The 70,567-nt window shown below is 46.2% G+C and overlaps 4 protein-coding genes across 6 annotated transcripts; 1 reads left to right on the top strand and 3 right to left on the bottom strand.

Moving 5' to 3' along the window:
- Positions 1-13,844: 13,844 nt before the first annotated feature.
- On the top strand, positions 13,845-16,748 carry S100A9 (S100 calcium binding protein A9). Its single transcript, XM_058700350.1, has 3 exons — positions 13,845-14,001; positions 14,391-14,556; positions 16,376-16,748. The coding sequence occupies exons 2-3, from the start codon at positions 14,407-14,409 to the stop codon at positions 16,631-16,633; spliced, it is 408 nt and encodes a 135-aa protein (XP_058556333.1). The 5' UTR covers positions 13,845-14,001; positions 14,391-14,406; the 3' UTR covers positions 16,634-16,748.
- Positions 16,749-29,507: 12,759 nt separating this feature from the next.
- Positions 29,508-31,000, bottom strand: LOC131495430 (protein S100-A12-like). Of its 2 annotated transcripts, XM_058700352.1 has the most exons (3): positions 30,846-31,000; positions 30,158-30,304; positions 29,508-29,763 (listed from the first exon to the last, which is right to left on the bottom strand). In XM_058700352.1, the coding sequence occupies exons 2-3, from the start codon at positions 30,293-30,295 to the stop codon at positions 29,623-29,625; spliced, it is 279 nt and encodes a 92-aa protein (XP_058556335.1). In that variant the 5' UTR covers positions 30,296-30,304; positions 30,846-31,000; the 3' UTR covers positions 29,508-29,622. The 2 variants fall into 2 exon arrangements, with proteins under 2 accessions (XP_058556335.1, XP_058556334.1); XM_058700351.1 differs by lacking the exon at positions 30,846-31,000 and having other exon boundaries at positions 30,158-30,323.
- A 16,736-nt stretch (positions 31,001-47,736) lies between these two features.
- S100A8 (S100 calcium binding protein A8) lies at positions 47,737-48,788 on the bottom strand. Its single transcript, XM_058700697.1, has 3 exons — positions 48,634-48,788; positions 48,081-48,243; positions 47,737-47,934 (listed from the first exon to the last, which is right to left on the bottom strand). The coding sequence occupies exons 1-3, from the start codon at positions 48,726-48,728 to the stop codon at positions 47,806-47,808; spliced, it is 387 nt and encodes a 128-aa protein (XP_058556680.1). The 5' UTR covers positions 48,729-48,788; the 3' UTR covers positions 47,737-47,805.
- Positions 48,789-55,455: 6,667 nt separating this feature from the next.
- On the bottom strand, positions 55,456-59,071 carry LOC131495698 (protein S100-A15A). 2 transcript variants are annotated; one of them, XM_058700761.1, is made up of 3 exons: positions 58,928-59,071; positions 57,667-57,888; positions 55,456-55,714 (listed from the first exon to the last, which is right to left on the bottom strand). In XM_058700761.1, the coding sequence occupies exons 2-3, from the start codon at positions 57,814-57,816 to the stop codon at positions 55,538-55,540; spliced, it is 327 nt and encodes a 108-aa protein (XP_058556744.1). In that variant the 5' UTR covers positions 57,817-57,888; positions 58,928-59,071; the 3' UTR covers positions 55,456-55,537. The 2 variants fall into 2 exon arrangements, with proteins under 2 accessions (XP_058556744.1, XP_058556743.1); XM_058700760.1 differs by having other exon boundaries at positions 57,667-57,870; positions 58,928-59,070.
- Between the last annotated feature and the right edge of the window lie 11,496 nt (positions 59,072-70,567).

Below are 70,567 nucleotides of genomic sequence, written 5' to 3'. Positions count from 1 at the left end.
ACCTTTGAGAGAGAGAGATACCGGCGTCCAGCTATGGAGTGAATGAGTCCTAGGGATACAAGGGACAGCCAATGGAATGGAGTCAATCCTGTAATAATATTGTTGCATGCTTTCACATGATAGCTACACTTATGGTTGAGTACAACACAATGTATAGACATATGGAATGACTACAATGTATGCCTAAAACTAACACAACAAATGTGTGAACAATATTTCAATTAAAAATAGACATCCTTTACACTATCTTTAATTTCTTCTTCTTTGCCAATAAACTATCATTCCTGGGGTGTTTGGGTGGCTTAGTCGGTTAAGCGTCTGACTTTGACTCAAGTCATGATTTTGCAGTCCATGAGTTTGAGCCCCGCATCACGCTCTGTTCTGAGAGCTCAGAGCCTCGAGCCTGCCTCAGATTCGGTGTCTCCCACTCTATCCCCCCGCCCCAGCTCGGGTTCTCTCAAAAAAAGAAACATTAAAAATGAAAAATTATTCCTCATTTAGAATCTGTGAAATTCCATTTATACCAGATTCTCTAACATCACCTTCTTGATGTTGAAAGCTTATCTGAAAAGTCACTAATAATATCTTTGATGACACATATGTGACAAGGTCAGAATGCAACTTAGAGGGAGCTACACATCTGTTGGGAATTTACAGTATGTATCCTTGGCTAATATTTCCAATGAAATGTGCTTTAGGGATACGGATGGATGAAATAATGTCCATCAGCCATATAGGTCAATTTCCTATAGGACCATTATGCCTTCAATTACTAATTGCCATCTCTTCAGAATTAAAAGAAAGCTGGGACAATAAAATGTCTTTGAATTTGATGTAAGAGAAGACTATGGTGTTTTCAAGGGTTCACCTACCTTCTAGAATCCTCAGATTAGTTGTGGACAGGAGGATAGCAACCCACGATTTGGATGCACACCGCTAGTCCCAGAGAGAGGATATGGACCTTATTGTCAAATATTTTTTCTTATCAATATTACTAGTCCACCTCTGCCAGGTCCAGACTGCAGGACCTGGAGGGAACACAATGCCTGATGCCTGGGTTCAGAACTTGAGGAAGGCCAGGTGGTGGGAGGAGGGGGGAAATCCAACAGGGCCTGGGGCAGAGAGGGAGATGGCCCCGGGACACCTCCCCACAGGGCAGGCTCTGGAGTTTACCTGCCAAGGAGCAGCACACTCTCCCTCAAAACATCCCTCTCCATGATAGAATGTGAGGCTGGGACTCACAATTCCAGAAGAAATGAGGGATACCCATCTTTTCGATTCCAATGGCCTCTGCAGAGCTTGGACCCAGGGATGTTGGAGTCTTGGGATCATGGAACTCTGATGCCCATGATACAAGCCCTTTCTGCCCCAGCACTCAGAGCCACTTCATACATCCCCTCTCCCCTGGCCCATCTAACCCTGTCCACATACCTGGACAAGGTCTCTACTTTCCTCCTTGTACTTCCTCTTTGTCTCTGTTTCTCTCTAACCACATCTCTCTCTACTTTTTCCTTTCACTCTCTAGGGAGTGGTGTAACATACGGTGCTAAGCTTTGTTCTTATACATGTGAATATCCAATTTTCCTAGCACCAGTTATTCAAAACACTACTCTTCTCCACTGTGTATTATTGACTCCCTTGTCAAATACTGGATGACTGTGCATGCATGGTTTAGTTTGGGCTCTCAGTTTCTGTTCTATTGTCTTGTGTGTGTGCTTATGCCAGTGACATAACTGATTTCTTTGTGTTAGAATGAAGCTTGAAATCAAGAAGTGTGATGCCTCCTGTTTTGTCCTTTCTTGCGTTGGCTACTTGGGGTCTTTTTGTGGTTCCAAATACATTTTAGGATATGATTTTCTAATTGCATAAAAATTGCATCGGAGTTTTGATAGAGATTGCACTGAATCTCTAGAGGGCTTTGGGTAGTATGGACATTGTATCTATATTAATTCCTCCGAAAATTGGACATGGGATGGCCTTTCACTGACTTGTGTGTTCTCCTGTTTCTTTCACCCAAATTGAATTTCTTCCATTCCTACACACAGGTTTTATAGTTTTCTGTAGAGAGATCTTTCACTTCCTTGGCTAAATTTATTCCTATAAATTTTATTGTTTTTGATGCTATTGTAAATGGGATTGTTTTCTTTACTTCTTCTTAGATAATTGGGTTAGTGTATAGGAAGGCTACAGAATTTGATATGGTGACTTTCTATTTTGGAACTTTACTGCATTTCTTGATTAGATATTAACAGGATCTTTTACATTAAACTTTTTACTTCATTTATTTACCTTATTTAAAAAAACATGTTATTTGGGAATAGCTGACACTCTATGTTACATTAGCTTCAGATGAACAACATAGTGATTGGTCAAGTGTATACATTCTGCTATGCTAACACAGGTGTAGCTATCATCTGTCACCATGCATCACTATTCCGGTACCATTCTCTATGTTCCCTATGCTATACCTTCTATCTGTGATTTATTCATTGCATAACCAGAAGCCTTCATGACCCAATCCCCTTCACATATCTAGGGCATCCTTGTCTTGTGCCTGATTTTAGTGGAAAATCTTTCACAATTTCACTATTGAGTATGATATTAGCTGTGGGCTTCACATACATGGCCTTGCTTATGTTGAGATATGTTCCTTCTACACTGAATTTTAAAGAGTTTTTTAGCACAAATGGATACCAAATTTTCTCAGAACTTTTTTTCTGTGTCTATTGACATCATCACATGAGTTTTCTTTTTATTTTTTAAAATGTATTTATTTAGTTTAGTTTAAATGTATTTATGTAATTCTTTAGTATTTATTTTTTCAAGTTTTTATTTAAATTCCAGTTGGTTAACATACAGTGTAATGTTAGTTTCAAGTATAGAATGTAGTCATCCATCACTTACCTACAACACCCAGTGACCCTCACTACTAGTGCCCTCCTTAGCCCATCACCCATTTAACCCACCCCCCTGCCTACCTCCCTTCTAGTAACCCTCCGTTTGCTGTTTATAGTCAAGAATCTTGTTTCTGGTTGTTTTTTCTTTCATTCAATTATGTGAGGGGTCACATTGATTGATTTGCATTTCTGAAACATCCTTCCTTTGCAGGGAAAAAACCCTTCATCACGGTCAATGATCCTTTTAATGTGATGCTGAATTTGGTTTGCCTGTACATTATTGGAAATTATTCATCTACATTCATCACGGGGATACTTGCCTATAGATTTCTGTTCAGGTAGTATCCTTTTCTGGATTCCTACCAGGGTAATTCCAGTATCATGAAATGAGTTTGGTGGTGTTCATTCCTTTTGAATCAGTGAGACGACTGCTGTTAGTTCTTCTACAAACGTTTGGTCAAATTCACCAGTGAATCCACCTGGTCCTGGGCTTTTCTTCCCTGGAAGAACTTCGATTACTGATTCAATTTACTTGCATTGGTTATCTTCTTGTATTGATACAGTCTTCCTTTAATGGGTCTGTGCAAACCTTCTATTTCTTCCTGGTACAGTCTTGGTAGGTTGTGTGTCCATTTCTACTAAGTAGGCGGTTTGCTGGCATCTAATGTGGCCATAGTCGCCTCTTTGTCTCCTTTATGTTTCTTTGGTATAAGGTGTAATGTCTTCTCTTTTATTTATAATTCTTTTGAACTGGGTACTCTCTCTGTCTTAGCGTAGTCTATGTATAGTCTTGACAATTTTGTTTCACTCTTCTGAAAACCCCTGTTGGTCTTCTTCATATTTTCTATTGACTTCATGGTCTCAGTTTCATTGGTTTGCACTCTCATATGGATTACTTTCTCCCTTTTGAGAACATTGGACATAGATTGTTGTTTTTTTCTATTCTTTGAAGTTAAAGATAAGTTGTTCATTTGAGTCCCAAATCTATCCTCCACGCATGCAAATCCAGTGGCTCATAAGAGAACCTTCAATAGGTCTTTTCTGTCCTATTTCTCATTCTCAGAACTCTGAGAAATTAGAAGCAGAAAATTTATTTGAAGATATAATAGATGAAAACTTCCCTAATGTGGGGAAGGAGACAGATCCAGAAGCAGGAGCACAAAGAACCCCCAATATATTCAACAGAAGCAGATCCACACCAAGTCATATAGTAATTAAAATGCAAAATGTCGTGATAAAGAAAAATTTTCACAGCAGGAAAACAAAAGATGACATTTACCTACAAGGGAAACCCCATAAGGTTATCACTGGATGTTTTTCAGAAGAAACTTTGAAACTATAAGTGACCAGTATGGTATGGTAAAGGTGCTGAATGGAAAACATCTGCAGCCAAAGAGAGTCTATCCAGCAAACTATCATTCAAATGGGAGGAGAGATCAAGAGGTTCCCAAATAAATACTCAGCGAGCTCACAACCAACAAACCACCCCAGCAAGAAATGTTAAAGGGGACTCTTTAAGTGGAAAAGAAACACCTAAAGTGACAATATTAAAGTGCAAAACGCAAAAGCAATAAAAATGAGTATATCTGTAAAACATCAGTCAAGGTACTCACGATATGAAAGGTTTTGAAATAGGAACACTACATAGCTATAACACAGGGAGGAGAGGAGTAAAGAACTGGTTCAAACTTAAGCAACTATCAACTTAATATAGACTTCTATATGCAGAAGTGGTTAGGTACAAACTTCATAATAACCACAAAACAAACACCACTAATACATATGCAGCATATAAAGACAAACAATTTCAACTGTGAAATTGTGATGAAACCCAGCAAACCAAGAAAAGAGAAAGAGAAGAAAGGATCAGAAACATTCAGAAACAACCAACATCAAGTAATAATAGGACAAGTACATGTCTATCAATTACTTTGAATGGTAACAGAATAAATGCTCACACCAAAGGCACTGGGTGACAGATAGGGGCAACTAGATGGTTCAATCGCTTGAAATTTCAACTCTTGATTTTGGCTTAGGCTCTGATCCCAGGATCATGGGATTGAGCCCCAATTGAGCTCTGCACTGAGCATGGAACTTGGTAAGGATTCATTCTCATTCTCATTCTCTCTCTCCCTCTTTCTCTCTTTGTCTCTCTCTTCCCCCATTCCCCCCACCCCACCCTCCCATGCCTGTGCTCTCTCTCTTCATAATAAAAGGCACTGGGTGATAGAATGAATACAATATAGGACCCATCTATTTCCTACCTACAAAAGACTAGTTATACAACTAAAGTATCAAAAGAAAACTGCAGTAGCCATACCTATATCAGACAAAATAGATTGAAAAATAAAACTGTAATGAGACAAAGAAGGACACTATACTAATAAAAGGTACCATCCAACAAAAAGATAGAACAATTGTAAACATATATGCGCTCCACCTGAGAGCATCCAAATACACAAAACTGTCCAAAACTAAAGTAAAGAATTGATAGTCATACAATCATAGTAGGGCACTTTAACACCCCAATATCAATGGATAGGTCATTCCATCAGAAAATCAACAAGGAGGGGCGCCTGGGTGGCGCAGTCGGTTAAGCGTCCGACTTCAGCCAGGTCACAATCTCGCGGTCCGTGAGTTCGAACCCCGCGTCAGGCTCTGGGCTGATGGCTCGGAGCCTGGAGCCTGTTTCCGATTCTGTGTCTCCCTCTCTCTGCCCCTCCCCCGTTCATGCTCTGTCTCTCTCTGTCCCAAAAATAAATAAAAAACGTTGAAAAAAAAATCAACAAGGAAATAGTGACTTTGAATGATAGAGTAGACCAGATGGACTTAACCGATATATTTTAGACGTTCCATCCTAAAACAGCACAATACACATTCTTTTCACGTGCACATAGAACATTCCCTACACTTGATAAAATATTAGGTCATAAAACAAGCCAAAACAAAATCACACCAATTGATGTCATACCATGTGTCTTTTCAGACCACAATGCTATGAAAGTAGAAGACTAGAACAAGAAAAAAAATCTGGAAAAGGCACAAAAACGTGGAAGTTAAATAACATGCTACTAAACAATCAATGGCTCAACCAAGATATCAAAGACAAAAACAAAAAAAAACATGGAAACAAATGAAAATGAAAACACAGCAATCCAAACTTCTGTAAAGCAGGAAAACTGGTTCTAACAGGGAAGTTTATAGCAATTCAGGTCTTCCTCAAGAAAAAAAAAACCTGAAGTAACATCCATAACCTTATAAACTATAAAAGCCAGACAAAGGACAACAAACAAAACCCCCAAGCGGCAGAATGAAGAAAATCATTAAAATTAGAGGAGTAATAAATGAAATAAAGATTAAAACTATGCACCCCATGGGCCAAAAATGGATGAGGCAGTACGTGAAATCCTACCACACCGAGAGAGAGCAGGGTGACAGTGTGAGACACTCCACAACCAAGCTGGAATGGGGCGAGGCAAGAACAACCTCAAGTGGAAGGAGACAGGGGCGATAAAATGAACGAAATCCCTCCCACATGGAGAGCGGTGTCCACGCATGAACGTCCTCCCGCTCCAAGTGGGAGTAAAAACATGACCTACTTTTTCCGTAGCCCTAACCCTAACACTAACCCAAATCCCAACACCTAAACCTAACAGTTAACCCTAAACATAGCCCTGATTCTAAACCCTGCCCTATCCCTACCTCTAAACCAAACTTTAACCCTACCGAACCGTAAAAGTAAACATAACCCGAACTAACCCTAACCATCTTTCCCAATCTTAAAACTCTAATCCTAAAACCCTAACCATAATGCTCTAACTCTACCTGCTAACCCTAAAATTATAAACCCTAAAACTAACACTAACCCTAACCATAAAACTCTAACACTAACCCTAACGCTAATCCCTAATCCAATCCCCTAACCCATAACCATAACCAAAGTCCTAGACCTAGACCTCACTTTATACTTAAACCTAACGCAAACCCTAACACTAACGCCAACACCTAACCCTAACCCTAGCCCTACCAACTAACCATAACCTGATCTCTCAAACCCAAACCATAACCCTAAAACTAAGCCTAACCCAAGCCCAAACCTAATGCCTAAACCTAACTCTAACTCCAAACCATAACCCCTAACCATAACCCTAAACACTAACCATAACCCTAAACCCAACCCTAATGCATAAACCTAACTCTAGCCCCTAACCCTAACCCCTAACACCAAACCCAATCCCAAACCCTAACCCAACACACACGACACACAGGAATGGTGTCACCTCGGCACTGGTGAAGTCCCTGGACAGAACATTAACCCTAGTTAAGGATCTCTCTGGATGGGGACCCAATTCCTGTATCTGAGAACACCACAAACAACGGGACCAAAGCGGTGCAGGATTACTTGGCATGGAACATGGAACATCATCATGACATTTCCAATGCCCGCCTGAAGCTGCACAAGGGGGTTGATGAGGCCCAACTGAAGATGGCACACACACAAGGCTGGCCCTGGCTCACAAAGACTAAGCCTGAACAGCCCACTCCAATGAGGCCTACACTCAATCTTCTGGGAAGACCACTACCCTGCAAGAGTTTCAGTGCTTGGAGCTTCCTGGGACCTAATCCTAACCTTAACTGTGACACTCACATACCGCTCAAACTAAACCTCACCCCAACTCAAACCTAACCCTACACATGACCCGCATGGACCCTCATTCAGCCCTCCAGGGTGATCACAGCAATGGTGTCGATTCGGCCCTGGCAACGTCCCTGGACCGAAACTTAACCTTGGCTAAAGCTTTCTCCTAATAGGGACCCAATTCCTAAGTCTGAGGACATGATGGACATGGGCCCCAGAAGCGGAGGAGGATTACTCGAGATGGAACCTGGAATATCACAATGTCATTTCCAAAGACCAGAAGGAGCTCCACAGGGGACTTCTTGAGGTCTAACTGAGGAGTGGCAATGGCCCCCAAAACTCAGCCTGACTGAGACCCTCCTTAGACCCCTCTACTCAGCCCTGCGGGGAGGCAACTGCCCTACTGGGGGTATAGTGCCACGAGCCTCCTGTGACCAAGCCCTAATCTTAACGGTGACCCACAGTATACAGGTGAACCTAAACCTCACCTCATCTTTAACACTCACCCTAAACTTGACTCACACCATGCATGTGCCCACACATCATCGATACAGGGAGATCACAGGACTGGTGTCACTTCAGCCCTGGAGATTTCCCCGGCCCAAACCCTAAACAGAGCTAAGGCTTTCTCCACATGGGGACCAAATACCACAGTCTGACAAGAGCACACACACTGGGTTGAGAAGCGGTGCAAGATAATTCTGTGTGAAACGTGGAACATCACCATGTCATTTCCAAAGCATGGATTCTGATGCACAGGAGAAAACCTGAGGCCTACTGAAGAGTGCAGATATAGATGTCTGGCTCGGAATGCAAAGACTAATGCCGACCGGTACTCTCCCTTCTGCACTCCAATCAGCCCTTCGGGGAGAAAACTGCACTGCTGTACATTCAGGGCTTGGAACCTTTTGGGAACTAATCTTAACCCTAAACAGATCTGTAAACCTAACCCTAAACCTAAACCTAACGCGAACTCTCACACTAACTCTACACCAGACCGACAACCGCCCATGTGCCCACATTTCAACCCTGCATGGAACTCACGAGAATGGTGTCACTTTGGCCCTGGCGAGGTCCTTGGACTGAACCCAAACCCTAGCTGAGGCTCTCTCCCCATGGGGACCCAATTCCAAAGTCTGACAACAGCACGCACACGGGTTCGAGAATCGGTGCAGAAATACTCGGCATGGAACGGGGAACATCACATGTCATTTCCTAAGCCGAACTACAGCTGCATAAGAGGATTCCTGAGACCAACTCGAAGGGTGGCCCATACATTTGTCTAGCCTTGGAACACAAAGAATAATCCTTACCGGCATGCTCCCTTGTGTACTCCACTGAGCCCTTGGGGGAGACAACTCCTCTGCTGTGGGGTCAGTGCCTGAAGCCTACTAGGACCTAACCCTAATCCGAGCCATAAACCTAACCATAACCCTCACCCTACACCTAACCCTATCTATCAAACTAACTCTAACCAGAGGCACACCCGCGCATGAGCCCTCGCTTCAGCCCTCCATAGATTCACAACACTGGAGTCGCTTTGGCCCTAGTGACGTCCCTGGACTGCATCCAAACCCTAGCTAAGGCTCTCTCCCCATGGGGACCCAAAACCAAACTCTGACAACATCACGCACCGGGGATCAAGAGGCGGTGCAGTATCACTCAGCATAGAACCTGGAACATGACCATATCAATCCAGGGACCGGCTGCAGCTGTCCAAGAGGATTCCTGAGGCCTAAGTGACCAGGGACCATTAGAGTTGTGCGGCCATGGCAGAAAAAGACTAACCCTGACCGGCACCCTCCCTTATGCCCTCAACTCAGCCCTTCAGGGAGACAACTGCACTGCTGTGGTTTCAGCGCCTGGAGCCTCCTGGGACCTAATCCTAACCCGAACCCTACCCGTGACCAGAACCCTCAATCAAAACCTAACCAAAATTCAAACACTAACCCTACACTTGACTCGCAGTGTCGCATGGGCCCTCACTTCAGCCCTTGAGGGAGATCGTGAGACTCGAGTACCTTCAGCCCTGGCGACATCCCTGGACTACACCCTAACCCTACTAATGCTCTCTCCCCATGGGGACCCAACACCAAAGTCTGACAACACCACACGCCTGGGGTCCAGAAGTGGTGCAGGATCACTCAGCATAGAACCTGAAACATGACCATGTCGATTCCAAGGCCCGGCTACAGCTGCCCAAGATGATTCCAAAGGCCAACCCAACAAATGGCCTATAAACTTGTGTGGCCTTGGAAGCCAAAGACTAATCCTGACCGGCACCCACCCTTGTGCCCTCAACTCAGTCATTCGGGGAGACCACTGCACTGCTGTGGGTTCAGCGCCTGGAGTCTCCTAGGACCTAACCCTAACCCTAACCCTACACCTAACCAGAACCCTCAACCGAAACCTAACCCTATCTCAAACCCTAACCTTACACTTGACCCGCCCTGTCGCACGGACCCACACTTCAGCCCTCGAGGGAAATCACGAGACTGGAGTCACTTCGGCAATAACCACGTCCCTGACCGAACCCTAACCCTAGCTAAGACTCTCTCCCCATGGGGACCCAATACCGAAGTCTGACAATACCACAACCCTGGGGTCCAGAAGCGGTGCAGAATCACTCGGCATAGAACCTGGAACCTCACCATGTCGTATCCCAGGCCAGGCTGCAGCTGCCCGTGAGGATTCCTGAGGCCTATGTGTCAGGGGCCATAGGAGTTGTGTGGCCTTGGAAGCCAAAGACTAATCCTGACCAGCACCCTCCCTTCTGCCCTCAACTCAACCCTTCGTGGATACAACTGCACTGCTGTGGGTTCAGCGCCTGGAGCCTCCTAGGACCTAACCCTAACCCTATCCCTATGCCTAAAAAGAACCCTCCACTGAAACCTAACCCCATCTCGAACCCTAACCCTACACTTGACCCTCCCTGTCACATGGGCCCTTGGTTCAGCCCTCCAGGGAGATCATGAGACTGGAGCCCTTTCGGCCCTGGTGATGTCGCTGGACTGAACCATAACACGAGCTAAGGCTCTCTCCCCATGGGGACCCAATACCAAAGTCTAACAACACCACACACCTGGGGTCCAGACGCAGTGAAGGATAATTCAGCATAGAACCTGGACCCTCACCATGTCATTACCCAGGCCCGGCTGCAGCTGCCCAAGAGGATTCCTGAAGCCTACCCGACCAGTGGACCACAGTGTTGTGTGGACTTGGAAGACAAAGACTAATCCTGACCGGCACCCTCATGTGCCCTCAACTCAGCCCTTTGGGGAGGCAACTACACTTGGGTTCAGCGCCTGGAGCCACCTGGGACATAACCATGACCCTAACTGTAATGCTAACTAAACCATCAAGGGAAACCTAACCCTATCTCGAACCCTAAGACTACCCTTGACTCACAACGTCACATGGCCCTCACTTCAGTCCTCAAGGTAGATTACAAGACTGGAGTTGCTTCAGTCTTGGTATCGACCCTGAACGAGGGGCCTAGCGAAGATGGGCGACACTGTTGTCTGACAGTGAAACACAAAGAATAAAACTGGCCGGAAATCTCACTTGTGCATTCAACTCAGACCTTCTGAGAAACAACTGCAATGATTTAGTTTCATGGCATGGAGCCTCCTGGGACCTAACCCTACAACTAACCCTACCCTAACCCTAACCCTAACCCTAACCCTATCCTGAACTCCTAACCCTAACCCAGACTCCTAAGCCTAACCCTAACCTTAACCTTAACCCCTATCCCTAACCATAACCCTATCCCCAACCCTAACCTAACCTGAACCCGAACCCGAACCTGAATCCTGAACCTTAACCCAAACCCTGACCTGAACCCTAAGCCGAACCCTGAACTGGAACCCGAACCCAGAAACCTGAATCTTGAACCCAAACCCCGAACCCTGAACCCCGAACCCAAACCCTGAACCTCAAACCCTAAACCTGAACCCAAAACCGAACGCGAACCTTGAATCCGAACCCAAACCCTAACTCTAACCCTGACAGCCTGACCCAAACCCTAACCCTAACCCTAACCCTTTTATAAGCAAGAGTTTTCACATAAAAATTCATATTCTCTGGGCCTTTGAGGGTGCTGACAGTACCTGGCCCCCTTTCCCACGTCAAGCTGATGCTGAGTACCACCATTCCTTCAAGTTAAGAGAAATCCCATTCACCAGTGTCCACTGTTCCCTGATGTCCTCAGCCAGAGCCCTCACGTTAGTTGGCACACATCGCGTACTGGTGGCGCTGTTTTCTCAAGCCATCAGCTTCCAGTTCCTTCTTCCTGTGAGCTTGTGTCTGGGGCCACTGGTCCAGAGTGAAACGTGCTCTGGCAGAGTCGGCAGAGGGCGCTGTGGGAGCGCAAGGGAGAGGTGCCGCAGGCACCTTCAGGGTGTTGTCTGTACCTTCCTCCACTGCTGCAGAGGGGAGCAGGCCCAGTCAGCGCATGAATTCCTGGGATATACCTACACTGTTCATTCAGTCATGGGTGATTTACTCATTCATTCAAGCACACATTCAGCAAGTGGTTAGTAAATATTTGCTGTGTGTTTGGCACTGTGCCAGGCCCTGTCCTTAGCTCCCAAGAGTATAAAGTGTGTTTAGGAATTCAAGATATAAGATTATGTCCCCACCCTTTTATTTTGTCTCATTCACCAAGCTCCTACAACATCTAGCACTACTTTCTGGCACATAGTAGGTGTTCTACCCATACATGCATTAGTGAATGAAATGGTAACTAATAAGAATGCCTCTCATTTACTGAGCTCTTCCACGTTTACATGTACTGTCTCCATTTTCAAGATAAGTTGTCATTTTCCTGTTTTAATGTTAAAGAAGTGAGGCACAGAGAGGTTATTTAAATTGCCTGAGTTCACATAGCCAGTCTGAACTCTTAGCCACAATTCCATGTGCCATCTCAGCAGTGTAAGGCAGGACATGCTCAGGGCCAAGGTGTAGCATATACAGGGGCTGCCTCGGACTTTCAGAAGGCTGAGCAGTCAAGATGGCTTGAGAAGGGAGGGAAGGCTTCATGAAGTCTGGACAGAGGGGAGACGCTGGACGGAGCATGAGGTTAAGGGACAGCATCCATACAAGTCCTCCAAAAGTGCTTCCTGGGTGGAGAGGGGAGGCTGTCAACAAGGACATGGTCCTTCAGCAAATGTGAGGTCTCCCATCTGCCAAGCCCTGGGCTGTGCACTCAGGAGGGTATGAACATGAAGAAGAGCCTGCCTTGAGGATCCACAGGCAATTGTCAAACAAGGCAAAATATGTACATAACTGAACTCTAGGGGAGGAAGTGTTGAGAGCTGGAAGTGGAGTGGGAGGGGAGCAGTTTCCCAGAGGAACAGTTGTTTCCAATTGGAAAGACCAGAGCAGGCTCCTGGACAAGGTGGCATCTGAACTGAGCCGTGAGGGGTTGGTAGGACTGCAACCTGTCATGGATGAAAGGCACTCAGGTGACAGCACCAAAGACAAAGACCTGGCATGCATGTGGCAGGTGGCCCCTCTGTGACCCCAGGGTAAGAGGGTGGTGTGGGAGGGGAGGCTGATGGGGCAGGACAAGCGCTTCTGGAGAGTTCCGTGTGCTGCACTAAACAGCTCAGCTTTCTCCCCCGCAGGGCAGGGAGGTTTGTAGCCAGGGAGGAACAGGTGTTGCCCAAGGAGAAGCTACATAAAAATATTTGTCTTATAGGTTGTAAGTTCCTAGAGGGCATGGCTCCCAGTTGGGAGCAAGATTTAGAACAGTAATGCTGAGGCCTCTAGAAACATGTTCACCTTGATGATGTCTTGCTCAGATTGCAAGAGGGAAGTGTAATCAGAATCACCCTTAACCAGGAACCAGGATGTCTGGGCCCAGTTCCTCCTATGTCACCAACCAGGTGCCTCTCTGGGCATAGTTTCCTCATCTGCAATATGAAAGGGTGGAGCACCTCTAACGGCCCTCCTAACCCCAATTCATTCCCTATGAATCTAAGAACCCCGTGCCCACACCTCAGCCTCCAAGGAGTACTTATCACAGAGTCAGGCAGGCATGGGAAGGTTCAGCCACGCTTGCTGGGCAGCACACATGGGGAAGGCAGGGCCAGCAGCCACTGATTGACCCAACCGTAGCAGGAGTAGGGGAGAGTGAGGGCTGCCAGAGGAGAGGCAGCCTGCTGGCTTGTTCAAGTAGGGCAAGGGATTGGGGTGGAGGGGAAGTGAGCTACCCAAACAGCTTCCTCCCAAACCAGCTCCAGGCCCAGGGTTGGGCATTTCACAAAAAGGCCCAAGAAGCTTTGTGAACATTTCCTGTCCCGCCCAAGCCCCTTTCCTGGCACTGACAGCCCAACTCAGGGTTACCACACTGCTCACCTGTGAAGCAATCTTCCCGCGAGAGCTGACTATCCGGCCAGGGGCTGCCTATAAATGTTGGACACACAGGGTGCTGTCAAACCCCGTTGTGTGGCTCCTTGGCAGGTAAGTGAGCCATCAGCTTCCACAGGCAGGAGCCTGCTTGCCAACTCTTTCTTTACTTCCCCCCCCCACCCACCCACCCACCCATCTTCTTTCCAAGGCCTCTTCCTGGAAGCCCTCCTCGATTAATCAAAATTTCCTCACATTTTCTTGGCTCATATTCTGCTGGAGCCTCTTGTCCTCAACTGCACTGCTTTTTGGCATTTTCCAGATATTCTAAAACCATCCCTTCCATATGTGGGGCAGCATCTTCTCTCAAATCACCTGGAGCCATTCTTTCTTTTACTTCTGTGTTTCCCCTTCTGTTCCTATGGGCAGCCTGTGGGAGGTGTCAGGGAAGCTCAGCAGCCTTTTCTTCTAAGCACCTGAACCCCTGCATCTCCACTTTGCAGACAAGAGTGCAGGAAGATGGCGGACCAGCTGTCACAGATGGAATGCAGCATTGAGACCATCATCAACATCTTCCACCAGTACTCTGTGAGGCTGGGGCACCCGGACAAACTCAACCAGAAAGAAATGAAACAGCTGGTGAAAAAAGAGCTGCCGAACTTCCTCAAGGTAGGCTGTGCTCCTCGTGGGCCTGACGCAGCCTGGAGACAGTCTGGGCCAAGGATGGAGGATGGGGTGCAGTCTGCAATGGTCAAGGAGGAAAGTCTAGCTCCTTCAGCCCAGCCTCCCTGTCACCAGAGTTACTCCAAGTTAGACAGCAGACAGAGTCGAGCAAGACTGACTTACAGATGTGTGCTGTGTGCAGGGCCCTGTCCTGGGCAGAGTCACATAGTGGTGAACACACAGCAAAGATGTTGGCCAGTAAAGAGCACAGGAAAATCCAATGCCAGTAAGTCCCCCAAAGAAAATAAGAGAGCATGCTATGGGTGGCGTGGACTGGGTGGGAAAAGCTGACTATTTGGGTGGACAGGAAGAGCCCCTCCAAGGAGGTGATTTGAGCTGACACCTGAACTGAGGAGGGAAGCAACTGAGGACGACCCTTGGCAGGGGCTGGGCAGACACCAAACCTCAGCTGTTGTCAGAATGCAAGGGCTGAGGGGCCTTTCTAACCTAAGAGTCCGTGGAAACACAGACACTACATGTAGGAAGCACCCAGTGAGCAGTGGCAGGCACAAAGCACTCAGTAACATGTTCATTTATTCCCTGATCTGAAAATAACAGGCAATTCTAGGAAAAAAAGGATTAGTTCCACTTGATCTTTCAGTTTCTTTATAAGATCAGGGACTTGGGGTACAGAGACCTGGACCAAGAAGGGTGAAAAGCCTGAGTCCCAGCCTCAGTTCTATTCCTAGAGCCAGTGGCAGCCTTCCCTGAAGCCTCGCCCCACTTCAGTAGTCAGTAGTGGGGATGTTGACACTGGGTCAAGGTGCATAAGACACTGGGATGAAGGGTGCCAGGTCAGGATAAACAAGAAACAATATAGCCAAGAGTTCATGGGGTGAGGGTCTCCGCAGTGTGATTCCTATGCCTGCCCCACCACCCACCTCCTTCGTACTCTGCCAGAAGCAGAGTGGTAGTCCAGGAGGAGAAGCTGGGACCCAGCCAAGCAGCTGCTCCAGAGTGAGTGCTCTGGCCAGGCATGGGAGAAGGGCAGAAAGAGGGCTGTGTGGGAGCACTGCAGGAGTGGGAAGGGCCTGGGAACAGAGCTGGGCACCCGCAGGGTCCCAGGAGGGGACTTGGCTAAGCTACCCCAGCCAGTGGGTGGGACCAACTGAAGCTCTCTTCTGCCCTGCCTGGACCCTCCCTTGCCCTGGCTACTTCATCGCACCCTGTGGGGTCAATGGAGAGCCAACACTGCCCTCTGTCCCCACCTTGCTTTCCTCAGGGGTTTCCCTACTATGCAGGTTAAAATGCAGATGCATGTCCCAAATGAGTGACCTAGAGAGGGAAGGGAGGGGAAAGGGGAGGGAGCAGGATGGACAGGTGGAGGGACAGGGCTCATTTCCACTCTGCGGCTCCCAACCCTACTCAATCTGCAAAAACCAGCTGTCCTTTTCTAAGTCAGTTTCCTCAAGTCTTCCTCAAAGAAGAGACCAAGTCCACCTGCTAGACTTGTTATAAAGACCAATGAGGTGACATTTCTGTACATACTAATTGTGTGACCTCAAGCAAGTCACTTGACCTCAGTTCTTCTGTAAAATGGAGAGAATTGTAGTGCCCAGGTTGTATGCAGACTAAATCAGAACGTGTCCAAAGCATGCTCAGCATCTGCTACCCTGTGAGCATCAGTCCATGGTCATTTTCAATTTTATAACTGAGGCCCAGGGGCCAGGCTTCCCTGTAGCTTTGCCTAGGGTCATTTGCTGAGCTCCCTGTCCCTAACGCTGGCCACACCCAGCCCTGACTGCCATGTCTCCCCCACCCACAGAAGCAGAAGAAAAATGACAATGCCATAAACAAGATCATGGAGGACCTGGACACAAATGGAGACAAGGAGCTGAACTTCGAGGAGTTCTCCATCCTGGTGGGCAGGCTGACGGTAGCCTCCCATGAGGAAATGCATAAGAATGCCCCTGAAGGAGAAGGCCACAGCCATGGGCCAGGCTTTGGGGAAGGTGGCCAGAGCCACTGCCATAGCCACGGTGGCCACGGCCATAGCCATGGTGGCCATGGCCACAGCCACTAATCAGGAGGCCAGGACACCCTTCCCCCACCCAACCAGGGTCACAGGGTGGCCATGCCAAACTGCCTTAGCTGGGGGACTGGGAACAGGGAGCAAAATAAAGTCTTCCTCCAAGCCAGCGCTCTGCGTGCTTCTTCCAACTCCCCCTTCCCAACCTATCCTTCTGGGGGCCTGGGTGTTACAGCCTATCTTTCTGGGGCCCTGCCCCTTAACTGGGGCTCAACCCCTTCATTTGGTAATAACAGAGTAGGAAATCATGATAATGTGGGTTTGTTCTGAGCCCCTTGGGCTCACTGCCCTATTTCCTCACCTCTAACCTCAGGCCCCATGACTCAGTCCCAGTCACCCCACTCCAGCTCAAGACTTCCCTGTACTGCCTGTCAAATTGGCCCTTGTCTCCATAGAAAACAAAAGGGGGTATCCCTTCCCCTCAACATGCCAGCCACCCCCTACCCAGCCCTGTCTGCCTCCTTCCCCCAGTACTGTCCAACATCTTCCACAACCATCTGTCTCCTAAGAGAAACTTATTTCTCTGGAAGTTGTCCAGAGGTGTACCTAGGAGCCATATCTGGGGAGGAATACTGTATTGGGTGTATTTACCCACAAATTAGGTTTTGAATCAATCCATGGGAGCAAATCAGTGTCTCTTCATAGACCTAGCATCCTCATCATGGATGGACACTGAGGCAGGTGCAGGCATGGATGAGAGTAGGGGAGTCTGGCCCCATGCCCACCCAGTCCCAAAAGGATGGAGAGAGGGAACTCCTGCCTGCTTATTGGAAGAATGAGTTCCAATCATGGCGCTGCAGCTATAAGGCTTAACCACCACCATGAGGAAGCTGGACTCTGGGTCCAGGGAGCCAATTGGGCCTGAGGATTTTGATTCTAAGCCTTAAGGCTCCCTTTGGTGACTGAGGCTCCTGCAGTCCCTGGTTAGTGGCTGAGAGTCCAGCCCAGCAGGGCATTTGTTTCCAGACACAAACACAGCAGCCGGGCTTGGCTCGCAGCTTCCCCACGAAGCAGCCTCCATGCCCAACCTCTCATTTCAGAGACTTCCAGATGACTCCTCTGACACCTGTGGCCTGAGTGCTTCACCATGAAGTCCCTTTCCCAGGTTACCACCAGGCTGGGGCTGGCCTTCTGAAAACCAGAGCCCATATCAGGGTGTGTGCCCTGCCCTGTCCTTCCAGCAGAGAGAACGCTCCAAGAGATCTAGGATTTGGAGAGCTGGAAAGAGATCGGCAGTCATCTATCTCCAAAAATGAAAGGAGTGAGACAGAGAGTGGAGAAGAGACCAATCGAAGGCCATAAAGTGGTGGAGCTGGTCAAAATAGTGCAGAAGGGAAAAGGCCTTGAACCCCATCTTTTCCTTGGGCTAGATGTCCCAGCTTCTTCCACACTGCTGAGCATGGGGACAATTGCAGTTTAGGTTCCATCTTCCCACACTGCGTGGCTGTGGCCAGTTCCCAGGCTGTCTGCAGTGGACTGTGCATGTTTCTGCCTTAAGGGCCCAGGGGCCTCTGCTATGGGCACAGGGATTTAATGGCTCCCACTTGAGGGAGTTTCCAGGGATTGCTCCAGGCTGTGAGCTTGGGAACCAGAGTTGTTTTTGCTTTGTTTTTGTTTTTGTTTTTAGATTATTTTTTTAAGAATTTTTTTAGCGTTTATTTATTTTTGAGACAGAGAGAGACAGAGCATGAACGGGGGAGGGTCAGAGAGAGAGGGAGACACAGACTCTGAAACAGGCTCCAGGCTCTGAGCAGTCAGCACAGAGCCCAGAGCGGGGCTCAAACTCACGGAGTGCAAGATCGTGACCTGAGCCGAAGTCGGACGCTTAACCGACTGAGCCACCCAGGCGCCCCTATTTATTTATTTTTTGAGAGAGTGCAAGCAGGGGAGGGGCAGAGAGACAGGGAGAGAGAGAATCCCAAGCAGACTCCACACTGTCTTCACAGAGTCCAATGCAGAGATCAATCCCACCAACTGTGAGATCGTGACCTGAGCTGAAATCAAGAGTTGGACACTTAACTGACAGAGCCACCCAGGCACCCCAGAGAGCAGAATTTAGAAACCCCCAGTCCCTTCCCTGCCTGACTTAAGGAGCCAACAGCTCAGGAAACACCTCTGACAGCCCTTCTCCCTGACCCTCATGTCCAGGGAGGGGTCACCTTCTGGATGCAGCTTGCTAGGGGAAAGAGAACCAGGGATATGGGAGGCCTGGGGATACCCCAGGTAGAGCAGGTGACCCCACACCCTCTACCGACCCTCGCTTTTCACAATGTGCCCTAAATATTTGTGACTCTGCCTCACCACTAGACTGGGCCAAGTGTCTGCTTACCTCTGCTCTTGTAGGTGGTGTGGAGAAAAGAAGGGGGTGGTGGCATTAAAACTGGCAGATGGAAAGCTTCTGGATATCATCACAGAGTCTCACACTGGAAGGTAGAGGGCAGCAAGCCCACCACCCCCAAAGCTTTATCTGTTGCACACTAGAAGCTTCCATTTGCAAAAAAAAAAAAAGGGGATTTGTCTTGAAAAAAGCTTGAAAATTGTTGCTTAAACCCAACCTTCCCCACCCCCATGCTTGATTGATTCTCCCCAACATCCCTAACAAGTGGCGATTTGGCCTAAACTCCGCCAGGTAAAGGAGCATCCTAATGTGGCACCTAGAAGGTTCTTCATCACACCAAGCTAAAATCTGTCTTCTGTGCCTGCTGGGCATTAATCCTAGTTTCCCTCCCACATCCTTAGGGACACAGAATAAATCAAACCCCCTCCATCCATACAGCCACCCACCCACTCTTTCAAAGTATTTTCCATAAGTGATATCCAAGCTTTCTTCAGCCTCTGCACCTTTACACCAGGAATGCTCTCACCACCCTGGTGTCTCTGGCAAATCTCTTAGGATCTGTAAAGGCCCAGAGCCTGTCACTGCCTTCATGAAGATGTCCCTGACAACCATTTCTGCAAACATATAGGGCCTTACCCCTCATACCATTGCACTTCTCATACAGACTTGTAACCCCTTATCAAGTGTGATGATAGTCCTAAAGGCAGAAATTATGGCTGATTTGCCCCAAATCCCCAGGTGCTGGAATGAGCATTACAGATTAACAAGTGAAGGTAGAGGTCCTAGGACCCTGTGGAGCTAGAGGGGTTGCTGGAGAGGGCAACTGAGGGGCAAGCATGTCGGGGGCAGAGCTTCATAGATGCCAAGAATTCTCCCCTTCCCTTCTCTCTCCACTAGCTCAGTCTGAGAGTGGGGCATGGTTTTAGACCCCAGGAGAAAGTTTAACAGTAAGCCACTTTTACAGAGCCCTGTGGGGTTTTCCTTAAACATATTTTAAGAGAGTAATAAAGGTAATTTAGCCTCTTCCATCCCATTAGCCCCTTCCATTCCAAAAAGCTGACTCCGTAAATGATCCTAAAAGTTGTATGGAACTACAAAAGACCACAAATAGTCAAAGTAATCTTGAGAAAGAAGAACAAAGCTAGGGCATGTGCATGGCTCAGTCAGTTAAGTGTCCAACTTCAGCACAGATCATGATGTCTTGGTTCCTGAGTTCAAGCCCCGCATTGGCCTCTGTGCTGCTGGTGCAGAGCCTGGAACCTGCTTCATATTCTGTGTCTCCCTCCCTCCCTGCCCCTCCCCTGCTAGTTTTCTGCATATCTCTCTTTCTCTCTCTCTCTCTCTCTCTCTCTCTCTCTCTCTCTCATAAGTAAAACACTACAAAGAAGAAGAAGGACAAGAAGAAGGAGGAGGAGGAGGAGGAGGAGAGGAGGAATAAAAAAGCTGGAAGAAAACTGGAGGTATCACAATCCCAGATTTCAGGTTATACTACAAAGTTTTAGTAATCCAAACAGGGTGGTACTGGCACAAAAATAGACATGTAGGGGCACCTGGCTGGTTCAGTTGGTTAAGACTTCAAGTGAGGTCATGGTCTCATGGTTCATGAGATCGAGCCCCACATTGGGCTCTCTGTTGTCAGTGCAGAGCCTGCTTCAGATTCTCTGTCTCCCTCTCTCTCTGCCCCTCCCCACTCTCAAAAATAAATAAACATTAAAAAAAATAGACACATAGATCCGTGTAACAGGGTAAAGAGCCCAGAAATAAACCCATGATTATATGGTCAGTTAATCTATGACAAAGGAGGAAACATATACAATGGGGGAAGAATAGTATGTTCAACAAATGGTGCTAAAGAAACTGGAAAGCCACATGCAAAAGGGTTAAGTTTTTCTAACTTTCTTAATACCATACACAGAAATAAACTCAAAATGGATTAAAGACCCAAATGGGGCACCTAAAACCATAAAATTCCTAAAACACAGGCAGTAAACTCTTGGACATTGACCTTAGCAATATTTTTCTGGATATGTCTCCCCAGGCAAGGGAAACAAAAACAAAAATAAGCTATCGAGAATTCATCAAACTAAAAAGGTTTTGCACAGTGAAGGAAACAACCAACAAAACAAAGGCAACCTACTGAATGATAGAAGATATTTGCAAATTATATATCTGATAAAGGATTAATATCTAAGATATATTACATAACGTATACAACTCAACACCAAAAACAAACAAACAGTTGAGTTAAAAAATGGGGCAAGGACCTGAACAGAAATTTTTCCAAAGAAGACATACAGGTGGCCAACAGATGGCCATGAAAAAATGCTCAACATCACTCATTATTGGGGAAATGCAAATAAAAACCACAATTAGATACCACCTCATCTGTCAGAATGGCTATTATCAAGAAGAAAAAAAAAATAAGAATGTTGGTGAGGATGTGAAGAAAAGGGACCTTTGTGAGCTGTTGATGGGAATGTAGATCAGTGCAGCCACTGTGAAGAACAGTACGGAATTCCCTTAAAAATTAAAAATAGAAGTGATTCCACTTCTGCGTATTTACCTGAAAAATACAAAAACACTAATTCGAAAAGATATACTCACCCCTATGTTTATTGCAGCATTATTTACAATAGACAAGGTATGGAAGCAGCCCAAGTGTCCATCAGTAGTTGAATGGATAAAGATGTGTTGTGTATACAAGATTGAATATTAGCCATAAAAATGAATGAAATCTTGCCATTCGTAACAACATGGATGAACCCAGGGAATTATGCTAAGTGAAATAAGTCAGACAAAGACAAATACCATATGATTTCATATATATATGGAATCTAAAAAACAAAACAAACAAATAAAACCCAAAAAAAAACATAAACAGACTCAAATACAGAGAACAAATTTGAGGTTGCCAGAGGGGAGAATGAGTCAGGGGGATGGGCAAAACAGGCGAAGAGAAATAAGAGGTGCGAATTTCTGGTAATTCGCAAAATAAATAAGTCACAGGGATAAAAACTATAGCACAGTGTTGTGTGTTGACCCACGGTAAGTACACCCACCATGATGAGCACTGGGTAACAGCACTATGTTGTATGCCTGAAACTAATAGAATATTATACATCAACTAGACTTCAACTAAAAATTAAAAATTGAAAAGCTAGTCCTGTTGAGAAGACAGGAACCAACTTCCTGCCTCAGGCTAAGGTTCAGATTCCCACCCCACATGAGAATCACACCTCTGTGATTAAGGAGTCCTTTTGGGAAATGAGAACTTTTGGGGTTTCCCCACCTCATGGTGACTAAAGAACAGAGAGCCTGTCATGAGATGCCTGCCCCCTGGTTCCTGTAAGAGGGAGTTGCTCTCCTTAGCAGTAGAACCTGAACTTCTGGGTGTTTTTCTGGGAGGGATGAGAAAGAGAAGCACCTTAAGCTGCCCAGATGCTTAATAGTGCTCTGAATGTATTCTGGGGCCTGGGTGGCGTGGTATGTTTTAGATTTGGGTGAAGAGGTGAGTTCTCTTACCATTCACCTGTTTGTCCATTCATTCATTCACTCAACACACATTGACGGGGGGCGGGGGGAGACATGGAAAATAAAGCCTTGCCTGTGATTAAGAAGCCCCCAGGCCTATAGGACAAATAAGATAGCTCCTTGTAGGATTTTAATATGGGAAATAAAAGGCCAGAGGATAAAGTTTGGTAGGGCTATGAGGTGAGCATGCTGTCCTTCAGTGGGAGCTGGAGGGCAAATGTGAGAACTCCGTCAAGACTGCAGACAACCCTGAACAAACGTGTGGGTGCTCAGAACAAGGAGGATGTGTGTGTGAAGGCCTGGAAGTGGGTAGATGTGGAGTCTGATCAGGAACGAAGAGCCCTGGGGGTGGGAGAGGCATAGGGGAGCAGGCCAGGTTCTAGGCCTGGAGCTTGCACTGTCAGCAAGAGAAGGGAGGGTTTTAGAAAGGGATGTGATTTAACCATACTTTAAAGTCTCTCTGTGGCTTATGGGATGGATTTGGGGTGGTAATGAGCAGGCAGGCCCCAAGCCGGTGGGGAGGCTGCTGGATAGTCCAGTGGGAGTTAAAGAGAACCCAAGGTGGAACTTCTCAGAGAAGATGAATCCAGCAGGGATTTCGAGTTCCCAGGTCCCAGCTCAGCCAGGGCAGACATGTCCCCCAAGTCCTACAGGATAAAGAAGATGATTCTGTGCTGTTTCCCAAGACCTTACCAGGAAGAAAGGCCTCAGCTTTCAGCAGCCTGGTGAGGCAATCTTACACAACCCTGACACAAACTCTGCTCTGAGGTAAACTCCAGAATTCCACCCTCCCCCTCCCCGAAGTTGCTGTAGAGAGCCCTGTGTCATGGATTTTGACATTCCAATTACCAAAGTAACAGCAGAGCTGAAACACATGGTTGCTCAAGTCCTGATACCTCTTGGGGCTCGGGCCTGGACAATCCCCATACCCCAAGGCTCCAGTTGACTCCATTGTCTGATGGAACCCCAACCCCTGTCTGCAGAGATCCGCCACATACAGGAGACAGGGAATGTGAGCACTAGGGAGGGCCAGCTGGCCCCTCCCTGTGGACGCCCCCACATTTTCCCCTTCTGCTGTGAGCTCTCCTGTTTTTACCCATGTACCAGAATTGTCGTATGCAGATCAGTGATAAAGGGGATTGTGGCCAAAGGCTGAGGCAGCAGCATGGGGCCCAGTTCCAATCCATCCTTCCTGTCCTCCTCTTCTTGGGGCTGCACTCTCCTTCTCCAACCAGTCTACGTTCTCTCTCTGAGTCTTTTCCTCAAATGCTGCTTTCTGCCCTTCCGGTCTCAGTGGTGAAGTGTAGTGCCAAGTAGCTGGGGTGTTTCCAGGAATGGCAATGCCTTTAAGAGTAATTCAGTGTCATTTCTAGCCAGGGATGACACCTTCAAAGCAGAACACACTCAGCTTCGGAGGCACCTGCTAATAGTGGAAATAGAAAATCACAAGGAGCTGAGGGTCTTGAGCCTGAAAAAGAGAAGCAGGGGGGAGGAGTGGGGTCATGGCAACAGCCTTCAAATAATGCTGAGGACCAGGGAAAGGAGTTGATCCCACAGTAAGACCTCCAAATCCCTCTGAGATGAGGCCCATCTGCCAGGAAGTCCCGTCCTCCCCACCACAACCAAAAGCATCACACTTGCATTTTGGATCAGCTGCTCATTCCCTCAGAAATGAGAACACTAGAAAACACTGACTTGATTCCACTAAACCAACATTCATCGATTATTCATTGATTCATCAGCCAGGCATTAAGGAGCAACCACTTGTGGACACCGTCCCAGGTGCCTGGTGGTCAGAGCAGATGAGTTCCTGCGCTGGTGAGTTTACATCTAGGAAAGAGTCAGACAGTAAACAAGCCAAGAAATAAATAATAGATCATTTCAGGGGTGATAAGCTCCACAAGGAAAATGAAAGAGGGAGATGTGATGGAGCGCTGCGTGGGGCGGAGAACCAGGCAGGGCCTCTCTGGGGCAGCAATGATGGAAATGAGACCAGATGACAAGGACTGGAAAGCTTCCAGCATGCTTTAATCAGGTGAGTGACACGATGCAATTTGTGTGTGGAGGGGGGGATGGGGTCTAGACTAGAAGCACAGGACCAGGTAGGAGGCTTTTGCACTGAGCCTGATCCCCATACCAAATACTACATTAGGTCCCTGCCCTCGAGGAGCCCTTGGTCTGATGGGAGCAACAAACACCCAAATAGAAATTTTCAATATCATGGTATAGGCAAAAGAAAAGTGCAGGTGGGTGATAACCACAAGGCACCCTGGGAGCACAGCGGAGCTACCTTTTGTCTGCCTTCTCAGCTTGGGTGGAGGTGGGGAGAGAGAGAAGGAAGGCTGAGGAAAGCTTCAGCAGATTAATGCCCAGGTGAGTGTTGGAAGGGCAAGAGTTGGGCTTCTGCGTGCCCAGCACTGCGTTAGGTAATCAGAGAAATGAGAGAAGCATAGTCTAGTTTGCTTTCTTTTGACTTGGATGACTTTTTATCTTGGCAAAGTTAAAATGATGAGTCCTAGTCATTCTCGCACTGGGGGGCTCCTGGAAGCCATCTCATTGACTTCGGATCTTTTCCTGACTTCCAAAGTCCCGACACGCACTTTGGCTTACCTTGCCTTGCAGTGTGCCAGCAGCACGGCTGAGATATCTTTCCAAATGGCAAGGTGTTGCACCCAAAACAGTGGCGTTGGTGTCCCCCATAGAATAATAACACCTTTGGCCAGGCACTCTGTCAGACCAATCATGATGGGCAGGCAAACCCCAGAGTTCCCATGAAATCTACTCTGGATGGGAAAGTGGAAACATGTGAGGGATGTGAAAGGCTGAGCTCCCCAGTGGGTGTGACATTTGGGTTGGGTCTTAGTGGGTAAGCAAGAGATCTAAATCTCAGTGATCTGGTGCAGAGATCTGATGCATCTTAAAGGGACGAGAGGGCACTTCAGAAAAAGAGGACAATAGTACAGTGGGTGCAGAATCTGAGAAGTCTGTAAGTTCATGGGGAAACTGGAGAACATTCTGGAATGGCTGGAGACCAGGACTCAGAGTGGTGGGCAGGAGTTGATGTCTCCATGCTGGAGACGACAGGTCCAGTCTCTGTGGTCCTATGGTTCTAACAGTCCTCATGTCCGTCCATTTGTTTCATGATGCCTGCCATTGTCAGGGGACAAGTCTCTGCATTTTCATCTAGTCCAAATTGCACTTTTCAGGAGGGAAGGCTGAGGCTCACACAAGGGAGGCTACTTAAACTCACAAAGCCAAGGAGCAGTGGAGCTGGGAGGTTAACCAGGCACATTTGATTCCAGGCAGAGGGTGCCTTTCACTGCCCTCAGGTGCCTCTGGCTGATGAATTTTTACCAAGTGTGAGGGCCCTAAAAATATCTCTAAATAGGATTTAAGTTCAAGTGGCAATTCAGTTGGCTATTTTGAAACAATCATGGCTGGTGAATGTTTCCACAACAGCAAATATGCTGGGGTTTGTTCTCATTGGTTGGTTGTTGTTTTCTACCATATTCTGCTAGGACTCTCCATCCCAGATGTGCTCTGGTTTGGGGAACAACAGCCTGGTCTTGTTTCCAGGCCTTTAGTGCTTAACTGCCCTTGGTTACTTGTCCAACACTGGTCAACTTTATCCTAAAAACAACTTCAATCTTTGCTTGGGCTTAAAATAAACGGCATCCGTTGTGGCTGCAGCAGCAAGTGGCTGACCAGCTATTACTTTCTACAAGAGTTAGTATCTTCCTGTTAATGCTAATGGCTGTTGGATGCTTGCTTGGCATCAGGAGCTGCACTGAGTGCTCCACACAGTGTCTGGTCCTCACACCAACTCTGGAAGAGAGGGACCAGTGTTATCCCCACTTTACTGATGGAGAAACTGAGACTTAGAGATTTTGAGTGACTTGTTCAAGGTCTCACAGTAAGTGGTAAAACTAGGGTCTGAACCCAGAACTATAACCCCAGCCCTTTCACTCTTGGCCACTGCCCTTTAGTGACCAAGAACTCCCTTCCTTCTGACCCTTCTAGATCCCACTCAAAGTATCCAAAACATTAAAACTGGATGACACTTGAGTGTTTACCTAGTCTAAACTCTTTAAAATGAATTTCTTGAGCTCCTTTGAATTCTCCAAAAATGAAGAAAACAGTGGTCCAGAGAGGCAAGGTGCTTTGCCCACTGGGGTCACCCAGTGAGTAAGGGCCTTCCTCGAATGTCTCCCCATTCTCATTTAGTGATGGAACACTTCCAGGCTTGGGCCCTTCCAAGACCCCCTTCTCTGGGTCCCAAGTCCCTTCCTCTTCTGCCAACCCCACTTCACCCTGCCTCAGCTGTACCACAGATCCACATCCCACAGAAGCAGCAGTTTCCTCAGGGAGGTGCCCCTGCAAACCTCCAACCTCAGCCTCAGTGGTCAGGACTCGTCACTTCCTAGATGCTGTCCTCAATCCCAGCTTCCTTTGCATCACCTCCACAGGGCTTTCCACTGAATGAACTGAAAGACAGACCCACCCCCTCCCCCAACAGAAAGCTCCCATTCTTGCTTCACATATCTGTCATGCCTGTGTTCCAGAAATGACCTTATCTTTCTCAAATTTTGTCACAAAGTCTACCCCTCTGGCCTGTTCTTCTGGCTGAAGAGCCAGGAGGAGCTGGAGGGTCTGCCAGAGCCCAAGGTTGTGCCCTGGATGCTGCGTCTGTGGTGTCTTATTCTGCTCAGGCTGCTAGGGAGAAATGCTATAGACTGGTGGCTTCAACAACAGACACTTATTTCTCACCATTCATCAGGCTAGAAGCCAAAATGGTTGGTCATGGGCTCTCCTCCTGGCTTGCAGACAGCACCTTCTGCTGTGTGTTCACACTGCCTTCTCCTTTTCTTAGAAGGGCACTAATCCTTACATGAGAGCCCCACCCTCATGACCTGGTCTAAATCTAGTAACTTCCCAAAGGCTCCATCTCCAAATACCATCACACTGAGGGGCACACAAACATTTATCCCACAACATGTACGTATTCTGACATCCAACTGAATGGAGTGTGATCCAAAGGGGCACCCCATCTTCCCCAGACCAGACTTGGCACCAGACAGAGATTTAGGGCAGAGACACCCCCAATTAGTTCTGAATCAGACTGAATGCACTTCCCACCAGGGAACACTGACCCTGTCCCTTAGGGGCCATGCTCCTTCTTCTTTCTTCTGGGACCATTTAGAAGGAATCAAACCAATAACCATACTGATTTCAATACGTTCATTCATGTAAGAGATATTCATGAAACCCTACCATGTACCAGGCACAGTGCTACAGCACCTGCTCTCAAACACCCTAGTCCTCTGGAGGAGATGGACATTTAACAACAATCACAGCAGTGGATGCAGAATCACAACAGGAGAGAAGAGCACAGATGGAGAGCGGCCTAGTCCTAGAACCTGGCCTTGGACCACACTAAGGAGGGAGCCCGGCCCAGGGAAGCATTCCCTCACATTGCCCTGTGTTGGATAAAGCTAACCCTCTTCTCCATAATCTTGTGTCCCTTGTGCTCCCAACACCTTCCTGCCCCCTACCCAACCCCTTGAGAGAAGCAAGGAAAGGTTCATGTAATTTCTGCATCATTTTCCTCCTTCCAAAATCCTACCACAAATATCGTGTCCAAGGATCCTCCTCACAATCGCTAACTGACCCCAACACCCAAGGCTGGACCACTCTCCTGTTCTCCACAACACCCTGTGCTTACTTCTGTTGAAACAAATATGACACCATGTGGGGATTTCTGTTGCTCAGGTTCTCCCCTGACAAAGACTTTGTCTCTCATCTCTGTACCCTCAGCATCCAGCACATGTCTCAGGGAAAAACCTTTGGAGTAACCCTTGATTTCTCATTTCCAACCTTCAAATGTTTGCAGAGTCTGACTACCCCGCACCACCAGCATGCCTTTCACCTTAGTGCATCTTTCACCTCATCTTTCAAATGGGCTAAGGCTGCACTTCCAACATGATCACCATGAGCTACATGTGACCATTGGCCACAGGAGCAGTGATTGCCAGCATGAGGCCTGCTGGATTTCAAAGGCTTAGGGAAAAAAAAGAAAAGAATGAAAAATATCTCAATAACTTCTGTCGAGGTGATACTTTTTTTGTTGTATTGGGTTTTCAAAATTCATTGTTAAAATTAATTTCCTCTTTATTTTCACCTTTTTAAATGTGACCACAAGTAAACTTAAAATCACAACCTTGGCCCACAATGTATTCCTACTGGCCAGCACTACTCCAGAGAATCACTTCTCACTGTTCTCCTTGCTTCCTCTCTGATCTGACCCCTACAGTTCCTTCTCCACAAAGGCAGCCAGAATGAACCTTTTGAAGTGTAAATGAAATCATCTCACTCCCTTGCTCAAAACTACCCAGTGGCTCCTTAGCACACTTAAGATCCCAAGTCCGCACTACGGTCTGTGGGCCCTGCTCCCTGCTTCCAGCCAGCACACACCACATGCCACTCCTCATCCCAGTTCCTGCACATTGCCTTTCATGCTGGCTTTTGAGCAGATCGAGCATGTGTCCACCTCAGGGCCTTGGCCTCCCTGTACCAGGAGCTCTTGGCCCAGATATTTTCAAGCTGCTCCCCTTCCTTTCTGGGATATCTGCCCAAATGCACTCCTATCAAGCCAGCATACCCCTCCTTCTCCTTCCACCCCAACCTTATTTCCTTCTTTAGCTTTCTTCATATCCCTTATCACTACCTACCACTGTATCGTATGGTGTACTTTTATTTTTTTTGTCTATTTGTTTGTTTTATATCCCTCTCCAATAGAACACAAACCCCAGGTGGACAGGGTTTTGTGTCTTTGGTCTCTGGCTAGATATTCAGTGAATATTTGTTAAATGAATGAACAAATGAACAAACAGATAAGGGCGTCTCAAGGGTCCAAATGAGGTCTGTCAGAATCACAGGGACGAGGTGTGATCCAGTTTGGAGACCGTGAGCATGGAAAGAAAGAAAGTGCACACTGTTAAGAACTTTTCAAGAATACATTTATTAATTCTCATCTCACTATGTGAGGCTGGGCTTTGGTGATTAGAAGGAAAGGTCTTCTTGGGGACGTTGCTGGAGAAAAGCCCCTCAGAGCTTTCTACTCTTTGTGGATATTGACATGGGCGGTCCGTAGCACGCGAGACACCAGGACTACAAATTCATCAAAGGTGACCTGTCCATCTTTATCAGCATCCAGATCTTGGAATATCTTGTCAATGGTAGCTTGATCTTTGGTATTCTAGAAGGGAACATCAGAGACAGTAAGCTCAGACTCTTCCTCCTCTTTCTCTGGGCCACTCATCCCTCAGAGCTCAGCTCAGGGGGTCCAGAGACATTAATTCATTCACCAAAACTGTGTTGGAGAATCCAACGTAACAAAATAGAAGATGGAGGGAAGCAGCTGTTGTGAGCCAACATAGAGCCACACAGGTCCCAACCTGGAAGGTGTCTGTAGCTCACTAATCCCCACAGGTAAGGAAACAATCCCAGAAAGAGAGGTGAATAGAGCCTGAGGTGACAGAGTGAGTTATGGGGAGAGGGAGGTGGATCCCCTGTCCCACAGCCCAAGAGAGCATCCTCAGCCAACTCCACCCCTTCAGTGGGCAAGTTTGGATGAGAAGAGTATCACCTACCTGGAGGGAGTTTGTAAGTTCCCTTGTGATCAGCTGCTTCAGCTCACCCTTGGAAAGGGTGTCAGGATCCCCCACCCGGCTTGAATACCGGTGGAAGACATTAATGATCCCCTCCAAGTGTTCTTCCAGCTTAGTCATCTTCCCAACCTTCAGGAAACAAGAGAGGTCTAAGGCAATTCCTCTCCCACCCCACCTCACATCCCTCTCTGCTCTCTTTCTGGTTTAGACTAGGGATGACTTTCCCCTCACCTGCTTTGTGTTGTCTCTGCTCTGTTTGATCTGTGGAATTTTTCATTTGTAGATAGGCTAGCAGAGGGGGGGCGCATATAATGCCATCTAAAGCCTAAGAGAATCAGCCAGTTGCATAGCTCCTCAAGAGTATAACTCAGAGGGTGGTGTTCATCCAAGCACACCTGGGAAGGGTTTGGGGGGTGGCCGAGCTGTTCCCTTTCCCCAGGGGATGGCACTTTGGCCACAGGTCTCTTACAGACATTCACCAGCCCCTTCTGCCTTCACCATCTCTAAGTTCGGAAACTGAGTCTACCTAGCACAGCAAGGCCTGGTCTCTTTGGGTCCAAAATGCAGTCAGCCCAGAGGGGCTCTGGCAGGCAAAAGGCTGTGGCTTCCAACAGCATGCAGTCACTACCCTGTGAGTCCCCTGAAGGACAGCCAAGGACCGGACACTTACCCTTCAACGTGCAGGAGAGTAGAAATGTAGCAAGCAGACGGCACTGGTGAGGAGTACGGAGCCGGGGAGGTTTTTATAAGGCACTCCAGCCCTCACCTTCAACCTCAAGTGAAGAAATCTCTCTGATTCATCTTGAGGCAATTACTAGACAAGGCTTTGTTGCTCAACAGAAGCTTCAAGCCTGTGGCTTTGACTGCAACACCAACAGCCCAGATTGCTCCCGTGGCAGAAGCCCCTCCTGCCCAGACTGACACAGAACCCTCACTCCAATCCCACCCACCCACAGGGCCTCAGCTCTGGTATCCAGCCTTCAGGTTCAGCTCTATCACCTGCTTCCTAGTCGAAGTCCATGGGAACATGTTTTGCTGCCTGGATGGTACCTGATTGGAAAGGGAAGGACTGGGGAGAGGTGTTTGCTGAGTTCCTATTACAACAAAAACAATAATGATAATAAAAAACAATCAAGTGAACATGTAGTCCTGGAGCAGAGAAAGGGCACTGGCTTAAAACTAAGGGAATCCTGGGGCGCCTGGGTGGCGCAGTCGGTTAAGCGTCCGACTTCAGCCAGGTCACGATCTCGCGGTCCGTGAGTTCGAGCCCCGCGTCAGGCTCTAGGCTGATGGCTCGGAGCCTGGAGCCTGTTTCCGATTCTGTGTCTCCCTCTCTCTCTGCCCCTCCCCCGTTCATGCTCTGTCTCTCTCTGTCCCAAAAATAAAAAAAATAAAAAAAAAATGTTGAAAACTAAGGGAATCTTGGGGCGCCTGGGTGGCGCAGTCGGTTAAGCGTCCGACTTCAGCCAGGTCACGATCTCGCGGTCCGTGAGTTTGAGCCCCGCGTCAGGCTCTGGGCTGATGGCTCGGAGCCTGGAGCCTGTTTCCGATTCTGTGTCTCCCTCTCTCTCTGCCCCTCCCCCGTTCATGCTCTGTCTCTCTCTGTCCCAAAAATAAATAAAAAACGTTGAAAAAAAAAATTTTTTTAAACTAAGGGAATCTTAATACAGTATGGAACTTAGTTAATAATAATGTATCAATAAAGGTTCATCAATTGTTGCAAATGTATCATAGTATTATAAGATATTAATCACAGAGAACTGTGTGCAGGTATTTGAAAACTGTCTACAGTATCTTCTCAATTTTTCCATAAATAAAAAACTGTTCTTAAAAACTTAAGTCTCTATGTTTTAAAAAGTAAGCACATTTTGGTCATTCCAGATACTGCTTTATCCAAGTCCTCACCCATTCTGCAGATGAAGAAAATGAGTTTAGAGAGGGGAGGTGTCAAACCCAAATTTGTCTGCTTTCAAAACCTTTGTCATTGATGTGATTTTTCCCCTAAATCAGAGTATGATTTTTTTGTTATAAAAATATGATACATTCTCATACTTTTGGTAAAAATATAATTTGGGGTAGATTTACACAATCTTAAATATAAGGCCCTGATCTTTTTCTTCCAGTTTTTTGCCTAATACAGTCAAATTTTTTCTGAAAATTTATTTATTTATTTATTTATTTATTTTAAAAGTTTTTTAAGTTTATTTAGAGACAGAGAGAGAGAAAGAGAACAAGTGAGGGAGGGGTACGGAGAAGGAAAGACAGAATTCCAAGCAGTCTCCACATCATCAGCGCAGAGCCTGATGTAGGGCTCCAGCACACCAACCATGAGATCATGACCTGAGCCGAGAACAAGAGTCAGAGGCTTAACCAACTGCACCACCCAGGTGCCCCAAAATTTATTTATCTATTTTGAGAGAGAGCACAAGTGGGGGAGGAACAGAGAAAGAGAGAGAAAGAATCCCAAGAAGGCTCTGCACTGTCAGCACAAAACCCCATGAACAGCAAGATCGTGACCTGAGCTGAAAAGAGTCAGACACTTAACCCACTGATCCATCCAGGTACCCCAACAGTCAATTCTTGATTAGCTCTTTCAAAAATTCTTTCCTCCCTGTACCCCACCCCCACCCCCAAATCACTGTGTGGAAAGTGCCAAGCTGGATTCAGGGACAGAGGAGCACAATTTCTGTGGCTGCTCTCCTGGACTTTGGAAACAAGTGGGTTCAGACACCTTCCTAAATAATAACACAGGGAGTTCACTGCAGATGGGGCCAAGGGTGGGAGGTGGTTGAGGAGTCTGGGGTAGTGTGGCAGTTGTTAACAGCCAGTCACTCCAAGATTAGAGACCCAGATTCCACACTGGGATGGGCTGCTTTGCAGGCCACAATGGGAAGCTATGGAAAGGTGTTGGGGAACAGCTCTGTGTGAGCTCTTGACTTCTGTGGGCCTGTGTCTTCATTTGCATAACCATCTCACTGCCTCTTCCATTGCCAGAGTTGTTACAAGATTCAACTAGGGAAATGTGTGAGAAAGTGCTTCAAAAGTGTAAAGTGTGATCTTTACATTTGTTTTCCCTTGTACCTACCTAACTTGAATGTGGATCATCCAGCGCAATCCAGCCTTCTGAGGGCCCAGCCACTGGGGCTGTGGGAAGGACAAAGAGACCCAACAGCAGTCTGCACTCCAGCCCCACTCCAAGGAAGCCTCCCTACCACCTGCCTAAGCACAGGCCCAGATCTGTGCCACCAGCAATGCCTGAGGGAAGGCAAGGGAGTCAACACACAGTAGGCACTTGGCACAGTTCTTGGCATGTAGAATAATTCACCTGTCTTACCTTCCTCCCTCCTCCCACCTGGGCCCCAGTGAAAAGGTAGTATTAACCCCAAGTGGAAAAGACCAAGCCCCTGTTATGTTTCCTCTGGCTCTGTGGTAAGTGTCCTGGTGCTGGCTTTGGGGCCCCAGGGGCCCCCCAAGACTGTGTCTGACTTGGCCAACTCAACAGGAACTCCTCAAGGGCAGGACTGAACAGGAAGGCTGATGCTCAGGGCAGCCAAGGAGGATGAACAACATGGAAACTATTCTGTGCATAGTTTGAGGCAGATGATAATACGATTATACAAACATGTCGTCATACATCTGTCCGACCCCATAGAATGTACACAGAATGAACCCTAAGGTCAACTATGCACTTTAGTTAATAATAATGTGTCACCCGTTGGCTCCTCAATTGGAAGAAATCTAACACAAATGCAAGATGTTAACTGGAGGAACTGGAGGAGGAGGGGGTTGAGAGAGTGTATGGGAACTCTGCACTTCCTGCTCAACTTTGCTGTAAACATAAAACTTCCCCTAAAAAGTTGAGTCTATTAATTTTTTACAAATACTGCTTCATCTAGAGTCACTTATGTACAAAAAGCAATAGCATAATACACAGGAAATAAACTTTTCAAAAAAAATATTAGGCCAGATTGATACAAACTCACTTTTGCAACTCCCTCTGTAAAGTCAGTCAAAATGCTTTGACAATGTTGGAAAACCTAGCACAATGGGAGAAAATTTTAACTAATAGTGAAAACATGAATTTGAACTCTTTGACCTACACTTGAAGTGCTCTGATGGAAACATCCTGTAAAACACATCATGACAATTTCAAATTTTGTGAAATAAAGAAATAGTGAATCAACCTGGTAAATCTGAGGAAAGTGTGTATGGGGGTTTCTTATAATATACTTGCAATTTTTCTGTGAATTTAGAATTATGAAAATAAATTATACAAAATTAAAATGATATCAAAACTTAAAACTACCCAAATGGCTCTTGTAGTCACACCCAAGAAGTTGGAAGAAGCACACCCAGAGCTTAAGGTGGGGTGACCAGAAGGAGCAGGATGGCAGTCACCAAGCTGGGTTTGGAGCCCAAGTCATCCCAGAGACTGGCTTTGGGTAGAAGTAATAAATGGAAGTGCCTTGCCCTCATGAGGCACTTTCCATGCGGCTACCATCTCTGAGAGGGGAAATGAACTCCAGAGCACCTGGATGGCCCAGTTGGTTGAGCATCTGACTCTTGAGTTTGGCTCAAGTCATGATCCCAAGGTCATGGGATCAAGCCTCACATCAGGCTCTGTGCTGAGCGTGGAGCCTGCTTGGGATTCTCCCTCTCTCTCCCTCTCTCCCTCTCTCCCTCTCTCCCTCTCTCCCTCTCAAAAATTAAAAATAACAAAAATAAAGGGTGGGGATGGGGCGAGACACTGGGCCTAAAGAGATTCCATCTCTGGAGATGGGAGAGAGCCTCACATGGGCTCCATCCCCTGAGCGATGGCAAGGAAAGAAGGGAACCTGGCAAACACTTCCCTCACCTTGGCATCTGCTAGCCACTGGCTGGGCAGGCAAGGGGGAATCAGGGAAGGAGGGAGTCAGAGTCAGGGCAGTCTCCCTGGTAAGACGGGGACAGAGGCAAGAGTGCCAGAGAAGCAAAAGCATTGCTTATTTTTTGTTTTTAATTTGAAATTATTTTTATTAAACAACATTTTTCCTTACACTTCTACTTTGGGTATTTGTCTCTTCATACTTTTGCACAGCTGTCTATTGGATATCAGGAGTGGGGCTTGCAAATTTTTAATTTTAATTGAAGTGTATCTGTCATATACCATTTCAGATGTACAACACAGTGATCCCAAAATTCTATACATTACTCGGTGTTCAACACAGTCAGCATAGTTACCATCTATGACCATATGACATTGTTACAATATTAGTGACAACATTCCCTATGCTGTACTTTTCGTTCCTGTGACTTATCTTTTTTTATTTTTTTAATGTTTACTTATTTTTGAGAGAAGGAGAGAGACAGAGCATGAGTGGGGGAGGCGCAGGGAGAGAGGGAGACACAGAATCCGAAGCAGGCTCCAGGCTCTGAGCTGCCAGCACAGAGCCCGACGTGGGGCTCAAACTCACGAACTGTGAGATCATGACCTGAGCCAAAGTTGGACACTTAACCAACTGAGCCACCCAAGGGCCCAGACTTATTTATTTTATAACTGGAAGTTTGTACCTCTTATTTCCCTTATTTCCCCCACCCCACCCCCACCCCCACTCTAGTAACACCAGTTTCTTCTCTGTATTTATAAGACTGTTTTTGTTTGTTTGTTCACTTGCTTTGTTTTTTAGATTCCACATACAAGTGAAATCTTGTGGTATTTGTCTTTGACTTATTTCATTTGGCCTAAGACCCTCTAGGTCCATCACTGTTGTCACAAATGGCAAGATTTCATTCTTTTTTATAGCTGAATAATATTCATTGTAAATATATATCACATCTTATTATTAATATCCATTCATCTATTACTGGAAACTTAGGTTGCTTCTATATTTGCCTATTGTAAATAATACTGCAATAAACATAGGGTGGCATATATCTTTTCAAATTAGTGTTTTCGTTGTTGTTTGAACAAGTAAGTTTCCAGATTTATCCTGTTTTGACAAGCAGAATGTCAACGTAGAGAAGATATTTTACATCGATGGGGGAAGGAGGCTAAGGAGAGGGAGACTTCTCCCTAAGTGGTCCTAAGATGCAAAGCTAATCACTGGGTCAATTTTCAAAAAGAATCCCCAGGTTTTCAGGAAGTGAGACACCAATACCTCCATACCTTGCCCCATCTTCTTGTCACAATCTCCAAAATTAGCAGTTAGAAAGAGGTATCAGGTTGGACAAGGATGACCACAGCCAAAGTATCAAAGGAGAAAGAGAGGTTATCAAAGCCTCCAAAATGCAGTCTCTTTAAGTCTGGTGACCACAGACTCCCCTGCATGCTTTGTGTTAGCCCGGTTACCATGGCAACATGAACTGAAAGGAGCAGAGCTCCAGGGCCCCTCATGGCCCCACTGAGGCGTGGATATGGGCCCAGGCCACCACTGCAGAACCAGGCTCCTCCCTAAAACTACACTGCTGGCTTCAGCAGCCACACCTTACAGCCCTGAGAATCTGCTGTACAGGGACAACTGAGTGAGACCCCAGCTTCCTGTCCCCTCAGCATGTGGAAGCAGAGCTGTTCCAACAACGGAATGAGGATGCCCCTAGGATGTTTGGGCTTTCAAGGGTAGGGGAAGCCACAAGAGGAGAAACTAGACAGGAGCTGGAGACACATGTGGTTGTATTTTTATCCTGAAGGTTGGATTATGTCACAATTGTAATTTGGGATCCAATTCAGCTTACTCAGCATCACAGTTTCCTTGCTCCTCCAGAATTCAATGGCTTATGTTGGGACAAGGTTGTGATCCTGGTAGGAAATCAAGTAATGGAGTCTATCTAAGGTCCATTCTGCCTTTCTTTTTTTTTTTTTCTTTTTCAGGTGAAATTAGTTCTATTTTTTACACCTTTACTAAGTTATACTTGATACCCCCAAAACTGCACATGCTTAATGTGTAAAGTTTGATGAGGTCAGATATATGCACACACCCATGACACCATGACCACAATCAAGGTGAGAGACATATCTATCACCTCCAAAAGTTTCCTTGAGTCTCTTTGTTTTTTGGGTGTTTTGGGTTTTTGTTTTGTTTTGGGTTTTTTGTTGTTGTTGTTGTTGTTGTTTTTGGTTTTCATGGTAAAACACTTAACATTAGATCTACCCTCTTAAGAAATGTTCAAGTACACAATGCCCTGTAGTTAACTGTGGGCCAGCAGGTGTCTAGAGATTCTTTATCTTGGGTAACTATAACTTGACATCCAATGAACAACAATGGCACTTCTTCCTTCAAGGACACCGCTCAAAGCAGATGAGGCTGCTGGAAGAGCTCCTCCTGGATGCTTACTTTTATTTGGTTTTCTTTCCCTTTCTTTGCTATTACATTCCACATCATTTTGAGACATACAAAAGACTATATGAACCATCTAAGTTCATTAAAAAAACAAAATAAAACACAAGCACCTGTGAATCTATAGGATGCTTTTAGTCCTCTGGACAAGCATCTATTGACTGGCAAAATATTCCAGAAAGCAGAGGAGGGAAATAAAGAATTGTTGTTTTGCTACAGAAGTTAATTATCTGAGAGCCCAAGATGAGCTAGCAAGAGTGGTCAGGTGTGCTTCAAACGTGATTTTTTAGGGGCGCCTGGGTGGTTCAGTTGGTTAAGCATCTGACTTCAGCTCAGGTCATCACCTCACAGTTTGTGGATTTGAGCCCCACGTCAGGCTCTGTGCTGACTGCTCAGAGCCTGGAGCCTGCTCCAGATTCTGTGTCTCCCTCTCTCTCTGCCCCTCCCTCACTCACACTCTTTTTCTCTCTCTCTCAAAAATAAATACACATTTTTTAAAAATATTTAGGAGTTATTTTTTAGTTTCTGCATCTTAGACCAAATTTCTTAAGCTGCTGAATCTCTTCCTGGAGAAGAGAGGGCCTGTCCCACAGTGCCTGGGTGGGGTGGGCGGGACTGCCAGGAATGAAGCCACCTTGTGACTCTGAGTAAATCCCCAGGGCAGGTGTTGGGGCCAGTGAGGTGCCAGGAAGGAGTGTGGTTGATGGGTCTTGACATTACTGCCCCAGGAGCAGGAGTTCTAGACAGGATTGGGGACAAGGCTGAAAATTGTAAGAGTGGCAGACATCAGAGAAAAGGAGAAATGAAAGAGGTCATAAGTCACCTCACAGGACCTTCATGGGCTTCATGTGGAGAAAGCCTAATGGGGCACAAAGCAGGCTGGACCAGGCCCAGTCATGGTGGGGCCAACTTTTCACAAAGTACTCAGCACTGAGGGATTCCAGTTTACCGAAGTCCCTGAGGCTAATCCCAGAAGGGGAGGAGAAGACTCTGGTCCGTTGCAAGAGGGAAAAGAGGAGAGACACACTTCATGTAAGAAAGTGGCTAAGGCTCCTGCTCAGGCCAGGGCACCAAGCTGGGGCTTGCATTCCACTCAGAAGATCAATCCAGTTGGAACGTCTAAAGCTCTGAAGGTCCAAGAAGGAGCTGTTTATGAGACAACCTCTAAGGGCCTTGAAAAAACAAAAACAACCACCCTTTCACTTTACCTGTGGGGAAGGTGGCCATTTTCTGGTGCCATGAGCCCATTCTTTCTTTAGCATTCCAGAGACTAAAGCTCATGTGCACAGAAGATGAGTGTGTGGAGCTCCCCCTCACACAAGGAGTAAGCTTAGTTAATATGAGGACCTACTCCTGCACCCAGCTGCAGAAACAAACACTAGGGGAAGGTGATGAAAACTCAGGTCACATGGCCACCCCAAAGGAAGTCAGTGGAGGTGTCCACTCCCCCAGCCTGTATCCTACTGCAAAGAACAAGGAAAAGAAAAAAGGTTTCCTTAGCAGGGATCAATGGGCATCTCTTCCCAGCCTGTGAGAGCCCCAGAACTGGGGAAGTCCATAACCCTGCGGATGAGATGGTGTAGGTGAAGACTTGCACCGTGTGTGAGTCCCAGTCACCATACTCCTAGCTCAAAGCCTGTGCCAGGAGTCATTCAGGCCCTCCCCAGGCAGCTGGGCCCATCAGAGACTCCTCCAGACTGAGTGGGAGCCCAGACAGGGCAGGTGTTGGGGGTTGTATGTAAATACAAGCAATTGCTGCCCTGCAGGAGATGGCAGGAAACCTTGCAGAGTTCCTTGGGGTCATAGTGAGGAGAATACACCCTCACTATGAACTGGTTTTCAGTAAGGCACACCATTTTTTAAGCTTATTTTTTTTTTAGTAGTCTCTACACCCAATGTGGGGCTCAAACTCACAACCTTGAGATCAAGAGTCGCATGCTATTCCAACTGAGCCATCCAGGAACCCCAAGGCACTCCATTTCTTGCTCTTAGGGAACAGATTTTGGAAGGAACTGGTTATTCTCTTAAAAGGGCCACATAACACTTTAAATTGATGAATTCTGTGGTTATGTGAACAATATGTCAATAAAACTGCTTTTTGTGGGGCGCCTGGGTGGCTCAGTCAGTTAAGCTTCCGACTTCAGCTCAGGTCATGATGTCACAGTCCGTGAGTTCGAGCCCCACGTCAGGCTCTGTGCTGACATCTCAGAGCCTGGAGCCTGTTTCAGATTCTGTGTCTCCCTCTCCCTCTGACGCTCCCCCATTCATGCTCTGTCTCTCTCTGTCTCAAAAATAAATAAACGTTCAAAAAATGTTTTTTTTTAAACTGCTTTTTGGCTTTGGGTTTGGGTTACAACAAGACTGCAAAGACATTTTATGACAAGGAGAATTCAAAACAGACCCTCTATTAGCAGAGATAAGCAGATGCTTGACCAGCTGGGAATTTTTTTTATGAGAAAATTGCAGCACATTTTTTCAGAATAGGCAAGGCAAAGAGCTATCTTGAAGCAGTTTTCTTTTGCTCTGTTGGGCAATGGTGTTGGGATGCCTGGCCTCTAACCTCCAGTGCACACTTAGTTAGCCAGCAGTGTCTTTGGTCAATTTGGGGTAGGGAGTGGAATCTCCTGGAGATATGAAGCAAGACATATGGGGTAAGATATTTACCCCATCCAGATCCTAAGGCTGGAAAAGTTTCCTGAAGTCAAATTACCATGATGGAAAGGGAGAGAGGAATGCCAGGAACAAAGGAGACACAGGGAAGTAAGAGCTGCTGAAGGAAACTCTTCCAAACTTCCTGTGTGCTTTGGGTAACAATGCTGAATCATCAGAATAGGAACAGAATTTGTTTGCCAGCAAAGAGCACCACCAAGCCTGGGCTTTATAGAGGGTTTCCCAGAAGGGTGATAAAGAAATATCATCTATGGAATTGTGCAAACTGACCTACACCAGCTCTTAAAGCAAAAAGAGGCAACCTCAAAAGAGGCTGCTGCTGTCTGTCCACCAGTCATGAGGGCAGAATTGATCCCAGAGCCCCATGGGTCTGAGTGAGCACTTGGTTCAAAAAGGAGATGCCAGGCATCCTCCTAAAAGGGGATGTGGGAGGGGTTTCTGGGTGGCTTGGTCAGTTAAGCCTCCAATTCTCGATTTCAATGATCTCACGGCTTGTGGGATTGAGCCTTGCATAAGGCTCTGTGCTGTCAGTGTGGAGCCTGCTTAGGATTCTCTCCCTCTCATTTGGTCTCTGCCCCTCCTTGCTAGCTCTGTCTCTCCCTCTCAAAATAGCCAAATAAACATTTTTTTTTATAAAGGGGGGTTGTGGGAGCATGAGCAACTAAGTGGGAAAATTAAAAATACACCACTGTCGTTGATTCATCAAGTCATACCTGTGGCAGTTCCTTGAAAGACTCCCACCTGTCTCATGGGTCAATTGACTCCCCTGGAATTGGAGCCAACAGCTTTTTTAGACAGTAGCTGCAATTGTGTCAAAAGTTTGGTTTATGGAGATGAATGTGACATTGACTATCAAATGTCTGTGCTGGGGTGGGCTGAGATTAAAGGAGTCCTACAAGGTACCTTCAAACCCTTGGACAGCACAGAGTGCTTGGCAAAATACTCTGGAGGAAAAAGAAGACAAGCAAAGCATTTTCTGAATTTGTTGAAAAGTTAATTCTCTGTGAGACCCAGGTTAGATAACAGAAAGAGGAGGTGCATCAGAAATGAATTTTGAGATCACAACCTCAGACTGTGAATTTCTAAATTTCTGAACCTTTTCCTAGAGGAGGGGACTCAAGAGTAAGAATGTCTCCAGAGCTCTAGAGTATGGCACCACCTATGCTGCTCCTAGCCTGGGAGTTCCAAATGCAGGCTGGGAAAAGGCTCTTTAGCCTGCAGAGAAAACAAAAACATACCAGCAAGTGAGTGTGTTTTCCAGTAATGACACTGATGGGCTCAGGAGAAGAACTAAGCCCAACTTGGCTGGAGCACACGATTAAAGTTCTGTAAGAGTAACGTTATTCAGAAGGAGAAATGAAGGAGGCAATGAAATGCATAAGCAGGAGTGCTCTGCAAGGTATTCATTTACTTCATGCCTCCAGTGCCTCCAGAGTTCACATTGCTTCTCATTTATGTTTTCTTGTCTTATAATGCTGGCTAAGGCCTCCAATACAATTATTCAATACAGTGGTAATGGGGCATCCTGTATTATTCCTGGCATTAAAGAAAAATGTCTAGGGGTGCATGGGTGGCTCAGTCAGTTAAACATCCAACTCTTGATTTTGACTCAGGTCATGATCTCACCATTTTTGAGATCAAGCCCCTGGTTGGGCTCTGTGTTGACAGCAGAATTCTCTTTCTCCCTCTCCCTGCCCCTCCCCTGCTCACACACACTCATGCACATGCTCTCGCTCTCTCTCTCTCTCTCTCTCTCTCTCCCAAAATAAAAAAGTAAACATTTTTAAAAAGAGAGAAATGTCTAATATTTTTCCATTAAGTATGATATTAATGATTCAGTCTTAATAGATGCACTTAATCACGGAGGATTCTAGAACCAAAGCAGAAAAGAAACCCAGAGCATACTATTTTGGTTAGATATTTTGCTCTAGAAAGCACAGGGTTAAAAAAATGTGCCATAGCTAAACAAGAGGCTGAGGAAGCTAAATGGATGGAGTCTTTGCTGGGACTAGGTCAATGAGGAGCCTCTGTATTGGTATTGGTTATTTTATCCTGTATTGGCTGCAGGATAACTCCATGATTTCTGCTGTTAAACAGGCCTATTAAGGAGAAAGAAGAAAAGCCTCCTGTCCACTGAAAGGAGGATGGCTACAGATCATTGGAAAGAGTTGCTGAAAGTCTACACCCTGACCTGAGCAGCCAGTCCAGACTGTGATTTTGCAAATCAGAGAATTATTCACATGGGAACTTCCACAGCCCCTAAGACTGGGGAAAAGGCTACCCAACCCAGGAGGAAGGGAGAATTGTCAGTGGAACAACCCCTAAATGCTTCGGGAGATCAAGATGCTAATCCTCTTATTCTATTGTTGATGTCTGGAGGATTGCTGACGTCAGAAAATAAAAAAACTTAAAACTTAAAAATTTAAAAAAACAGGTAATTCAGGCCCTGAGGCATGCCTGGTGATATCCTGGACAAAGGAGAGGGGCCCAAGTGAAAAGCTCATTCTGACACCTGTTGTGTCAACCCTGGATAGCAGAGACCTGGCAGCAAAGAGGCCAGAGAGCAGAGGAAGGGCTGGCCTTCTGCAATCTCAGGGTGGAAGCCCACTAGAAAAGAGAATTTCTGGGTCTTAACCAGTGTTTCTTCCCTGCAGACAGTCAGGGATCCAAGCTCTGCCACTTGCCAAGTTAATAAGTTTTGTCATGTTCTTAACTTCTCTGAATCTCCTCATATGTAAAATGGAACTAGTAATTACCTCTCAAGACGTTGTTACAAGACATGAATGAAATAAACTATCATAAAGTCTAGTGCTGAAAACCACAACTATCAGCAAATATATCAGGTGCATGTCAAAATTCTTGTTTTAATTCATTAATGAGAGAATCAGCAAAGAGTTTTAAAAGCTGATTTGAAGAGTATTGGAGATTATATACAGTCAGGAAAGGAATGCCTAAGTAAGACTCTTCAGTTAGATAGAGGACTCAACTTTCAATGGGGTGAAAAACCATGACAGGGGCTTAACATCTCTACTAGACTATGAAATCATAGCACCACGTCAAGCTTTATCCATTAAGCAAATATACTGTGCTGACCATGTTACATTTTCCAAAAGTGTCAGTTGATGGAAGATTAACAAGGATTAAGATCTTGCTTCTATTCAGAGAGACTCTAGCACAAGATCAAAGATTTCAGCAACCACCATTTTGTCTTTTCCAGGCTCAAGATGACTTTTTCCCTTCACACTGACACCCAACAGGAACCCAGTAAGTGTTGGTAGCTTTCCATGCCCTCTTCACCCCATTTTAATTTAGACTGAATTCCCCAGATCAGGGGGCCAGAGAAAAGGCTAGTATCTGGACCCTCCCAAGTGGAGGGAGGCATGGGGAAATCTTTTCCATTGGAATAATCTCTTTTGTTCAGATGCTAGATAACCAATTGCCCAATTCCAGATCCTCTCCACTCCCTTTAGGAATTTTGTCACAAACATGAGGAATTTGGCTAAAGTCAGGAGCCTTGGGTGGAGAACATGAGTAGAGAAGCAGATTTCAGACAGGTCACCCTTATAGCCCGGAAATCTCAGCGGCCGGATCTGCCTCAATCGGTGAGCCAAGGTCTCCTTGGTGGACTCAAACATTGCATGAGGTTTCCTGCTAAACAACTTATTTCTCAACTTCCCACTACCTTGTTCTTCTTTTGTCACTGGGGAAACAGGAAACCAAATCACCTTTCTCTGGGCTATAAGCCCTGTCTGACTCTGTCCAGTGATTCCTGTCATGGGCACAATTTGCTTATTAGTCATAAGCTTCCCAGGACTGCCTCCATAACCTCCACCTCTTTCTCCAGGATGCCAGTGCCAGCTGGGCCACCTCCCCTGCCCAACCATGAGCTCAGGTATCAACTGTTGACAGCTCTGTGTCAATGTGATTCTTCACAACCAGTGGCCCATCACTTATGGTGAAACTCCAAAGGGCACTCTGGGCCACCTTCCCCATGCTCTCACCAAGCTGGCTTAGAAAAGCAGACTCGTTGGGCTTTCAGATAAATGCAAATGATTAATAATGGTAAATTTCTGCCCAAGGAATCCATTAACAGAGATTCTAACAATCCATTAACAGCTAATTAAAGGCACTGGGATATGTCTTCCCCACCCTGACTCAGGCACACACATGCACACCACTGCCACCACCAATGTGGATGATCATGAGGCAAATCGAATTTCTCTCCCATTTTGTGCACTCTCCCATTATGTTTCCTAAATGCTGAGTGAATCTTGGTGTAGAGCTTGGTGAACCCTGTAAACGTTTCCCATCTTCTTTTGCTTGGGCCATGTTTGGGCCAGCAATTCACCTTTTTTTTTTTTCTTTTTTCTTTTTTTTTAATATATGATATTTACTGTCAAATTGGTTTCCATACAACACCCAGTGCTCATCCCAAAAGGTGCCCTCCTCAATACCCATCACCCACCCTGCCCTCCCTCCCACCCCCCATCAACCCTCAGTTTGTTCTCAGTTTTTAACAGTCTCTTATGCTTTGGCTCTCTCCCACTCTAACCTCTTTTTTTTTTTCCTTCCCCTCCCCCTTGGGTTTCTGTTACGTTTCTCAGGATCCACATAAGAGTGAAACCATATGGTATCTGTCTTTCTCTGTATGGCTTATTTCACTTAGCATCACACTCTCCAGTTCCATCCACGTTGCTACAAAAGGCCATATTTCATTTTTTCTCATTGCCACGTAGTATTCCATTGTGTATATAAACCACAATTTCTTTATCCATTCATCAGTTGATGGACATTTAGGCTCTTTCCATAATTTGGCTATTGTTGAGAGTGCCAGCAATTCACCTTTAAAGTACCTCTCAGAACTACATCATCTCCATTTCTGCAATGCAGAGAGGGCATTCGCACTCCTGACAAGGCAGAACCACTTGCTTTGGGGTTGGATAAACTGTCCTTCAAGGACCTGAGAAGGAAGCAACCTTGTCCCTGAGCCCTCCTTCCCACTTACCAAGCAGAAACCCATCTTAGTGTGCAATGATATATCCCTTCATCCCATTTGGATTCCAATCTTTTATTATTTGTAATTAACTTTTCATTGAAGTATAGTTGACACACAATGTCACTTTAGTGTCAGGTGTACAACGTAGTGATTCAACATCTCTGTATTTGTGCTGTGCTCACAACTGTAGCCACCGTCACCATACAATGTTACTATAATACTATGGACTGTATTCCCCATGCTTTTATTACCATTACTTATTCATTCCATAACTAGCAGCCTGAATGTCCCCTCCCCTTCACCTATTGTGCCCATCCCCATCTGGCAACCACAAGTTTGTTCTCTGTATTTATGGGTCTGTTTCTTTCTTTTTCTTGTGTATTCATTTGTTTTGCTTTTTGGAATCCACATATAAATGAAATCATATGATATATTTCTGTGTCTGACTTATTTCACTTATTATACCCTCTAGATCCATCCATATTGCTGCAAATGGCACGATCTCATTCTTTTTCATGGCTGAATAATACTCCATTGTGTGTGTGTGTGTGTGTGTGTGTGTGTGTGTGTATGCCACATCGTCTTAATCCATTCATCTATTGATGGACACTTGAGCTGCTTCCATACTGTGGCTATTGTAAATAATGCTGCAATAAACATAAGGATGCATATATCTTTTTGAATTAGTGTTTTAGTTTTCTTTGGGTAAATACTCAGTAGTGGAATCTCTGGATCGCATGGTATCTCTATTTCTAACTTTAGAGGAACTTCCATACTGTTTCCATAGTGGCTGTACCAGTTTGCATTCCCACCAGCAGTACACAAGGTCTCCTTAAGCCCCAGTATTAATTTTCTCCTGGCCACCAACCATTTTCACCAATATGTTAGCTGATAATAAAGCTGACTAGTAATTAAAGCTTTGGTTGATGGATACAAGTTTAAGCTAACCTTTTCCTACTCATTTGTGTTGTTATGTGATTAAAGTTTACTACAAACAAAAAGCCCAGTGGTCTGCAGTAAATAATCTTCAGCATTAGAAGCCAGTTAATCTGAGTGGCATCTTGTTGTGGAAGGGGGGTGTTGTTCCTCCTGAAATCCTGGGGGAATTGGCCACCTTCTCTTCTCCCCTTGGACACAAAGGTCTTCTGGCTTCTCAAAGAATCTCTTCTCCCCCACCTGACCCCCACAGAGTTGGGTTCCTCTTCAGCCCAGGCTGCTGGGGTCAGAGGCACACAATCACCCCAGAGAGGGCTGAAGGGTCCCTGCTCTGTTTATGAAGTGACTCAGTGCCTCCCACATGCAGAGGGACCTCAAGCCAGCCTCCGTGTCCCAGAGCACAGTGCACCCTCAGCTCCCAGAGCAAGAGAGCTTGGAAGGGCTGTGGGCAGCTGGAGAGAGCCTGAGAGAGCAGCGCACGTCCCACAGAGTCCAACCACGCACAAACAGCAGCAATCATAGAAACGGTCCAGCCTTCACTGCTAAAATCCAGCAGCTAAGACAAGTGTTCTTAACCTCTTAGGGGTCTTGGGCCCTTTCAAGAATCTGATGAAAGCCATGGAGAAATGTGCTTATTGATGCAAACACTCAAAATTTTGCTTTCAGCTCCAATTATATTTCAGAGATGCATAGTAGACCAAGTTAAGAACTCTGAGTTACAGATTCTCATGGCAGCACCCTACCCCCTTCTCCATCACTAACACTACTCCCCCATCACCTAAGTGGACACAGAAGAAAATTTCCCAAGGCATAGCCTGGAAATTCAGCTTGGGGTTGGGTTCTGGTGAAAGGCACCCATTCATTGCTGGCCTTCCCATTTTACCAGACCCTTGGAAAATCCAGAGTGATGGTTGGGAGGTTATTGTAGATATTCTCTGATCAGCAGAGCATTCACCGCACCCCCTCCAGGGCAGCACCCTATTCTTTGAGTTGAGTTTTAGGAATACATTGGCCTATTTGTCCATTTCTTTATTATTTCATCACATTGGGAGGCTGGGAGCAGAACAAGAAGGAAAGCTTCAAAAATTTCCAAGGAGAAATTACAAGTGTGGGACAAGGGAACTGTTAGTGTCACTTAATGTAGGACCCTGAACAACCACCTACCATCACACCACACACAGAATCAGTCTCTCTCTCTCTCTCTCTCTCTCTCTCTCTCACACACACACACACACACACACACACACTTCTACTACCTCCCTAATTTCTCAAGAGTCACATCTAAGATATTTTTCTCAATATTAAATTTTAGTTTGGAAAGCAGGATGAGTTTTCCCTACATCACTCTATTCCCATATTACCCATTTGGGAACAATTAAGAAAATCATCAGCTACAAGTATCATGGGCTTTTCAGAATCCTTGAGTCCTAGAACCAATTTCTCTGGACCATGGGATTAGATGAGATGAGAATAGTTTGGGGAGAACATGGGGAGGAAACCAGATGAGTGGAAAGCACTGAAGGTTTGTGAGAGACGGGGAGTGGGGACAATAGAGGTTTGGTTTAGTTCCTTTGGGTTTTCCAGCCGTCCCTCCACCCACTAGGAACCTCATCCCACAAGAGAAAGGCAAGACACCAAAAGAGGCCTGAGGTATCAACTACTTTATTATTTTGCAAGGACAGGTCCAGGGCCCAGCCCCAGGGCCCAGGGCTCTGCTACTCTCGGTGGATATCTTCATGGGTTGCCACACCCACCTTTATCACCAGTATGAGGAACTCTTCAAAGTTAATTGCACCATCACTATTGACATCCAACTCTTTGAACCAGGTGTCTGCATCCTTTTTCTGTAAAGAAGAAGGAGAAAGAGGACAGAGTGTAAAGACTTTGGCAAGAGCTGAGGTACAGCTGTCTACATAGGGTGGTGTGGAGGACCAGTGCCTAGGGCTTCATCAGCCAGGCAGAACCCTGACCACACCCAGCCCCTCCTCACCTTCATGTACCGAGGACACTCTGTCTCTAACAATTTCTTCAAATCATCCCTGTAGAGGGCATGGTAATTCCCCTTCTCCAAGGAGTATTTGTGGTAAACGTCAATGAGGGAGTTTATAGCAGTCTCCAGTTCCGTCAGCATGGTGCCCAAGGATCTGCCCCACCTGGAACACAGAACACATGGGGAATCCCAGGGTGGGGAGGGTGCCTCTGCCTCCAGCAGAGTGAAGACTAGGGGGACACTCATTACCCCCAGCTGATGGCTTTGTCCTGGTCTGCACCATTTAGGTAACCCAGTGGAGGGCTGTGGGAGGGGGAGGGTCCACACACAGTGCATGCCAGCTCTCCCTGTGCCCTCACCCAACCAAGAGTGCCAGAGGACTGTTCCGTCTCTATCCCTATCTCACCAACTTCCTCCAGGAGCTCTGGATCGAGCTCCAGACCTCCCTGATATTTCTCTCCCCTCTCATAGAAAAGGCAGCTTCACTTCCAGCCCTCTCTCCTGTGGGGGCCCAGCCTCAAAGCATGGAGCCAGCCAAAGCAGTCCTACTTACCAGGTCTCCCTGAAACAGAGTTGACAGAAGACATGCAGGGCTGAGTGTCGGCTCCCTTTTATAGCAGCCAGGATTTGGCCAGCTGCCAGGGCCATGCAGAGGCAGCTGCTCCCTTCCTGGGTTGCCACAGCCTCTGGTTTCCCAATCAGGTAAATGGGGCAATCACTGCACAGAATGAAAGTTTCTGATGAGAGGTGGAGGTGGGGGGGGTGGGTAGTGGAAAGAGGAAGGCACTTGCTAGGCACTAGTGCCCAGCAGGAGAAACCAGAAGAGGCCATGGTGAGGACTCCTTTGGTGGGCCCCTGGTATCCTCTGGCTTGGCCAACCAGGATGCCCACTCCTGAGTCCCCCTCGCTGTTGCTGCTGCTAATCTTGTGCATTGTGGCCTGTCTGTGCATCTCTGAAATATAATTGGAGCTGAAAGCATAATTTTGAGTGTTTGCATCAATAAGCACATTTCTCCATGGCTTTCATCAGATTCTTGAAAGGGCCCAAGACCCCTAAGAGGTTAAGAACACTTGTCTTAGCTGCTGGATTTTAGCAGTGAAGGCTGGACCGTTTCTATGATTGCTGCTGTTTGTGCGTGGTTGGACTCTGTGGGACATGCGCTGCTCTCTCAGGCTCTCTCCAGCTGCCCACAGCCCTTCCAAGCTCTCTTGCTCTGGGAGCTGAGGGTGCACTGTGCTCCGGGACACGGAGGCTGGCTTGGGGCCCCTCTGCATGTGGGAGGCACTGAGTCACTTCATAAACAGAGCAGGGACCCTTCAGCCCTCTCTGGGGTGATTGTGTGCCTCTGACCCCAGCAGCCTGGGCTGAAGAGGAACCCAACTCTGTGGGGGTCAGGTGGGGGAGAAGAGATTCTTTGAGAAGCCAGAAGACCTTTGTGTCCAAGGGGAGAAGAGAAGGTGGCCAATTCCCCCAGGATTTCAGGAGGAACAACACCCCCCTTCCACAACAAGATGCCACTCAGATTAACTGGCTTCCAACACTGAAGATTTGTGGTACATCTCTCTTGTTACAAAACACAAAGCACAAAGAGCCTTGGAAAATGCCTATCAGGAAGGTGGTGCACACAACCCACCCAGTCTACAGACACGGAAGTAGACGGCCAGGAAGGTGAGGCGGTTCACTCAGAGTTTCCCAGTGCAGAAATATCATGGCCCAGAGAATCATGCACCAGAACATGACCTGACAAGAACATGACTCTGCTGGGAAATCTCTCTGCTTCCTTCATGCATTCAACAGATATTTACATTGTGCCTCTCCAGGTCATCATCACCTCCTGGGGGAAGTAGATGAGATTAGCACCCTCTCCTTCATGTTTCCATACCTCTTTGGGCTCCATTATATTGTTAACTTTATAGCTGTGTAACTTTGGGTTAATTACACTCTCTGTGACTTAGTTACCTCAATTATTAGGAAAAGATTAAAAATAGAGTCTACCTGCAGCCTACGGAATGGGGGAAAATATTTGCAAATCATTTATCTGACAAGGGGTTAATATCCAAAATATCTAAAGAACTTCTACAATTCAACAACAAAATTACCCTGATTGAAAGATGGGCAAAGGACTAGAAGACATTTCTCCAAGGAAGATATACAAAGCCACAGTGAGGTACCACCTCAGACCCAAGTGATAGTGAGGGTGTGGAGAATTTGAGACCCTTGTGCACTGTTGGTGGGAATGTAAAATAGTGCAGCTGCTGTGGAGAACAGTGTGATGGCTCCTCAAAAAGTTAAAGACAGAATTACTATGTGATCCAGTAATTCCACTTCTGGGTCTATACCCAAAATAATTGAAATCAGGGTTTCAAATAGATATTTATACATCCATGATCACAGCAGCATTATTTACAATTGCCAAAAAGTAGAAACAAGCCGGTGTCCATCCAAGGATGAGTGAATAAATAAAATGTAGTATATACTTAAAATGGAGTATTATCAGCCTCTAAAAAGGAAGGTAATTCTCACACATGCTACAACATGGATGAACCTTGGAGACGTGATGCTGCATGAAATAGACCAGACACAAAAGACAAATGCTGTTTGATTCCACCTATATGAGGTCTCTAGAGTAGTCAAATTCATAGAGACAGAAAACGGAATGGTGGCTGCCAGGGCCTCAGGGAGGAATAATGAAGAGTTAGCGTTTATTGGGTTAGGGTTTCAGCTGCAATATAAAAAGAGTCCGGGGCACCTGGGTGTCTCAGTCAGTTAAGTGTTCAACTCCTGATTTCAGTTCAGGTCATGTTCTCACAGTTTGTGGGTTCAAGCCCCACATTGGGCTCCGTGCTGACAGTGTGGAACCTGCTTGGGATTCTCTCTCCATCTCTCTCTTCCTCTCTCGTGCTGGTTCTCTCTCTCGCTCTCAAATAAATAAATAAATAAATAAACTTTTAAGAAAGACAGAGTTCTGAAGATTGGTTGCACAACAATGAGCACATATTTAACACAACTGAACAATACACATAGATGGTAAATTTTATATATATATAGCCACAATTAAAAACTTAAAAATGTTTAAATGCTTCCTCCTAAAAAATTAATGAAATCTACCTTATAGTGTTGTGAGGACTAATAACAAATGAAAAATATTTATGATTTGCAGACTTTTTAAAGTTTATTTATTTATTTTGAGAGATAGAGAGAAAGAAAGCAGGAGCAGGGGAGGGGCAGAGAGAGAGAGGGAGAGAGAGAATCCCATGCATGCTCTGTGCTGTTAGCACAGAGCCCAACGCCAGGCTCAAACTCCCAAACCGTGAGATCACGACCTGAGCCGAAATCAAGAGTCAAACGTTCATGGGCTGAGCCACACAGGCGCCCCTGTGGACTTTGTTAATATGTATTATATTTTAATAAACAGTTTACACAAAGGATGTGTGACGTACTTAGCGCACTGCAGAGCTAGCACTGGGTGGGTACACACTGGGACGACTGCTCTCACGAGTGCCTGACTCCTCAGCTGGGCTGTGAGCCCTCAAAGACCCAGAATGGACCATCCATCTCTGCCTCCATAGGACCCAGCACAGGGACTGGAATACATACTAACAGCAAGCAATCAATAATAAGAACAAATAATAGCAAAAAAAAAAAAAATTATTGGGCTGTTACCACGTGCCAGGAACTGTTGTACGTGCTTTACCTACATCAATCCATTTCTCACTATAAACTATGAAGTTTGTACTGTCATAATCCCTATTCTACAGATGAGGACCTGAGGCCCACTGAGAGATACAACATTCAGTGCATCGGATTACTTGGGTGACATGATGTGACATCATGCACTTCCTGCCTCTGCCTGGAATGCTCTTTGCCAGTCAAGTCCTTCTTTTTCTTCCTGATCCAGCCAGGCACTGTGTGCTCTGCATCTATCTCTGACCCTCCTCCCCACACCCCTACCAACACTGAGTTAATTCTTCTCTCCTCCATGCTACCCAAATCTTCATACATCATGGCATTTTCCCCACTGTGTTATGACTCATCTGTTTCTTTTCTGTCTTTTCTTTGGGACCAGGATCCCCTTTGAGCAGAAATCACATACATCCCTGGGGCCTGGTACAAACTAGGTGCTCAACTAATACTTATTGAGGTGATAAGCGAATGCACAATTGAACTTTGATCTATCCCTTATATGATGCTGAAATTCCCTTTATCACATCCCACCAGCTTAGATCACTTTTATAACATGGCAGAATATAAATACATCAATGAAATGCGATCTAACTTCCTTGGCAAGAGGTTAGTCAACCTTGTGACAGAAAAATAGAGCTGTTTCTGACACATATAATGACAACTTTTCAATCAATGATCAAGCACTTATCTATACCTGTTGTTCACCAAGCCTCTCCTATATGGCCTGGCATAATAGCACCTTACTTACCCCAAATAGCACAATATATTTTCAAAGTATTTTTGTATCACTGCCTCATTTGATAACCCTGCAAAGTGGACATTACAGGTACAATTATCCCTATGTGACAGATGAGGAAACTGAGGCACAGGGAGTTACTCAAGTTTCTTCCTATGGACATGTGTTCTGCTTATGTGCCAAAAAGCACACATTAGAACAACAAAAAAAGTGGCTTTTCTGAGACTCTTCTTAGGATCCATTCACAAGGCTGGAATGGAGCTCACACTGACCTCTCCCAGTGGAGGTGAGGGTGAGGCTGATGATGTCATGCCAGGCCCCTGAGCCCTGAAGAGATGCCTCCCTTGAAGCCAGTCCCAGTGGAGACAGCTTTCTTCATCCAGGAATTAGGAAAACCAGGCCCCAGGTCCAGTGGGGGAGACCCAAGGCAGACGTGAGCCATGACCCCCTTCTGGCATCGTGTGCTTGTCAGGGGAACTTGCACCAGTCAGGCCACGAAACTGCCCTTGAGATGCTCCCCAGCCCCCGGATAGACAGCCTAAGGAGCTTCAGGGGGAATAGGAGCCAGGCTGAGTGACCTGGCAGGAGGGGTGTCAAGAATTGGGTAAGCACATCAGGGGAAAAGGCAGGGCCTATAATCAGACCGACGGATGTGGGGCAACCCAGGGGAGCGGAACCTGCTCCTACTTACAGGAAAGAACTAGGTCCTAGGTATGTGTCCCAAGAGTCCAACCAGGCCTGGGCCCAAGGCTGAGGAAATGAAGCCACACCAGCAGAGCCAGTGCAGAAACACCTCTCCACACCCCAGGGAAGGGCAGGAGGTCTAGGCTGAGCTGCCCCTTAGCACCCAAAGATCTGTGGAACTCAGCAGTCTCAGATGAGACAGGCAGGAAGAATCATCCCCTGGGCCTGGAGGAGGTTGGTAGCCTGGTCATCCATGCCTCTGGTCATGACTAAGAGGCCCACAGGAGGCAGCACAGACGCAGGCATCAGAGTCCATCCACAGGCCCCGTTCCTGCATTCCTCCTCCAACACATGCATCCACTCACTGGCAGAGGACACAGAAGGTAAAACACTCCCAAGGTGCAGCAGGACACTCACCTGCACCGGGCAGTGCAGGCCCCATGGAGTCCCCAGGAAGGTCCAGAGGGAGACAGCTGGGGCAAAGTGTTGTCAGTGCCGGCAAGGCCCAGGGCACATTGGGAACAACACCCTGCTTCAGAGCTTGATTGGTCAAAAACGAAGGCCCCAGCTCAGCCCATAGGGCACTGCCCCCTTGTGGCACACAGACCCAGCTGCTGGAGAGAACCAAACCAAGTCCCGTAAATGCCGGCCCCCCTCCCCCCCACCCCCGCCATCGTTTGTTGAAAACACATCTTTTTCATCACAATACACTCAGGACATGGATTTGCAGACCATCCTCTGAGAAGAAGCCCACCAAGATGGGCCCCAGCAAGGCCTAAAGGCAGAGAAGACTCTGCATAAAGGAGATGCTCTTCATCAGATTCCTGGGCTCCCAGGGAGAGAGAGAAAAATAAACACAGAGACAAGGGGTGGGGGGGCAGATCCCTGCTGGGAGGGGTGAGAGACCACAGAGGACTTGGATGGTGAGTCACAATAGCCCCAAGTAGAGTAACGCCCGCATCAGCCTTTATTAGTAAAACCAGACCCAACCCTTCTCTTCTCCAGGAAGTCTTTCCTGATTGATGGGAGCCCAGGTTCCACTTTTCACTCTTCACCATAACAGATTGGAGTGTTGCCCTTTGCCCTTGTCCCAGTCTCTGACTCAGTATGTGCAAAACCCACCTCACAATCTTTCCTCGCTGACTGGCCTTGACGTCAATTACCTGCATCATCCTCCCTTCTCAGGCCCAAGCCACTCCACTTTTATTTATTTTTTTTTTTAAATTTTTTTTTCAACGTTTTTTATTTATTTTTGGGACAGAGAGAGACAGAGCATGAACGGGGGAGGGGCAGAGAGAGAGGGAGACACAGAATCGGAAACAGGCTCCAGGCTCCGAGCCATCAGCCCAGAGCCTGACGCGGGGCTCAAACTCACGGACCGCGAGATCGTGACCTGGCTGAAGTCGGACGCTTAACCGACTGCGCCACCCAGGCGCCCCGCCACTCCACTTTTAAACACTCATTCCTGGGGGCTCTCCTCTAGGCCCTCGAGGTGGGTCCTTGTCCAGTGTGCGTCGGCCCCCCTGCTCCCTGTCCCATCATGTACATGCAGAGAATGAGTGGTCAAAACATCACCGGTGAGGCCTGGCTTCCTTGCCAGAGAGGCAGCTCCCCAAGAGAATGGATGCCCCCCCTCAGACAGGGACTCCTGGAGGCTGGGCTGGGCTTCCCCGCTCAGACAGGGGCTCCAGGGAACTAGCGCCCTGCCTGCTCCCTCAGACAGGGGCTCCAGGAGACTGGGGCCATGCCTCCCCCCCTCAGACAGGAGCTCCTGGAGGTCAGGGCCATGCCTCCCCACTCAGACAGGGGCTCCAGGGGACTGGGGCCATGCCTCCCCCCTCAGACAGGGGCTCCAGGAGGTCAGGCCGGACCTCCCCCTCAGACAAGGGGTCCTGGAGGCTGGGCTGTGCCTTCCCCTTCAGACAGGGGTTCCTGAAGGTCAGGGCCATGCCTCCCCCCTCAGACAGGGGCTCCTGGAGGTCAGGGCCATGCCTCCCCTCTCAGACAAGGGCTCCTGGAGGTCGGGCCATGCCTCCCCCCTCAGACAGGGGCTCCTGGAGGTCAGGGCCATGTCTCCCCACACAGACAGGGGCTCCAGGGGACTAGGGCCATGCCTCCCCCCTCAGACAGGGGCTCCTGGAGACTGGGGCTGTATCTCTCACCCTAAATGGATGGTCCCCGATGTAGGACGCACAGCAGATGCCCAAATCCGTGAACTAAAGAATTCCAGGACACATTTATGGGGTTGCTTTATTCTCTTCCCTCACACATGTGGGTACACACAGACTCACTGGGCAGAGCTCTCCATCCGCTCCCGGACAGGCCCCTGCGGTGGAGGCGGCCACACATCTGCTAGTAGAGGCTGTGCTGGGCGCAGTAGTGGGCACACTGCTGCCGGTGGTAGTGCAGGTGGTAGTCCCTCACCAGACGGCCCAGGACGAAGAGGAATTCATCAAAGCAGATCTGGTTGTCCTTGTTCTTGTCTGCAGCCCGGAACAACTCTGAGATGTAGTAGGGCTCCTTCCGGCCCTGAGGAGGGGCAGAGGGTCACCCATCAACCCAGGCACATGGCCCACAGCAAAGGGCCGTGCCTCCACTGCCTGCGTGGCACCATGGCATGGCCCAGCCACAAGAGGCTTGCAGCAAACAGCCCATCACTCGGGCAGAGGCCAGGGCACCCTATGCTATGGAATCAGGCTAAGAGGCGGAGACATGGCGGGCACCTCAGCTAGCTGGCCCCAGGGCTGTGTGGGTTGACAGTGCAGCCTGGGCACCACTGGCTGGCTGGCCACCTGGCTGCTGGGCAAAGCTGAGCGGCCTGGCACCTCCTGACTTGTCTGCCCAGCTGCCCTGGCAGCCTCCCTGCAGAGGCCACCAGTCCAGGAGCTTTGGGATGGAAGGCTGTGCCCCTGCTTCACACTGGGAGCTCCTCCAGGCAGAGCCCACCTGCCCCTCGTGTCTGCACCTCCAGCACTATCGCAGGGCCACCAGAGGGTGGGATCAGATGTGTGCATGTTGTGGTGTCTGCTCAGGACTTATTTATGACACTTAGCCTGTGTCCCCTGCAGAAAGTGCAGAATAAGGGGAAAGAATATCATGGGCCCTGAGGTGTCCAGCATGTCCCAGAGCAGGTGGCCCTGAGGGATGAAGATCGGAGACAGAATAGGGGAGGAACAAATGCACGTGGGGTTGAAGGGGCAGCGAGAAAGAAGGCCAGGGTCAGTGTGCAGTGCGGTGAGAAGACAGGGACGAGAACAGAGTCCTGGGCAGGGCCTGTGGAGCATGTTCCAGCAGGGTTTGGCTGGTGGGTGTGGAGACTCAGAGTGGAGTCCTTGGAAAGCCTACAGGGAAGAAACCTGTTGCATCTGTCAGCAGCTGGGGGCCCGGAGGGTGGCCCTCATCTCCATGGGGAGCTCCATACCCTCTGTTTCCCCTGCCGCCGACCACCATCTAATTCACCTAATCTTATCTCCACAAAATTGGTTGATCCCAAAACTGAAGGCTTCCTGCTAGGGCAGGCTCTCCCTGGCTTCCTTCACCTCAGCCCCCCTGGTCTAGTGTCTGTCCCTGGGGGCCCTTAACCTGGGGCGGGGCAGGGGCGGGGGTGCTGTGAGCATCAGGCCCAGCCCCATGGGCTACAGACAGTTGGCCCTGGAAAGAAAGTCACCCTAGTCCCCTCTGTGACCCTCACAGCTACACTCCAGTAAACTGAGGGCAGGACTCTCCTTTGATGTTTTCCAAAGGTAGGTAAGGGGGAGACTCGCAGTGAACAAAGGACCATTGCTTTTGGAATGTAGTGCCCTTCAGGGCATGGACCTGAAGTCCACTGGAGGTGACAGTCCAGAGACCCCTCCAGGCATGGCGCTGAGGGCAGAGGGCATTACCCCACAGACACTCCTGCCAGCCTTGCAGCCCCCAAGATACTTGGTAATCACAGACTCTGATAATGGAGAAGACGAGCAGGCCTGAGAGGGTTTCTGAGCCCCAGGCTGGTCCGAGAGCCTCTGTTAGCCCTTCAGACAGCAGCTGGAAGGAGAGATTACATTCCCTACCCCCACCTGGCTTCTGCCCAAACTGTCCTTCCCCAAGCACAGGGACAGGGGAGGTTTGTGCCAGTACCCAGAAGGGGCTGAGGCTAAAAGGGCAGGTTCGGGGCAGGATCTCTGACTGAATGGGGCTTCAGGCAGAGGAAAGATCAGCACCTATTCTCTCAGGAAACAGGATGAGCAGAGGAATAAACAGGTTGGGTTGGGACTAAGTCTCGGGGATTAGGGCTGAAGTGGGGCCAGGCAGGAAGTTTCAGGAGAGGGAGGGAAGGGAAATAAAGCTGGCAGATCCTGCCCTCCCAACTCCCTCCTCCTCCTCCCCTAAGTAGGAATTCTCTTGGGAGGTAACTCCATGTATCTACACCCTCACTACTCGCTTCCAACCCCACAACCAACCCTATACTTCATCCCCACCTGACCCCAGACCCCACACACCAGGCTCTCCATGAAGCGGGGTACATTGTCCATAAGCAGAGCCTTCAACTCCTCCAGGGACAGGGTCTCCACGTCTCCCTCCTGGGCTGCATACTGGTGGTAGCAGTGGATGATTTGGAAGAGGGATTCCTCCACTGGTGTGCCTGTCATGGTGGCTGGGCTGTGGCCAGGACAGGGAGAACTGGAGATGTAGTGCTGGAGGCCCTGGGGACAGTGGAGAAGCTGAGGAGAGAGCGGCCCCATGACAGACAGGCACTTCCTCCAAGAATCTTCTGCCTTCTCATTCTGTCCACCTCCTTTCACTCCAGCTGATCCCTTTTGCAAATGTGGCTCAGAGTTCCTGCCTCAAAGGAAGTTGTGCTGTGAGCACTCAGGACAGGGGTCTGTCCTTTCCTTGAGACAGTGGGCTTCCTGAAGACAGGAGCGTGTTCTCTGCCCCTAGACCCTACTCTCAACTTAGGAGTCACCCAAAATCAAAAGTGAAAAGAATCTAGACTCTTTGGTGCAAGACAGTACTAGACTACTTCATAGCACAAATGAAATATTAAAATTATACCACCCAGAACGCCCAGCCCTGCTCAGGTATTATTGTTTTCCTTTCTCGGTTGAATGTAGAGACAACACAAGGATGCCCACCTTTGTTCTGACCACCGCCTTGCTGCATGACCCTCTAAAGGGGTCTACTAGTCATCCACATGGTCCCTTCTGCCCTGAGTTGGGTTGGCCAGCAATGAGGCAAGCAAGGGCACCCACAGCCACCCCTTGTCACCCCACAGCACCGACCCCGGTGCTTTACACACAGATGAGGTACCCACAATCTCCCCCTCCACACATCCTACAAAGATGAGACCCCTGTTTTCAGGAGGCAGGTTATCCCATCAGCTCAGTGGTCCCCTCCAGATTCTGTGCAGATAAGAATCAACAACTGCTGGTTCTGACTCTTATGAAGCCAGCCAAACACTAGATAGAGCCTTTTATACAGAGTATCCATGTAATCCTAATGAAGCAGGCAACATTTCCCCCATTTTCCTGAGGAAGAAGTGAAATCCAGAGATGTTAAGTAAATTTCCCAAAATCACACAACTGATCCACCTGGAACAAGATTCAAACCAATTGGGGGACCACAATTACCCTGTTGGGATATCCATCAACTGTATACATTCTCCAAAACAGGTAAGCCATCCATTTCTGCTTTCTCGGACCTGCACAGACCCAGAACCATCCACCCCACCTCCACTACTCTCTTGGGAGAAGTGCTGACCTGTGCAGTTGGGACAGGGTTGCTCTGAATCCACAGTGCTGGTCTCTGGTTTATCCCAGAGATTCCCCAGCGCTCAGGCAGGATGCATTTGTGTGAACAGGGGCCCAACCACCAAGTCCTATATTCTGCCCATCCTTGGTGCTTCTAATTATGGCAGCCAGTGTCATGACTCTTCACAGGTTCTTCAACAGCACAACTGAGCCTTAATTGCATTCCTGAGATGATATCACATGACACTTGCTTCCTACAATTAAGTCAACCAGTTTCAGGGACACACCTTCCTTCAGAGCCTGATCTGAAGCATCTCAGAATCACAAGTCACAATGTCCATACCTCAGAGCCCATCCTTCTGGCTCCTGGGCTTGGGTGGGGTCAAACCACAACTTAAATACATCTTCCTCAGGTGTCCTCCCTCAATTACTGAGTCACCGGACTCCACAGTCATTAAGCATATTAATTCATCCAACAAATATTTCTTGAGTGGCCACAGTGTGCCTGGACCTTGTTAGGTAATGTGAATATGACATGGGGCCAAGCCACAGGGTGGGGGTGAGTGGAGGGGACAGAGTCTCACACTGGCGTGATCCACTGTGAACAATACAGGCCTGGTGGCATGAATGGTGCCCCCAGGAAGAGACACTTTCTGCCTGGAGAAGAGTTGAGGAAGATTCAATACAGAGCTGATTTTGAATTGGGACTTGAAGAAAAGATTCAATTGCATGGAGAAGCAGTCTCTGGGACAGAGGAAACAGCAAAAACAAAGGCTTAGGGGTGTGAAAGAGAGAGGCTGCTCAGAGTCCACAGGGCAGATAATGAGCACAGGGACAAAACAAGGCTGGAGAGGCAAGACAGAGGCAACACAAAGGGGCCTGTGTGCCAAACCAGGCCTGCACTGCATCCTGTGCACAGAAAGAAGCTGAGAGGATTTTCAGTGATTGGGTGATGGGTGGGAAGTGAGAAAGAAATGGTAGAAACAGTTTTATTGTAAGAAATAACCACAATGTGGAAGTAAACTTACCCTAAGGGGGCTCCATATAAGTGCCACCTGGGCCCTTGAGGGACAGGTGAATTCCCTTGGCCCAGGGCACACCTTCTTTCAGCCCATCTCAGCCCCGCTCTCTCCTGGGAGGGGCCACACCGGCTGGTGAATACACCTCCCAGAAAGGGGGGCCAAAGGACAGGCGATTGAACCAGAGATTAAGCCCCACATCACAGAAGGTTTGAGAGAGGATAGGGAAAGATGTAAGCCAAAATCTTTTTCAGATTGCAGGGTGAGACTTCATCTATACAACATAGTGATTTCTCCAGTAAATAGTGGTTCACCAAAACACTTTCATGTTTCCAAAGTAAAAACAGGGCTCAAATTTCTAAAATGTAAAATGATATGGAAATGTCAACCTAGAATCATAGAGCTTTTATTGAATACTTTTATTTTAGCCATCACTGGGGTGCCTGGGTGGCTTAGTCGGTTGAGCGTCCAACTTCAGCTCAGGTCATGATCTTGCAGTCTGTGAGTTCAAGCCCCGCGCTGGGCCCTGTTCTGACAGCTCAGAGCCTGGAGCCTGTTTCAGATTCCGTGTCTCCCTCTCTCTCTGCCCCTCTCCCACTCATGCTCTGTCTCTCTCACTCTCAAAAATGAATAAATGTTAAAAATATATATTTTAGCCATCACTGTCCTGAGAATTTATCCCAAGAAAGTAATTAAACAGATATTAAAAAGCAATAGATAGTAAAAGGTTTACCACTGCATTATCTGCAACCAAGAAACAAAATAAAAATAAAAACCTTGAAACCACCTAACTAACAAATTTGGCATGCCAATATATCCTTGGACATTCACTGGATAATGATTTGTCACTCAAAAGGGATTCCATTTTTATCGTTTTTTTAATTTAATTTCTTTTTTAAATTTACATCCAAGTTAGTTAGCATATAGTGCAACAATGATTTCAGGAGTAGATTCCTTAATGCTCCTTACCCATTTAGCCCATCCGCCCTCCCACAACCCCTCCATCAACCCTCAGTTTGTTCTCCATATTTATGAGTCTCTTCTGTTTTGTCCCCCTCCCTGTTTTTATATTATTTTTGTTTCCCTTCACTTATGTTCATCTGTTTTGTTTCTTAAAGTCCTCATATGAGTGAAGTCATATGATATTTGTCTTTCTCTGACTGACTAATTTTGCTTAGCATAATATCCTCTAGTTCCATCTATATAGTTGCAAATGGCAAGATTTCATTCTTTTTGATTGCCGAGTAATACTCCATTGTGTATATATACCACATCTTCTTTATCCATTCATGCATCAGTAGACATTTGGGCTCTTTCCATACTTTGGCTATTGTTGATAGTGCTGCTATAAACATTGGGGTGCATGTGTCCCTTTGAAACAGCATACCTGTATCAAAAGGGATTCCATTTTTTTTTTTTTTTTTTTTTTTTTTGGGACAGAGAGAGACAGAGCATGAACGGGGGAGGGGCAGAGAGAGAGGGAGCCACAGAATCGGAAACAGGCTCCAGGCTCCGAGCCATCAGCCCAGAGCCTGACGCGGGGCTCGAACTCACGGACCGCGAGATCGTGACCTGGCTGAAGTCGGACGCTTAACCGACTGCGCCACCCAGGCGCCCCAAAAGGGATTCCATTTTTTTTTTTTTTTTAATTTTTTTTTTTTTCTTCAACGTTTTTTTTTTTTATTTATTTTTGGGACAGAGAGAGACAGAGCATGAATGGGGGAGGGGCAGAGAGAGAGGGAGACACAGAATTGGAAACAGGCTCCAGGCTCCGAGCCATCAGCCCAGAGCCTGACGCGGGGCTCGAACTCACGGACCGCGAGATCGTGACCTGGCTGAAGTCGGACGCTTAACCGACTGCGCCACCCAGGCGCCCCAAAAGGGATTCCATTTTTAACCCATAGCTTGTTTGGAGGGAGGGGTCATCTTGCACCCCTCTTCACCTTGCCTTTCACTCAAGCTGGGACACAATGACTCCCCAGACCATCCCAATGCACAGTGATGACCTCCTTCCACAACTGTGCTATAACTAGTCTTTTCACTCAATGCTAGACTGAGGGCATCTTCTCACCCACTTAATCAATACTGGACTGATTTTTAATGAGTATATAGTGATCATTTGTTTGCATGTATCAAAATTCGTTTTTTTAATCCATTATTAGTAGACGTTTAAATTACTTTAGATTTATACATTTCAATCAACTCTTCCTTAATAATGATATTTCTTCAGAATTTTGCCATGTGTGCTAGGTGCTGAGGAGAAGGGGGACAGAAATGAATTTATACTCCCTTCCCCTGCCAGAGTTGCTGCTCTGCACTGTACCCCACCTCCTACAGACCAGAGCTGCCACTCACCTCCCAAATACAAGCCCCCAAGTTCCCAGCTCCGTAGCTGCCTCCCCACACCCATGCCTAGACACAGGTGTCACTCCTGCACCAAGTACACCCATATGGAGACCCATGACTTCCTTCTGTTGTGGGGGGGAGGGAAGGAGAACAGGAGTACCCCAACAACCTTCCCCACCCTAATATAAAAGTCACTAGACACTTTCACAGTATTACATTAACCTATATCTGTCCATATATTTACCTTTACCTGTGAGATTTATGCTTTCCAATGCTATCATATTTCTGTTTAGTGAGTTTTCATTTCAATTTGAAGAACTGTCTTAAGCATTTTTTGCAAATTTAGTGATGAGCTCCCTGTTTTGACTGGGAAAACAAAGAAGAAAAACCCAGGACCTATGGCTTCATGAGTGAATTCTACCAAACATTCAAATTCATACCAATGCTTCTTAAACTCTTTCAAAAAAAATAGAAGAGGAAGGAACACTTCCAAACTCATTTAATGAAGCCAACATCACCTGATACCAAAACTAGGCAAAGACACTAAAGAAAAACTATAGGCAAATATTCTTGATGAACATACATGTAAAAATCCTTAATAAAATCCTAGCAAACTGAATTCAACAGCACATTAAAAGGATCATGCACCATGACTAAGTGGGATTATCCCAAGGATGTGAGGATAGTTCAACATACGCAAATCAATCAAGGTGTTATAACACGTTAACAAAATGAAAGAAAAAATGCATAATTATCTGGATAGATGCAGAAAAGGAAACTGACAAAGTTCAGCACCACTTCATGATTAAAGCTCAACAAAACAGGTACAAAAGGATCTTAACACCATATATGAAAAGCTTACAGGTAACTTCATCATCAGTGGGGGAGAAAAACTGAGATTTCCCTCCAGGATATAGCACAAGGCAAAGACACATACTCTTGCTGGTGCTGGAAGTCCTAGTAAAGAAACTAGACAAAGAAAGAAAGAAAGAAAGAAAGAAAGAAAGAAAGAAAGAAAGAAAGAAAATTATCTCTGTTTGCAGATGACATGATCATACATAGAAAACTCTAAAAACTAAACAACGATAAACCTGTTATAAATAATAAATTCAATAAAGTTGCAGAATACAGAATAAACATACAAAAATCAATGTGTTATGTACACAACAACAAACTATCCAAAAGAGAAATTAAGAAAACAATCTCATTTACAATAGCAAGAAAAAGAACAAAATGCTTAGGAAATAACTTACTCAAAGAGTTGAAAATTATGAAAATATTGATGAAGCAAATTTAAAAGGACACAGATAAGTGGAAAGACATCCTATGTCCATATGTTGGGATAATTAATGTTAAAGTGTCCATACTACCTGCAGTTATCCATAAATTCAATGAAATCCTTATCAAAATCCCTATGGCATTTTTTACAGAAATAAAAAATAATCCTAAAATTCATATGGAACTACAAAAGACTGAATAGCCAAAGAAATCTTGGGCAAAAAAACAAAGCTAGGGGCATCACACTTGCTGATTTCACAATTCATTACAAAACTATGGTAATCAAAACAGTATGGTATTGGCATAAAACAAAAATATAGACCAGTAGAACAGAATAGAGAACCCGGAATAAATCCACACATATAAGATCAATTGATCTTTGCTAAGAGTGCTAAAATAAGTAAAGGATAGTCTCTTCAAGAAATGGTGCTGGGAAAACTGGATGCAGAAGAATGAAGGTGGCCCCTGGTCTCACACCATACACAAAAATCAACTCAAAATGGAGTAAAGACTTGAATAGAAGACCTGAAACCATAAAACTACTAAAGAAAAACATAGAAGAAAAGTTTCTTGACATTGGTCTGGGCAATAATTTTTTGGATGTGGAGACCAAAAGCACAGCCAACAAAAGCAAAAATAGACAAATGAGATTACATTAAATTAAAAGCTCTGCACAGCAAAGAAAGCAATCAACAAGTTAAAAGGCAACCAACAGAATGGGAGAAAATATTTGCAAACTATATATTTGATATCCAGAATATATAAGGAAGTCATACAACTCAATAACAAAAAATATTTTTAATGGGCAAAGAATCTGAATAGACATTTCTCAAAGGAAGACATACAAATAACCAACAGATATATGAAAAAGTGTTCAGCTTCACTAATCATCAGGGAAATGTAAATCAAAACCACAATGATAGGGAGCCTGGGTGGCTCAGTTGGTTGAGCGTCTGACTCGATTTCAGCTCAGGTCATGATCTCACGGTTCATGAGTTCAAGCCCCGCATCAGGCTCTGAACTGACAGTGCAGAGCCTGCTTGAGATTCTCTCTCTCTCCCTCTCTCTGCCCCTTCTGCACTCTCTCTCTCAAAATAAATAAACTTTTTTTTAAACTTTTTTTTAACATTTATACATTTTTGAAAGGCAGACAGAGACAGAGTGCGAATGGGGAAGGGGCAGAGAGAGAGAGGGAGACACAGAAACAGAAGCAGGCTCCAGGCTCCAAGCTACCAGCACAGAGCCCGACGCGGGGCTCGAACTCACGGACCGCAAGATCATGACCTGAGCCGAAGTCAGCCACTTAACTGACTGAGCCACCCAGGCGCCCCTAAATAAACTTTTTTTAAAAAAATTAAAAGACAAAATGATATACAATTTCATACTTGTTACAATGAGTATATTCAGAAAGACAATAAATAGCAAATGTTAGCAAGGATGTGGAGAAAAGTGAATCCTTGTATACTGTTGGTGGGAATGTAAATTGGTACACGCATTAGGGAAAAAAGTATGGAGGTTCCTCAAAAAATTAGAAATAGGAGGTTAAAATGGTGGAGGAATAGGGAGACCCTACATTTGCCTCATCCCTTGAACACAGCTAGATAAATGACAAATCATTCTGAGCACCCAAGAAATGTATCTGAAGTCTGAGAAAACAAACTGCACGCAGCTAAAGTTAAAAAAAAAATGACACATCATGTAAGGTAGGAGCTGCAGAGAGTTGATTTGGGGGAGAGAAGAGCTGTGGGTGCTTCAGAGGAGAGGGAGCCCTGATCATGGAGAGAGAAAGAAATACAGAGAGTGAAAACATGTGCAGGAGATTGCATAAGGAAAACTCTTCCCCAAAACCATTGACTGGGAAGGAGCGAGGAGCTGAATCTTTTAGCTAAACTGCACAATTGTAGAAGCAAGAGAGCACAAAGTCTGAAGTTTTAGAGGTCCGCCTCATCGCCAGGGTCACCCCTGGCGGGCTTAGCGGTGCTCTGGTGGGGAAGGAGAGCGAAGATTCAGGGGGTGGGCAGCAAGTTCTAAGGATCCTCTGGGTCACACAGGGAGAAAGAGTTTTCCTTCTTGGAGTACATTTGGGAGAGTTGTCATGGCCTCTCTAGGGACAAAAGACCTGTTTGGCACCACTGAACTGCCCCATTCATTAACATAGGAATGGGGACACCAGCTAAGGGTGATGAGCCTCAGTGCCAGCGTTTTGCTGCACTTCACCATAAATTCCAACCCACTGCATGGTTCCACTACTGTTTTCTGGGACAAGCACCAGTCACAGCACAGGGACACCTTCCACAGAGGATCAACGCAGGCTCATGCCACATGGATTTCTAGGATTTGGAGTTTTGAAACCCAGTCATGAGCCTAAGATAAAACACAGGAGTGCTGTGCTGCCTGGCAGGTGGATGGCTCAGATGCAGGCAGGGTGAAGGCAGGAATGTGACAGAAGCTGGGGACACAGGAGGGGTGATTGTTTGCTCTTCTCTGAGGGCTTCCTGAGGAGTGGCAGGTGTCAGTTCCCTGCTCCAGGGATGAGAGAGAAGGGTGATACCATTTCCACCCCCACCCTTGGACCATCAACACTAACCAACTTCAGTAAACAAAATAGCACCGGCCAGTGGAGGCAAGACTACTTACACCAATCCCACCTCCCTGCACCCTGCAGGGTGCATCTCCACTAGGGCAAGTCTGCCTGAGAATCAGCACAGGAGGCTCCATCCCAGAAGACCAGCACAAAACTCTCACCTGCACCAAGTCTGCTGATCATAGAGGGTTACAAAGCTTCAGCTCTAGAGGAAATAAGATATAGCTTCCTTTGTTTTTTTTCCCCCCTTTGGCTTTGTCTTATAGGATACAGAAAAGGCTAATTTTTTTATTTGTTTTTCATTTTTCATTTTTAAATTTTTTATTTATTTATATACATATATGTGTGTGTGTGTATATATGTATATATATACATATATACATATAGTGTACCTCTTCTTAATAAAGCCATTAATCTCAGGAGCAAGATTACGACAGACTCTCCTAACAGTCACACACCCAAAAAAATAGTGACCCATACAAAATGACAAGATAGAGGAATTTAACCCAAAAGAAAGAACAGGAACAAGTTACAGCTAGGGATTTAATCAATACAGATGCATTAATCAAGTAAGATGTCTGAACCGGAATTTACAACAATAATCATAAGGATATTACTGGGCTTGAGAAAAGCATAGAAGACACCAGAGAATCCCTTACTGCAGATAAAAGAACTAAAAACTAGTCAGGCTGAAATAAAAAACCCTAAAACCAAGTGGATGCAATGACAACGAGGATGGAGAAAGCAGAGGAACAAATCAGTGATATAGAAGATAAAATTATGAAAAAATAATGAAAAGGGGGAGGGAAAGAGGTATAGGATTGAGAATGCAGTCTTAAGGAACTCAGTGACTTCTTAAAGCATAATACCATTCATATAATAGGAGTCCCAGAAGAAGAGAAAGGAAAAGGAGCAGGTTTATTTAAGCAAATTGTAGCTGAAAACTTCCTTAATCTGGGGAAGGAAACAGACATCAAAATCCAAGAAGCACAGAGAACTCCCATCAAATTCAGCAAAAGCCGGCCATCACCAAGACATATCATAGTCAAATTCACAAAATACACAGACAGGGAAAGAATCTGCGGGCCACCTGGGTGGCTCAGTCGGTTAATTGTCCGACTTTGGCTCAGGTCATGATCTCATGGTTCTTTGGTTCAAGCCGCATATCAGGCTCTGTGCTGGCAGCTCAGAGCCTGGAGCCTGTTTTGGATTCCGTGTTTCCCTCTCTTTCTCTGCATCTCTCTGCATCTCTCTCTCTCTCTCTCTCTCTCTCTCTCCCTCCCTCAAATAAATAAACATTAAAAAGGTAAAACAAAATAATCTGAAAGCAGCAAGGGAAAAAAAGTCCTTAACCTATAAGAGAAAAGAGATAAGGTTTGCGGCAGATCTATGCACTGAAATTTAGCAGGCCAGAAGGGAGTGGCATGATATATTCATGATGAATGGGGAATATATGCAGCCAAGAATACTTTATCCAGCAAGGCTATCATCAGAATAGAAAGAGAGATAGAAATAAAGAGTTTCCAGGAAAAACAAAAACTAAAGCAGTTCATGACCACTAAACCAGCCCTGCAAGAAATATTAAAGGGAACTCTTCGGGGAGGGGGGGAGGGGAGGGGACCAAAAAGCAACAAAGACTAGAAAGTAACAGAGAACATCACCAAAAATACCAACTTTATAGGTAACACAATAGCAGTAAATTCATATCTATCAATAATCACTGTGAATGTAAATGGACTATTTAGTCCAATCATTTAGCTCCAGTCAAAAGACTTAGGGCATCAGAATGGATTTAAAAAAGAAAAAACAAAACTCATCTATATGCTGCCTACAAGATACATATTTTTGACCTAAAGACACCTGCAGATTGAAAGTGGGAGGATGGGGGGGCGCCTGGGTGGCGCCCGACTTTGGCTTAGGTCATGATCTCGTGGTTTATGGGTTCAAGCCCCACATCGGGCTCTGTACTGACGGCCCGGAGCCCATATCTTGGAGCCTGCTTCAGATTCTGTGTCTCCCTCTCTCTCTGCCCCTCCCCCACTCGCATTCTGTCTCTGTCTCTCAAAAATGAATAAATGTTAAAAAAAAAATTTTAGGGGCACTTGGGTGGCTCAGTTGGTTAGGCGTCCGACTTCAGCTCATGGTCTGTGGGTTCGAGCCCCACGTCAGGCTCTGTGCTGACAGCTCAGAGCCTGGAGCCTGCTTCAGATTCTGTGTCTCCCTCTCTCTCTGCCCCTCCCCTGCTCATGCTCTGTTTCTCTCTGTCTCAAAAATAAATAAAAACATTTAAAAAAAATTTTTAAAGAAAGTGAGGGGATGGAAAACCATCTATCATGCTAACGAACTCCAAAAGAAATCCAGAGTAGCCATAGTTAAATCAGACAAACTATATTTTAAAACAAAGACTGAAACAAGAGATGAAGAAGGGCATTGTATAATTAAAGGATCTATCCATCAGGACCTAACAATTATAAATATTTATGCCCACAACTTGAAAGCACCCAAATATATATCAATTAATAACAAACATAAAGAAACCCATTGATAATAATACAATAATGGTAGAGGGCTTTAACACCACACTTAATAGCAATGGACAGATCATCTAAGCAGAAAATCAAAAAGGTAACGATGGCTTTGAATGACACACTGTGCCAGATGGACTTAACAGATATATTCAGAACATTTCATCCTAAAGCACACATTCTTTTCAACTGCACATGGAACATTCTCCAGAATGGATCATATTGGGTCACAAATCAGCCTTCAACAAGTACAAAAAGATGGAGATCATTCCATGCATATTTTCAGACCGCAACACTATGAAAGTTGAAGTCAACCCCAAGAAAAAAATTGGAAATACCACAAATACATAGAGATTAAAGAATACCCTACTAAAAAATGAATGGGTTAACCAGGAAATTAAAGAACTTTTAAACATGCATGGAAGCAAATGAAAATGAAAACATGACAGTCCAAAACACTTGAGATGCAACAAAGGCAGTCCTAAGAGGGAAGTATATTGCAATACAGGTCTATCTCAAGAAGCAAAAAAAAAGTCTCAAATACACAACCTAACCTTACACCTTAAGGAGCTAGAAAAGGAAGAGCAAATAAAGCCTAAAGCCAGCAGAAGAAGGAAAATAATAAAGATTAGAGCAGAAATAAATGATATAGAAATAAACAAACAAAAAAAAACACAGTAAAACAGATCAACAAAACTAAGAGCTGGTTCTTTGAAATAATTCATAAAATTGATAAGCCCCTAGCCAGACTCATCAAAAAGAAAAGAGAAAGGACCCAATAAATAAAATCATGAATCAAAGAGAAGAGATCACAACCAACACCACGGAAATACAATCAATTATAAGAGAATATTATGAAAAATTACATGTCAACAAAGTAGGCAATCTGGAAGAAATGGATAAATTCCTAGAAACATACAAACTACTAAAAACTGAAGCAGGAAAAAATAGAAAATTTGAACTGACCCTAAACAGCAAAGAAATTGAATCAGTAATTAAAAATCTCCCAGCAAACAAAAGCCCAGAACCAGATGGCTTCCCCAGGGAATTCCACCAGATATTTGAGAAAAGTTAATACCTACTTTTCTCAAAGTGTTCCAAAAAATAGAAATGTTCCAAAAAATAGAATGTTCCAAATAAATAGAAAAAATAGAAATGTTCCCAAAAAAATAATAAAATGTTCCAAAAAATAGAAAAAATAGAAACTTCCAAACTCCTTCTACGAGGCCAGCATTACCTTGATTCCAAAACCAAAGACCCCACTAAAAAAAATTTATAGGCCAATATCCCTGATGAACATGGATGCAAAAATTTTCAACAAGATACTAACAAATTGAAACCAACAGTACTTTAAAAGAACTATTCACCACAATCCAGTGGGATTTATTCCTGGCCTCCAGGGGTGGTTTGAAAGTTGCAAATCCATCAACATGATACACCACATTAATAAAAGAAAGGATAAGAACCATATGATTCTTTCAATAGATGTAGAAAAAGCATTTGACAAAATACAGCATCAACTCTTGATAAAAATCCTCAACAAAGTAGGTATAGATAGAACATACCTGAACATCATAAAATCCATATATGAAAGACCCACAGCTAGTATCATCCTCAAGAGGAAAACTGAGAGCTTTTCCTCTATGGTCATGAACAAGACAGGAATGTCCACTCCCACCATTTCTATTTAAAATCTCACTGGAAGTCTTAGCCTCAGAAATCAAACAGGGAAAGAAAAAAAAAAAAGCATCCAAATCAGCAAGGAAGAAGTCAAGCTTTCACTATTTGCAGACGACATGATATTCTATGTAGATAACCCAAAGACTCCACAAAAAATTGCCAGAACTAATACATGAATTCAGCAAAGTCAAAGGATATAAAATCAATCTACGGAAATC

This window comes from Neofelis nebulosa, chromosome 15 (genome assembly GCF_028018385.1).
Source record: "Neofelis nebulosa isolate mNeoNeb1 chromosome 15, mNeoNeb1.pri, whole genome shotgun sequence".
In the NCBI taxonomy this organism is placed as follows: Eukaryota; Metazoa; Chordata; class Mammalia; order Carnivora; family Felidae; genus Neofelis; species Neofelis nebulosa.
This window is presented reverse-complemented; position numbering and strand designations above follow the sequence as displayed.

Excerpts from the sequence above, each read along its gene's own strand:
- S100A8 (XM_058700697.1), bottom strand. The coding sequence starts at position 48,728 with ATGGCCCTGGCAGCTGGCCAAATCCTGGCTGCTATAAAAGGGAGCCGA. Across the intron at positions 48,244-48,633 it reads CTCTGTTTCAGGGAGACCTG|GTGGGGCAGATCCTTGGGCA; the intron begins GTAAGTAGGACT and ends TCTGTGTTCCAG. Across the intron at positions 47,935-48,080 it reads AGTGTCCTCGGTACATGAAG|AAAAAGGATGCAGACACCTG; the intron begins GTGAGGAGGGGC and ends TCTTCTTTACAG.
- LOC131495698 (XM_058700761.1), bottom strand. The coding sequence starts at position 57,816 with ATGACAGGCACACCAGTGGAGGAATCCCTCTTCCAAATCATCCACTGC. Across the intron at positions 55,715-57,666 it reads CCCGCTTCATGGAGAGCCTG|GGCCGGAAGGAGCCCTACTA; the intron begins GTGTGTGGGGTC and ends GCCCCTCCTCAG.
- LOC131495430 (XM_058700352.1), bottom strand. The coding sequence starts at position 30,295 with ATGACTAAGCTGGAAGAACACTTGGAGGGGATCATTAATGTCTTCCAC. Across the intron at positions 29,764-30,157 it reads AACTTACAAACTCCCTCCAG|AATACCAAAGATCAAGCTAC; the intron begins GTAGGTGATACT and ends GTTCCCTTCTAG.
- S100A9 (XM_058700350.1), top strand. The coding sequence starts at position 14,407 with ATGGCGGACCAGCTGTCACAGATGGAATGCAGCATTGAGACCATCATC. Across the intron at positions 14,557-16,375 it reads AGCTGCCGAACTTCCTCAAG|AAGCAGAAGAAAAATGACAA; the intron begins GTAGGCTGTGCT and ends CCCCACCCACAG.